This window comes from Lissotriton vulgaris, chromosome 1_1 (genome assembly GCF_964263255.1).
Source record: "Lissotriton vulgaris chromosome 1_1, aLisVul1.2, whole genome shotgun sequence".
In the NCBI taxonomy this organism is placed as follows: domain Eukaryota; kingdom Metazoa; phylum Chordata; class Amphibia; order Caudata; family Salamandridae; genus Lissotriton; species Lissotriton vulgaris.
In genome coordinates, this window is record NC_141685.1 from 246,914,798 (window position 1) to 246,986,886 (window position 72,089).

The 72,089-nt window shown below is 45.0% G+C and overlaps 3 non-coding genes across 3 annotated transcripts; 2 read left to right on the forward strand and 1 right to left on the reverse strand.

The window, feature by feature from the left end:
• Positions 1–39,415: 39,415 nt before the first annotated feature.
• On the reverse strand, positions 39,416–39,501 carry TRNAY-GUA (transfer RNA tyrosine (anticodon GUA)). The gene is given in 2 exon segments: positions 39,416–39,451; positions 39,465–39,501. It is a non-coding gene; the product is annotated as a tRNA-Tyr (tRNA).
• Positions 39,502–43,033: 3,532 nt separating this feature from the next.
• Positions 43,034–43,105, forward strand: TRNAE-UUC (transfer RNA glutamic acid (anticodon UUC)). The gene has a single exon. It is a non-coding gene; the product is annotated as a tRNA-Glu (tRNA).
• A 729-nt stretch (positions 43,106–43,834) lies between these two features.
• Positions 43,835–43,906, forward strand: TRNAQ-CUG (transfer RNA glutamine (anticodon CUG)). Its single transcript has one exon. It is a non-coding gene; the product is annotated as a tRNA-Gln (tRNA).
• Positions 43,907–72,089: the final 28,183 nt, after the last annotated feature.

Consider the following 72,089-nt stretch of genomic DNA (forward strand, 5'->3'; position numbering starts at 1 on the left):
TCACAACATGGAGTGTAGCCAATGTAAATCTGAAATGATGTCAACATTATTTATACGTAGATATGGCCAGTATGTCATTTTAATGATGCAACGATGTAGGCCTGATGGATCAAAATTGTCAACTTTAATAAAAAAATTTGTGGCTTCTCAGCTGTCAATATCAGGAAGGACTTTTGTAACTGTAGCAATTATCTATCACGATGGTCCTTCAACAACATCAGGACATTATGCAGCTTATTTAAAGTCTCGAAACAGCTGGTCATTCTGCAATGATTCCGTTGTAACTTTCAAAAAAAAATTGCCGTTTGACCTTAAAAATTCTTACCTGGTGTTTTTAAAACCAAAATTTTAAAGAAAGAATTTTGGGATTTCCTGTGAGGAATTGCAAAAGGTTCATCAAGTAGAGGGAATGTAAGTCTGCAATGCTGTCTAGATTATTGGTCCAAAACTTTTAATTATAATGTCAATTTAAAAATCCAACTATATAAACCTGATGCAAGTAAGTCTGCTTCATAGTAAGCAGTATCAGTGTCATAGGAAAAGGAGAACATGAGTGACAAAGAAGAGTAAGATATTAGTAGTCCAGGATTGTGAAAATAGTCTCAAATGTTTTCTTTTTGAAAGTTGCGAAAATAGAAAATGACGGGATTTGATTGGAAGAATTACAAGAGTTGCGAATGGCTGCAACATGATTTGGCCTAGTGGAAACATGTGATAGAATGTGAGAAGTCTTTTCTTGTATGTAACATATTTTTCAAAACGATGGAGGTTTTCTTTCAGAAAGTGGCGGACTGAAAATATTTATAGCACAACAGAGTGGACGCTGTTCATAGGTGATCCTTCGACGTCATTGAAAGTAAGTTAATTTTAAGGAGTTTTGAATTCAGATTTCTTAGGTTGTATGGGTTTTTTAAACACAATCATTTTGATTGTGGTTTTTTTTTCCCCGCTGTTACATGATGAATACCTTCAAGTCACTGATTTAAGTGAAATTTGATACATTCTGAGAACAGCAAAAATAAACCATTTAACATGTATAATTAATGTTCTGCTTTTTGTACTTATGATATACATTTAGAAATGTGAGGTAGATATGGAGAAACTGAGTCTTCTGTAAGTGTCAATTTTAATGCTTACAGTGCTGTACTTCTGGGTACTGTTTTTTTTTAAAAAAAGAAATAGGCCTCACCTCAAAGAAAGCTCTTGAAAGCACACATCTTATTTGCATCCTGAAACAATCATTTAAAATGTTAGACACAATTTTATGATGTCTTTACATCTCTTTTGCGCTGCTATTGCATCACTATTGTGAGACATCAGCAATGCAAAAGAAGCACCATGTTCCAAAATAGGCCTCATTTCATCAGCATGAAGATACTGTTTGTTTAAAATAAATATCTCTAGGATTGTGTAGGGGTCGTAGAGAAGCAGAGGCTTCTGTAAGTGTCAAAGTTGTTTAAAAACTGTTTCTTCTTGAACCTTTTCCCTTCTTTTTTCTAATTTTTAAATACATGTTTTAATATTTTTGGAAATGTTTGTTCTCTCTTTTACAGATTGAAAGTATGAAAAATTTTCTTTAAAAGTTAACAAGAATTATAAGGTAAATGTTTTCTACTTTTTTAACCCGCATTCCACTGCTGATGATGTCACTGACTATGTTATGAATGATGTAATAAGTGGGCATGTTTTACTACAATGGTAGGTTTTCACATGTATTATCTCCTCTGTATTCTTCAACAAGCATAAATTTGATATGCAACCCTGAGTACGCTTCATCTTAAACAAACTTTTAGAGAGGACACACCTTATCGTCACCCTCAATCAATCATTTACTCTATCACATTTAACATCTATTAGTTCTACTGCTTCATTTCTTTAATCTTTACTTTCCTGTGTTTGCTTCTTCTCTCATTCCTTTCTCTATTACTTAATTATTCTACTCCTTCCAGTATTTTTCTCACTCCCTCTCTTCTCATACTTCTTCATTATTATTCACTCATTCTGTCTCTATTAATGTTACTGTTTCTGAATGATCTCAAAAAATTTTTAAAACAAGAACAGTAAGTATAAGGATAGGAAACAGACATTTATGTTACAAGAAAGACAGCTATAGGAAGTAAACAAAAGATACTGTTACTCGCAATCCACTGCTGATGATGTCACTGACCATGTCAAAAATGATGTAATATATGACATGATCAGAAGTGAATTGCGGGTAACAGTATCTTTTCTTTACTCCCTATAGCTGTCTTTCTTGTAACATAACTGTCTGTTTCCTTTCCTTATACTTACTGTTTTTTTTTTTTTTTAATTTTTTGGTTCGCTCCTGGTTCGCGTACCGGAGTGCGAACTGGGAGCGAACTAAAAGAAATAGAGCTTGGCAGAGTTCCAAAAATTCTACCAATTTTTTTTTATAATGGGGAGGTAGTTCTGAAAAGAACTTTTTTTTTGGTTTTTGTTGTTTTAATTTTTTTAAATTATTTTTCTGAACATTTTTTATATTTTTTTGTTTTTTTCTGAACATTTTGTAATTTTTTTTATTTTTTGGGGGAGGGGGGAAACAAAAATGATTCATTGAAGAGGGCTCAACAGGAGCAACAAAAAAAAGAAGAATTTATTTTTTGGGGCGTTTTGGACATACATGATTTTTGATTGCTCTTATTATAAGAGTAATGCTACTTTCTCGGTAGCATAATATTTGATTGCACCACACGCACACTTGTTTCACTTCCCCCATGTCCATTTGAATATTCGGGATCAACTCCCTTGCCTCTGGTCCCGATACTTCTGGCACGACAGATCTTCTTGCTATTGCCGGGGGATTTTGTTGTTCGTTGCGAAGCTGAGCAGCACTATAATTATTTGGGTGCCACCTACTCATGTGCCTGTGCATTGTAAAATTTCCAAAACTATATTTTTTGTCCGTCCCCCTTGAAAGGCGTTCATCGCAAATACGGCAAAAGACATATCTTGCATTGACTTTCTTTTGCCCTGCTGGAAATTTAAAAAATTGCCAGATGAAATTTTCCTTTCTGTTGTACCTCCTGGGATCCTTAGGCAAAAATTCAGGCTCTTCCTCCTCTTCCTGATCTTCCTCTTCTTCAAAGATTGGTTGAGTAGGTGGTCCTTTCTTTCCATGAGGAGGTGGAGGTGGTGGTGGGGGAATACTACCAGAAGCAACAACTCTAGAATTCTCTAGAATGTAAAAGGGTCTTTCTCTCACCAAGATGAAAGTCAGAGTGAGGAAAGAAGGAGGGGTTTTCATCATTTGGGAAAAGCAAAAGTTCTAAACCAATGAAAAGTGTTAATTTTAGATCACATGACCTAGTATTACATCATTAGGAAACCAAAAGTGAAATGAACCAATGAAAAGTCACATGACCTGCTGTCTTTACGTTTCGCGCTTTGCGCCGCTTTCCGGACCGCTTCCGGGTCCGCTAACTTGGCGCGTCGGATAACGTATTACGCGACAACGCAAAACGTCATGATAACGTAACAGTTACGCTAAAGGAACGATTACCGGTTCGCGCACCAAGTCGCGGCTTTAAATTGAGCTAACGGGAAGCTGACCGGTTCGCGGACTAGGAGCGCAACAAAATTTTTTTTTAAAAGAAAATGTATAAAAAACATGTAAAATATATTTTAAGATTTAAAGAAGAATACATTTTACAGATACAGATATTAGCTTTCAAAAAACCATTGAAATTCAATGAAAAAACCATAGGTTATAGTCCATATATAGTTAGGAATTTGCATTTACAAAACCTTGAAAATTCAATGAAAAAACCATTGGTTATAGAATATATATAGTTAGGAATTTGCATTTACAAAACCTTATTTTACTCGCATAAAACCATTGAAATTCCATATATAGTTAGATGCGCTAACTATATATCGCGCACCCGCAATCCACTGCTGATGATGTCACATATTACATCATTCATGACATGGTCAGTGACATCACTGATGACATCACTGATGACAACATCCAGTGACTGTATGTTTCTGTAAAGTTAAAATATGTCTTACATATTGAAGAATGAGTGGATGTATAAATGTCTGGATGAAGGATTTAGTAGGTGCATGACTGATTGTATGAGGGAGTGATTAAATGTGTCTCACTGAGTGCATGGGTTAGTGATTAAACTGTATTAATTTGTGCATCATTATATCTGTTGTTCTGTAAACTGCTGCATGTGTTGATCAGTAGCTATATGAGTAACTATATGGGTTATTGATTGGTTGCTCAAGTATTTGTATGGGAGACTGAGTATGTGTGTGAGTGGCTGGGAGGTGTGTGACTCTATGCATATATGTGTGAACAGCTGATTCACTAGATGTATGGGTTCAAAACTGCATGTAGAAACAGCTGTATGGGTGGTTGACTGTGTGCATGAGTGTATTGGTGAGTGATTGGATATCTCAATGCTACATGTCAAAGTAAGTACATATGTAAAACACAGTACATGCGAGAGTTGACATATATAAATTACTGTGTTTAAGAGCCAGTGAATGTGTGAGTGGCTGCATGGAGCATTGAAAACTTGTATCAGTGATTGTATAAGAGAGTAAATATGTGTTAGAATATGTTTCAATAAGTAAGGTGTGTATAACTGTATAGTTGAGGAATTGGAGGTGTGATTGATTCTTTGCATGACTGTCTAGGTGTATGAGTAACTCCATGGATGAGTGACAATCTGTGAGTGTCTGTTTTCACTGAGTGTATCTAAGGATATATCAGAGTCTGTAGAGGTTCATCGTATTAACACATGAATGATGTCATCTGTGATGTTGTCAGTAATGTCATTTGAGTTGTCATCAGTGATGTCATCAGTGATGTCATTTGAGATGTCATCAGTGATGTCATTTGAGTTGTCATCAGTGATGTCATCAGTGATGTCACTGACCATGTCATGAATGATGTAATATGTGACATCATCAGCAGTGGATTGCGGGTGCGCGATATATAGTTAGCGCATCTAACTATATATGGAATTTCAATGGTTTTATGCAAGTAAAATAAGGTTTTGTAAATGCAAATTCCTAACTATATATGTTCTATAACCAATGGTTTTTTCATTGAATATATATATATATATTCATCAATTGTTTAAAATTGTGCACAGCTTAAGAGTATTCATGCTTCACAGTGCTTATTATGTATTAATTTTTATCACTTATACTTATGATGTATTGATCGACTATGTTGTATGCTATAAATATATTATGATTAAATGTACATCCTATTTCAACGCCGCCCAACAAGGAGCCCACCCTATGATGAAGCATGACATCCATTTGGATGTGTGAGGGCACCAAGAAATAATCACAAGAATTCCTTGGGATTATCCACTTCCAACCTAACTCCCCTTTCTCTTTTTCTCTAGGAACACTACCTCCTTGATTTACTGATCTTGTTTTAGGAAGACAGGTAATGGACAGTTATCAACTCCCTGACCGTCTGCCCCTCCTCTCATTTTGTATATATAATTTAACTTTTGCTAAAGTAAATTGCTCCAATAGCTTCGGGTCGAGTTTGTGCTATATAGCACTACTCATGTTTTTTTGCTTATGACTATTGAAGTTTTGCATCTAGGCTTTAGTATGATAGCACTTCCTTGATGTCTCTCCTGTTGTAAAACCACTAAAGCATAGAAATGAGGTCAGTACCAACCCTTTCGGTGCACATGACGGCCCCCGGCCGTCATGCCTCACGGTGGGCGGAGGATGGCCGTTGGTATCCCGCCCACTATTTAAATCGCCCGCACAGGGCGAAAATGTGAGCAGCGTTGAAGGGGTTAAGGAATGCAGAGTATAGAGAAGCATAGCAACGTAATATGCACAACTATAATTTAAGCAACTAACTTTTCCATGTATAACCTTTCGACTGTATGTTCTTCAAATGACCAAATAAAAGCTTGTGACATTGTCAATCATAATAAAACTTATAAACAATAAAATGACCACCACAGCGGACCAAGTAGTGAGCACCTCAAACTTCAGTAGTCCCACACAGTGTTTAGAGTTCTGTGCTGTTTAACCTCCAGGACCTGCTGTGTTTCAGTCCCACTGGATTTCCAGATAACAACTAGAAGAAACGTGGAGGCAGCACCAATTAGGAAGTGAATTGCAGAAGCATCTAGTTGTATCAAAATTTCTTTTATTGTTCTTTTTTCAGAAGTGCACAAAACAGCCAACGCGTTTCGCTCCCACTCCGGGAGCTTCGTCAGGGCAAAGTACAATGAAGATTTGGATAGAATATTCCAGAGACTTCAAACAGTGCGGCATCGGGTTCAACTTCAGATATCAGAATATCAGCAGAGGAAATCGAATAGTAGTCGATGTGGTATGTAACCAGATGTTCAATACTGATATGTAGACTGATATAATCAGGGTCAAAGCACCAACCGGAAGGATTTATAAATGATGGCAAGAAGTGGTCAATTTACGTTTTGCCAGTAAATCATGATATTGCTTCAATCACCAGGTTTAGAGATATAGGTTCAAATACCATAAATAAGTAGTTTCCTTTACACGATCCAATGTTGGTGCCCCAATAGTAATAAGCAGGCCTTAATAAGCTGCCAAAGTGCCTCGTTCGGCAGGCTGTGTGTAGCCGGGTTTGTCCTCCGTATCGGCGTCTTGAGTAGTTTCAGGTTGAGAAAGGCGCTTATGGCAGATAGTGAAATATGATTTTTCATGTCCAATTTCGGATCTAGGGTGATGCCAAGGGATTTTACTGACTCCAGGGCGAGGTTGCCGTTGAGGGCATAAACTGCTTTTAGCCATTCTTCAATTTGGGGGTTGTCGTTTTTGTTGGAGATGAGGAGCACTTCCGTTTTCTCTTGGTTGAGTTTCAGGGGATTGTTTGTGAGCCAAAGTTGCACCTCCTTGAGCGTATTATTAAGTCTTTGGATGTCATCGGTGTAAGTGGTTTCCAGATGGAGTTGCGTATCACCTGCATATAAGTGAAAGGGGATGTTGGATTTCCTGAGTAGAGAGGTGACGGCTTCCATGTAAATGTTGAAAAGCTGCAGGGAAAGTACAGATTCTTGGGGGACATCTCTGATGACGGGGTGGAGATCGGACTCAAAGTTTTTCATTTTGATTTTTTGTGAACAGTTGTGGAGAAAGGAGGAGAACCAGTGTAGGACCGTCTCCTGAAGGCCAGCCCTCTCTTGCAGAGCTTTGATGAGCAATTTGTGGTCAACTGTATCAAACGCGGCCGATAGGTCTAGGAGGATGAGAAGACAGCAGTGATCCAAATCTAATGATTTGAGGATGTCATCAATGACATTGAGGATTGCAGTTTCGGTGCTACAAACTTTTCTGAAATCGGATTGATGAGTGTCAAGGAGATTGATATTGTCGAGGTGTTGGGTCAGCTGAGGGAGTACACATCTTTCCAAGATTTTGGAAAGGAGGGGTAGATTCGAGACGGGTCTGAAGTAGCTCAAGTCCTCAGTGTTTAACCCCTGCTTTTTCAACAGAGGGGTGACTTGGCCTACTTTGAGGCAATCTGGACTCTTTCAGAGCTCAGAGAACTGTTAATAATATTGCACCATACTGGGGCTAGGACAAGCTTCAGGTCTTTGATCAGGTGCATGGGAAGCTGATGGAGGGCGTGTGAAGAGGGTTTAGCATTGGAGATTAATTTAACTATCTCTTCTTCCTGGATGGGGATGAAGGAGGACCAGTACTCAGTGGGCATCAAGGCTTCGCTCTCATGATTATTAGACACTAAGTTCACAGTGGGGGGGAGAGCTTTGAGCCAATCAAGGGATCTATCCTGGCAATTTTCTCATTGAAAAAGTTGGCAAAGTTGTCGCAGCGTTCTTTGGATGCTAGTGTTGAGGATATCATAGGTTTTTAGGTTTGGTTCTGATGATGTTGAAAAGCTCCTTTCCATTCTCCGCTGTGAAGAATACATTTTTTTAACCAGTTCTGTTCATACCCACAAAAATCTGTTGTGGTGTGTGGTTTGATCTTGGCGCAATGTCTAGAGTCTGTGGCCAGCCAGGATCGTTATTTCAAGGCCAGTCCAAAACAGTTTTCTTTAACCCTTCAATATATCATAATATCAAAGGCCTTGCTGGGCAGAACATTTCTCAGTAACTATTGTTTTTCACTCTTTTTACTCTACGAAATGATCAGGGGTGCTAAGGGTCTCGGGAAAGGTCAGGTCTCCTCGAGCGGTCTGAATCACACTTTGAAGTGTATTTTTGTGCCTTAGAAGCTGGAAATCAGATGAGGCCAGCTCCAATCAAGTTAATTGAAAGACTATAGCTGCTGTATATAAATCTAGTGGTCCTGGAACAATGGGTGTAGTTAATGTGCATTCCATTCCACCTAATTTTCTCCCTTCCTGTCTCATCTGTTCTGTGTACCCTCTTCTTTGTTCTTCACGCAATTTCGGAAAGTTGTTTGTAAAGGACACGAGATCTACTCTGGACCATGAGACATGTACATATACTACTTTATGTTCCTTCTCCCCAGGTGGAGGGGACACATTTGAGAGGCTTTATTAATGTGGGTGTTGTGGGCACTTGGAAAGAAATCTGTGAACGTAAATTTGGCTACATCCCAACTATGATCTGGAGAGGGGGGGGGGCTGTTCCTGTATTCCGTCTTTTCTTAGGGCCGTGGCTTGAATCTCATATGCACAGTGGGCCCGAGGACCGTTGCCCATTAATTCTGCATGTGCTAGCGAGGAAACTGTGTCCTGGTATGATCTGGAGTTAGTGGCTGTGAACGCCACTTGTAGCCTTCCATCTGCCAGTTGGTCAAGAAGTGTTTGGCATTTAGAGGTGTCATTTTTAGTTCTTTCTTTTGTTCTACAGGGGGAAAAGTGCGGTTGGTGGTGCCGGAATTGGGACGACTGATACTCTCTTTGTGGGCCTGTTGAGGCAGAGCAGACTGAGTTTGATTTAAGGCCTTTCTAGTGTGTTGATATTGTGGGCCGTCTGATGTACATAAATGCAGATGTCTCATACCAAAGGTCGCCATGTTTTGGCCGTAAATGTGTCATCTAGTGAATTATCATCAAAAAGTTGTTTCCATGTATTATCAATAAGACGCTGTATTATATTTTGTTTTACTGTGCATAATTTTAACAGGACACTTTCATTCGATAGAACTCGGAAGCCGCATAGGCTGCTTCCTGCCCGATTGCTACCAGAGAAGCAATATTTGAAACATTCTATTGAAAGTTCTGTTTCGTTAACTTCCCCGTTCATGAGTTTGTGCACAAGAGATTTGCAAAAGGTCTGTTCATCATGGGACAGCTCGGTGCATTGTGCCCCTGTGGCAGAGAATGCCAGTGTGTAATCTGTGTTGGGCAGGGGAGCCTGAACTTCCCCTTTCTCCTGGCTCATCATTCTACCCATTAGTCTATCCTCGAGGACTTGGTCCTCTCCACCGTCTCCTGCATTCTTTTTCTTTGCCATCTCACATTGTTTTGCAAGTGTGTGCAAAAGAGCTGACCCTACTTGTGTTACCAACAGTTCAGTTATACTGGACACAGAGAAACAAAAGGGGGCTTGTAGGTTAATACCAGGTGACACAATAGGAAGGACAAATGTTGCTACACACCATCGGCCAACCTGAAGCCTTTGGAAAAAAGTGGAGGAAGCCGTCCGATATTCAACAAACAATGCAATTGCTACTAGTTCACTAACGCATTCACAAGTTGGTAAGGAAAGAAACGTCCTGGGTACTGTCGTTCCTTGGACAGTATAAAAGGTGACAATCATTCACATGAAATGCAGAAACAAGAATTCAGTCTCTCCACAGCGGCACTGTGTTGTACAGTGCGCTACGGCTTAGTGATGCATTCCCAACCTAGTCCCAAAATAATAATAATAGAACAGGAAGAGGATAATCTAGACCTCAAGTATGATAAGAAATATCACGCAGGGAGAGGGTCATCTGTCCAATATAAAGTAAACGTCAGGAAGTCTGTTAGCCAAATCAACAGTCCATATCAACATAACATAGCATTAACATATCATTGTGACATTTTAAAGAAACATTTGTAGTAAGGCGGCTGGTAATCAGTCATTTGACATCTAACAGCATATGAAAGGTCAGTCGGACAATACTAAGAACCGCAATTAATCACAATACATTATGTCAAACAAAGACAGCATATCAAAAAATAAAAGCACTTCAAGTAAATGCATACAATACAATAACAGCACTTCAAATGAATGCATAAAATGCAATACCAACCCCTTCCTTGTTGTGAGTAGGTAGACACCTATTCACATCTGGAGACCACCCTTGCTGCCCAGCAGGAGGCAGTGCACCAGAGCCGACCGCTCTCTGGCTACACTATTGTGTGGCTACCAGCATCAATACCAGGGATGTCACAAAAACTGGTGCAAAAATACCTGTTGCAACAAATAGGGGGAAGCACCACCCGCTAGCTCCCCTATGACATCGCCATGCACTCAATACCTGTGCCAAACCAGGGAGCAATTCCTGCATCAATCCTAAACTTGGGGAGCATTACCTGCTATTGCGTTGTCTATGATGATCCCATTTACGGACGGCTTTTGTCAGTAATTTTGAGCATTGGGGAACAGCACTTTTCCCCTGCATGAAGCCTCAGCTCCCTGACGGGCCGCCTCTCACTCTTCCTGGGAACACAAGAGCAGCCCCACCTGCCCATTGTTATTCTGTATTCTGGCTGATTGCCACATCCAGAATGACAATGGGCCAGTCTGGGCTCTTACAGCATGTGGTGGCCTCCTCCTGCCTTAGCCTAGGGCCGGACATTCCTTCAGATGGAAGAAATGTGCAAAAACGCCAATGCTGCCACGTGAGAATCTAGTTAATTCAAAGAAGGTGGTGAAACAAGTTAAAAAGAAGGGGCTATATGGTGGACAAAATAGACAGACTTCAATAGAACGTTCAGGGGATATTTCTCTGACAGTCATATATGAGACAATGATGGCACACAGAGAAGAAAGCCGGGAGGAAAGCCAAAAAAACTCAAGGCGCGTGCAGAAAACTGCAGAACTCGATTCGGCGGGTGGCTAAATCCTGTTCAGAAATTGCGGAAAGGATATCTGAAGCCGAAAATCAAATCTCTACCTTAAAGGATGAGATGGTAACACAGAAGACATCCACTGAGGCGCTGACAACACATAGGGATGATTTATCCTGGAAGATTGAGGACATGGAAAATCGCCTACGGCAGAATAATTTAAGAATTATTGGCATACCTGAAGGGATCAAAGGTTCAGACACCCGGAAATTTGTTGTGAAACTTTATACAGAGGCTTTCCCAGAACTGGTTCATTGAACATGGGACATTGATATACAGCGAGCCCACAGATTTCCCTTTCAAGTGAAACAAAATCAAACTAATATGAGGCCTAGAGCTATATTGATATGTTTATCTAATTTTCTGGCTAGGCAGGCGCTGTACGATCTAGCTAGGTCATATAAACAGCGAAGTAGAATGGAGTAGAATTCTTTGTGCGACCCGATTTTTGTCCCACTACTGTTGAAAAAAGATTGCAACTATGACAGCTAATTAAGCCTTTTCAGGATAAGGGTGCTCTAGCATTTCTCATAGGCCCAGCTAAGTTGAAAAATATATATAAAGAGAAAAGAGATTTTTTTCATCTGAATTGAAAGCAAATGAGTACCTATAAGAGATTAAGCCCTAGGGAAAATAATACATAAGTGAGGGAATCCTTAGTTAACACTGGCAGGAATAATGTTCATAATTCTTGGAGAATTTTTAGATTTGTGCTGATTCGCATGCACGCAGTGCTTCTTAGTGTTTGTTATATATGTGTGAGGAGGGGTATTATGCACTCGGGGAGACACGGGGTTCAGGGATGGGTACGAGTCTCTCAATCACTGCAGACTGTTGGGTCTATTAGCCTCCTTGTTGGGGAGGGGAGAGGGTGGTGCCTCCAATGGTAGTGGCGGCAGGAGTGGGGAGGAGGGAGGGTGTGGTGGTGTGGGGTGGGGGAGGAGGGTGGCTACCAATGGGGGTGGTGTTGGAAGGGCAAAATTCACACAAAAAACAGCAGTTATTACAGGACCTACAAAAGAAAGAGAGATGAAGTTAAGAGAGACAGGAAATGTTATCTACTGTTTTAAACAAGGATAAATTACATTTTTAACAATGTGTACATTTAATGTGCGGGGACTTAATGAGAAGGAGAAACAGCAAAGAGTGGCATGAGAAATAAGGAATATGTCACCTGATGTAGTCTGTATCTAAGAGACACATGTCCCTTGGAACAAACACAATTTATTGAAGGAGCTATGATACGAGCTGCAGGTCTGCACTACCCAAGGAACTACCACCAGAGGGGAGTCCGCCGTACCGGATCAGTTCTCTCATCACTGGGGCAAAGTTATCTCTAGGGTTTATGAAATAGATGGTCATGTCATCTGCGTACATCAATACTAGAAGACCTCTGGATGTGAACCCGATGCTGTGTTGAGTGTGGTGCTGGCGGAGTCTAGCCGCCAGAGGTTCGGTAGCTATCGCGAATAAAAGTGGCCTTAAAGGGCATCCCTGACGCGTTCCTCTTGTGATAGTGAAAGGCTCTGAAACCTGGCCGTTAACCCTGACTCTGCCTGTAGGTATTTTGTTTAATATTTGGATTTGCTTTATGAAGTTTGGGCTTAGCCCTATACATGCCAATAACAGGAATAAAAAGTTCCATTCCAACTAATCAAAGGCCTTCGTGGCGTCTAGTAATGCCGCCACTGCCTGCACCTGTAATGGTTAAGTAGTGTAACAGACCAAAGAGCGTTCTCAAATTGTGCACCGTCGAATTTCGCGGTATGGAACCTGACTGGTCCGGGAGCGCTATCTGCGGAAGCATCAGCTGTAATCTGTTCGCTATTAATTTGGCATATATGTTGGCGTCCAGGTTATTTAAGGAAAGTGGGAGATATGATTCTGGTTGTGTCGGGTCCTTATCAGGCTTCAATAGGGTTATTATAGTTGCTTCCGCATTGTCGGGGGGAAAATACCCTTTTCCTGTGCTTTCGCATATACCTGGAGCAGCTTGGGAGCTATGATATCTGCGTATTCTTTATAAAATGCAGCGGTCAACCCGTCTGCGCCTGGGGCCTTATCTGCCGGCCTGCTACTAATTACCTGACTGATGTCTTCCGTTGTGATAGGAAGCTCCATATATTTGCGCGCCCCATTATTACACCAGGCTAACACAAGCGTGTCCATGTGGTCTATTATGTCAGACTGTGCCGGGTTTGTTTGCGAGGTGTATAACTGTTGACAGAACTGTGTCATGGTATGTAGTACTTCTGCTTGTGTTCTGGCTTGTGTGTCCTAGTCCACTCTAAGTTCGGTGATATACGCCGACCCCCTTAGTGCTCTCAGAAGGGCAGCTAGTGTTTTCCCTGGGCGCTCTCCCTCTCCATACCTTTGCGCCTGCGTGTATTTATGCATATATTTGGTCTCTATTTCTGCTTCCTCCTGGAAGTCCGATAGTTTGAGTCTAATTCTTGCTGTTGTGTCAGGCGAGGGTTCTAAGTACCTAATGTCTCGTTCTAGACGAGTGAGCGTGTTCCGTATGTCTTTTAGTACTCCCGCTTTCAGAGCGTTGCACTCACCTTTTATAACTGCTTTGAAAGCTTCCCAAAGTGTACCCGGAGAGTCTACTGTACCTTTATTTAGGGTTAAATAATCTTCTATTTTGACTCTAAGTTCTTAATGGAATCCCTGGTCAAGTAGGGCCTGCGATGGGAATCTCCAGGAGAACGGTTGGATGTATGGTTTGGGTATGCTAATCTCCAGTTGTGCGGGTGCACGGTCCGAAAATGTACGTGGGTGGTGTGTTGCGTCTAACACCCAGGCATTTAATTCCTGGGAAGTCAACTAATAGTCTAGTCTGGACCAAGCGTTATGGTAGTGTGTTACACATGTGCTCTCCCTGTCTGTCGGGTGCAATACTCTCCAGGAGTTCACTAGTCGGTGGTCCTCTATGATGTCTGACAACATTGCCGCTGCTCTAGGGTGATGTTCCCGGGGTACCCCCTGTCTGTCTGCCACTGTTGAGAACACCACATTAAAATCCCCGCCCCATAAAATCGCTGCATTCCCTAATGTTTCTACCTTTTGCCTGAGTTGTTGGAAAAATGCAGGGCTGTCTGTGTTTGGACCATAGTTGTTCACTATCACCACTAGATTGTTAAAAAGCTCACCAAATAGTATGATGTATCTGCCTTCCCTATCACTGATGACCGATGTGTTTTCCATTGCGGGCCTTTACATATCAATATTGATACCCCTCTAGAGTAGTTAGAATATCCTGATTCATGTACCTCCCCCATCTATTATTTTTGAGCATGCTTGCTGTTGCTATCGTCAGGTGTGTTTCTTGAAGTAGGCATATGTCTATCGTAAGTATAATAAGGTACGAATGGATGAGCCTAATCTTTCTACGATCATTGAGACCCCGTACGTTCCAAGTTAGACATGTCAATGAGGTCATGGCTGTCTTTTGTGATGGATATTCGTAATGCAGGGTGGGTCTCTAGGTGCATGGGCTCGTGGATGTATGTGCTCATGCACGTCATGATTCTGCTCAGTTGTCGGCGGAACAACAAAACTTAACTTTACCCCTACCCTCCCCCTCCCTCACTAACCCCCCAAACAGGTTGTGAGCTACCCTCCCGGCACTCCCTAAACATCAACCCAATTACCCATAATGAAAAACTCAAGGGAATCATCCCAGGGGGCTGGGGGCCACCGGCAAACACCCCTGCTCAAGTAGCAGGGTGGCCGGGCACTCATCACTTGACTATACCCTATAGGTCCACAATGTCCTCCGCACTCATATATGATGGGTTTACTGACTATTGGCATTCGTGCTATAACACCAAAGCCATGCGATGGCCGAGAGAAGGTACTGGAACTACCATCATTTCTACCTTACGTGCAGTAAATCTGAATCAGTCACTTATCTGCCCTTCCAGAGCTTTCATTCTCCTGCCTTTCAGTCATTATCACTCAAATTGTTCTCTGAGTGCACTTCCATTGTAGTCTTGCATTGTTTCTGCTCATTTGCCATCTGCTTCGCGTACTCCAGGGCTTCTTTTGCATCAGTGAAAAACGTGGGCTTGCCTGGACCTTGGACCTTCAGTTTGGTGGGGTATACGAGTGCATATCTGGTGCCCAGTTGCTGGAATATTTTCTTGGATGGAAAGAATTCTCTTCTAGCTGCCTGTACTTGCATTGTAAAGTCGGGGTACATGGCGATGGTGTTGCCTTGGTAGTGAAGCGAACCTTTTCCCTGGCCAACTTGAGTATAGTGTCACAATCTCTGTAAATTAATACACTCACCAGTATCGGTCTGGCCATTGCTCCCGGCGGAGGTTTCCAGCCCAGCGTGTGATGCGCCCTTTCAATGAGGAACATTTTGGAGAGGTCAGGTCCAAAGAGTTCAGTCATCATGTGCTCAACGTATTTCTCCATGTTGGGAATGTCTGTCATTTCTGGAATACCGGTAATCCGTATGTTGTTTCTCATCGATCTGGCTTCCCAATACTTATTCTTCTGTTTGATTACATTCAGCACCTCATCCATTTTCAGCATGTGCGAGTTCATAGATGTCTGTCCATCCACCGCCTCTGATACTGTCGTTTCCAGTGAGTCCAGGCGTCCTGTTATTTTTCCACCCGTTGTGTTATCCTGTCCATGCTGTCGACAAGCGTGTCCATCTTCGAGTCTATCCCTTGGATACTTGTTTTCAACTCCCTGAACATCGCCCGTATGTCCTCGTCTGATGTATGGCTGGTGGTAGCTTCGTCTGTATGTTCCTGCAGGGCCGGGTCTCCTTCTGCTGATTTGGCTACTTTTTTGTTGAAATTAAGCCTGAGCTGACGTGTTTCAGGCTTCCCAATGTTCGTCGTGGCTGTCCGAGAGGTGCACAGAGTAGGGTTGCACTGTGTCTACATCTCTGCCTCTCACGGCCTCACCAGGAATGTCCTCTGTGTGTGGCGGGAGGAGGGCAGCTATTTGTTTAACCTGCCTGCTCTCTGGTTACTATGTTCGTCCACTCGTCCTTGGCAATGCTCGCCGTCTTTTTTGAGAATATGGCGGGAGGGGTGCCACAAGTCAAGCGCACCTCTCAAGCTCTACCTTTTCCAGTCTCCCGTCGGCCAGCCTGTCCAACGTTGGCTTCGTTATCCGAATTTTTCAATCAAGGGGGGGGCCCTCTTCAAGCCTGTGTGCAGCGTATGCTACTGCGTGCAATCTCAGGCCTGGTTTGCTGCTACGGCTTCCCCGGCTGCCCCTGTGTACGCTTCTGTTTCCTGCAAGATGGTGGATTTGTTTGCAGCCGCTGTGGTACATTACCGATTACTGTGAGCCTCTTCGTCTCTCCCCTCCGGCCCCTGCATTACAACGTTGTGGTGCCTCTCTGGCTTCCTCCTCCGGTTGCGTGGTTGCTCCTCTTCCCCGCTGTTGTTGATGGTTCAGGCCTGGGTGCATGCTGGCACCGCTCACCTCAACTGGTGCACCCCTGGGACCATCACCGGCTCCCCTGCACTCGATGCACGTTGGGGAGCTGACTCTCTAGGGTTTATCGACTTACTTGGCAACGCTTCTGCCGACCCGGCCGGCTCAGATAACTCACCGCGGCCACCCGCGGTACGCAGTTCGGACTTGCGGCTACTCCAGGTCCCGGCTTCAGGCTACGTCCTTGCGACCAGGCCGCTTGAGAACACAGAGCCTTCCACAGCGTGTAGGTCCGCTTTCACTTCTTGTAGCACCTCAAAATTGCAGTCGCTAGTGTCTGGGCATATGCAGATCAGGTTCCTTTGTTCATGGACTCTGGGGCTACATCCTATGTACGGATGTTGGCGGATTTCAGAGGCTAGGCCAGTAGAGCTGCCTTAGTGTGTGGCCATCTCGCTGCTCGACGAAGCCACGCACCCCCCCATCTATCTGCAATAGTTTTCTGTTGGCTCAGGGTAAACTACGTCAAGCTTGGAAATGTATGACCCTGCCGTGTGAACGAGGGGGCTGGGCAGTTCCTAACTTCCAGTTCTACTACTGGTCATGTTTACTGCAGTATATTGGAATTTTACTGGTTGGGGCTAACGAGGAAAACATAGAGGATACTCCTCATATTTTTCAGTTGTTATTAGGCTCCACAGCAGATAGAACTTTCTTTAATATCCTCGAGCCCAGCTACTATAAAAAAAACGTTTTAAGGTGCTTCAGGCCGCCCATAAGGCCTGGCTTCAGATAAGGCGAAATCTGAAGATCGGCAGAATTAACTATACCCCTGTGGAGCTTTACTACCAGCTATTCTCTTAGATGGTATCATGAACAGATGGAGAAGCAAAGGAAGTGTGACTCTGGGACACTTAGTAGATAGCAATGGCATTAAGACATACACTTCATTAATGGCTAACTACGATCTCTCCAAAACAGATGTTTTCAAACATCTATAGATGCTGGACTATCTGAGCAAAAGAAGGGATGCCTCACGCTTAGCACAGAAAAATAATTTACTAGAAATTATGAAGGGCTGGGGTAAAATTGGTAACATATATCAGGCACTTACGGAAATACAACAGGATGATGTGGAGGCACAAAATGCTAAATGGAATACCAGGCTGTTTGTAGAGGGTAATATTTTAAATAATCTATTATATTAGCCAAAAAACTTCTAATATCCTCTACCTTAAAAACACAGCAGTACAAAACTATTTTAGCTTGTAATATACACCGGCGAAAAGTGCGCGTTGGGTTGGGATAAATGAGGATAAATGTACTTGGTGTGGGAAGGACCAGGCAGACATAGTTCACATGTTCACTACGTACCCAGATCTAAAATCATTGATCAATAGAATGCAGACCTTTTTAGTTTAAAAGAACTTTTATTGAAAATAAAGATTGCAATAAAGGAAGAGTACAATACATTGTCAATATCAAGTAAAATGCAATCAAGTTAGAAATACTGTACCACAATATAAGACAGAGAGATAAGAAAAAGGAAGAAAAAGGAAGAAAAATAAATAAAAAGATGAGGAAAAAGAGAAGAAGAAGAAAATATAAATAGCATTTAACAATGTAAAGCTTCTAAGAACAACCTTATATTATAAAAAAGAAGTGGTTATTAACAGCAGGCAATGAAATATTAAAATAACATATCATGAAAAACATATCATGGAGGTTTGGATACCTCCTCAATGGAAGGGGTATGAGTTGGGCGAAATTGAGTAGATTTATCCAAAAAGGTAGTAATCGGTAACCACAGTAGATCACGTTTAATGGCGAGTGCAATGGGATATACATAAGCTCTGTCTAATCTGTGATTGAAGCAAACACCATACCACCAAGCCTGAAAGGAAACGACTGAGGTATCCTTCCACGATTTAGTAATCTGCTGAAATGCCACAGCCAAGAGGAGATCAATAATGGAGGTGTTAAAGGCACAGGAAGACCATATGTAATATAGACTACCTAGAAAAATGTGAGTGAGTGAGAAAGGAAAGTTGGTAGAGAAAATAGTGTTAATTTGTTGCCATACTTTGGACCAAAAAATGTGAATAAAAGGACACGTAAAAAGCATATGTTTGAGATCTGCATGTGTATTTGGGCAGGACCAACATGTAGAGGGGATAGTAGGATCTATAGTGTGTAGTTTAGAGGGAGTAACTAACAATCTGTTGTAAATTAAAAATAGGGTTTGAGTAGTATTAGCTGCTCTAGAAGATTTCCGTATTTTATTCCATATATTATGCCATAATGTTATAGGTAAGGAATCTTCCAAATCAATTTCCCAATCTTGTTGTACTTTTGACTTATTTCTAGTATCAGGCATATCTTGTAATTTTTTATATAATTGTGAAGCCGAGGAAGAAGAGGAAAGAAAAGGAATGGAAAGGGGCGACCACTCGGTCCCCCCGAACGTATGGTAGGGTGCCCTGACCCCCCCCCCTGGAAACCATTTTGGGCGGGAGGCGTGTCTCGGCTGGTATGCCCGTAGCGGCGTAGCCGGGGCGCGCCTTTTCCCGCCCAAGAGGGGTTGTCCTAGACACCTACACCGTTGGCCACGCCCCGTAGGCGGATCGGAGGAGGGTACACGCCCTCCCGAGGAAGAATAAAAGAGCAACAATCTAAGGAAGCATCCTCTTGTTCCTGTGCTTGGAAGCTGCACCTCCTCGTTGCACGTGAGCCCGAGACAGAACAAGGAGCCAATTTTGAGAACTTGTAATTTTTGTGTTTCTCCTTTCAGTGATTCCGAAGCTTTGGATCCAGGACCTCGAGTCGGATAGCCGTGAACGATGCCTGGCAAGAAGGTCGGAAAGAAGGTGGGGACCGAACAAATGCTTCGCATGCTGGTGAAAGACATGGCGAACATGAAGAAGCAGATGGCGGCAATGAATGGTACAGGTAGACCGAAGAAAGTCATTGGGCCAGCATTGCTGGGAGTAGTCCCTACCGGGAGAGGTAAAAGGGCCAGGAATAGGGCAGCAGGGGGGGAAGCCCCAGTTCCCGAATCACCTCCAGCGAGCCCGGTCAGTCCAGTGGAGGCTCCAGTTCCGAGCCCGAACGAGGGACAGCCGATCCCTGTGGTAGTTATACCCGTTAACGAGGGGGATATGCCTCCCGAGCTGGCCGCCCAGTTGGCGGCGTGGTTAGGCAAGAGCAACGAGGGTGCTGTGGCACCGGGAGACACGGCCGAGGAGGCCAGGTTAATAATGAAGCAGTTGCGGCAAACGAGAGATGCTGCGAAGGCACCTTGTCCACTTGTTTCCCCGCAGAATCCCTCGGAACAACCGGCATCGAGCGTGGGAAAGGCAGCAACAACAGATCCAGCTACTGGTTTGTTTGTTCACCGTTGGGAGTAGTCCCCAAGAAGGACCCGGGTGAGTTCAGGTTAATCCATAATTTGTCCGCTCCTAAGGGTCTTTCGGTGAACGATGCGATTCACCCGGGAGTCTGTTCGGTGCGGTATGCATCGTTTGATGAGGCCGTCGCCATGTTGAATCGCCTGGGGCCCGGAGCGCTGATGGCTAAATCAGATATCGAGTCAGCGTTCCGGTTGCTCCCGGTACACCCACACGATCCGCGTCTCTTAGGTTTTGTGTTTCAAGGACGCTACTACATGGATAAATGTATGCCGATGGGATGCTCCATCTCTTGTGCGTATTTTGAGAAGTTCAGTACTTTTTTGCAATGGGCGTTCACCAGAGCCACGGGCTTTACGCAGGTTATGCATTACCTTGATGATTTTCTGTTCCTGGGGGCAGCTGGGGACACGGAATGTGCACAGGCTTTGAGGGAATTCTGTAATCTCATGAAACGTTTTGGCGTGCCACTGGCACCAGGCAAAACGGTAGGGCCATCTACTTCACTCGAGTTTCTGGGAATTGAGCTCGATTCGGTAGAGGGGTGCTTCCGTTTGCCCAAGGAGAAGGTAATGAAATTTATAGCCTCACTTAAAGTGTTCCTCAGCGAGAAAAAAGTAACTCTCCATCAGTTGCAGCAGGCTGTGGGTCAGCTTAACTTTGCCCTGAGAGTGATACCGATGGCTCGCCCCTTTTCCCGCTCTATCGCACAAGCCATGGTTGGCCTCAAAGAAGGTCACCACCGCACACGACTGTCAGCAGAGGTTCGCCAGGATATGCACATATGGCTGGCATTTCTGGCGGATTTCAACGGTCGCGTCATGTGGAACAAACCGCCAGCTTCCTCCGAGGAGCTTGGGTTGTGGGAGTGTGGGCTTTGGTGCCATCTTTGGTAATCAATGGTCGGCACGAACATGGCCGACGTGGTGGCACGATAGTGGGCTCACAGGTAACATTGGGTTTCTTGAGCTGTTCCCCATTCTGGTGGCCTTGAAAACATGGCCAGAAGGGTTTCGTGATCGCACTGTGGTGTTCTGGTCTGATAATATGACAGTTGTTGAATGTATCAATAATCAGGCAGCACGCTGCAAATGGATTTTGAGATTGCTGAAAGAAATTGTCCTGCTATGTATGAGACTAAACGTCCACTTTAGGGCAAGACACGTGCCTGGGGTACTGAACCAGGCGGCTGATGCACTCTCTCGTTCCCACATGCAGGCCTTCCGGGGTTTTCTGCCCTCAGCGGACTTGGTGGCGGCACCATTTCCCGAAGCTCTCTGGTCTCTCGGTGCCCCGGATTACAAAACCTCGTGGGAGAGAGTCTAGCACCCAGGACAAGGAAGGCATATGAAGGGGCGTTCCGTTCCTATGGGGAATTTTTGGGTTCAGCTAGGGGGGAGCATTGGGGGCAGGAGGAGTATGTCCTGAAATTTCTGGTATCACTACATCAGGCAGGCCGAACACTGGCAACAGCCAATAGGCACAGGGCCGCCATTGCCTTCATGGCGCAGGCTCATGGCATCCGGGACCCCACATCGTCCTTTCTCGTAAGAAAGGCTCTGCGTGGGTGGCAACGCCTTGAGGGTCGTAGAGTGGATGAGAGGCACCCGATAGGTCTAGAAAGGTTGTCCCTGTTAATGTCCGTACTCCCTGCGACATGTTCATCTCAATCAGAGACAGTGCTGTTCCGGGCCGCTTTTGCATTAGCATTCCATGGGGCTATGCGGGTGAGCGAACTGGTAGCGAGGAATAAGCAGGATACGGGGGGAGGTCTGTGTCGAGAACACATTCAAATTAAGGGTGAGACGATGGTAGTCTCAATAGCCAGGTCCAAGACCGATCAGGGAGCGATCAGGGACTGTGTGGTAGTCCAGCGGATTCCAGGGTCTCCCATGTGCCCGGTAAAATGCGTGGTGCCGACACGTTGTCGGGTCGATACTCCTCCCATTCAAACTTAGTTCCTTCAGCTTGCGGATACCCATCTCGATCATTAAAACAAATTTTATTGAGTCGAAACAGCAAGCCACCTTTCGTTGGCCATCGCAAAGTGAATAAGAGTGTATACCAGGCATTGCAAGAGCCATTATGGGAGAACGGGAGTGAGATAAGTGGTGTGCCCCCTTTCTTTTGATATCCAGGCAACATCCCACATACCCAGCAGTTCGAAGTGTTAGTCATATTGTGGGTGTGATGCAGAATCTGAATAAAACTATTGTTCAAATAAGTTTGTCGGTGTCGCTCTTCATGATAAGGTAGAGTAAAATGGAAATGTTCAGATGGAATCGGGGTAGTTGGCAACAAATGTTCTCGTACTGGTACCACAAGTTCTACTACCCAAGCTATCACAGCTATCACGACAATTGTCAAAACAAATAGAACTGCACCAAGAATTCTCTTGTCTCACACTGCAGAAGATGCCATAGTTCAAAGTTCAAAATGTCTCAAAAACACAACTAAAAAATAGAAATATGAGTGCTGAGCTCCGAGGTAGCCGTTGGTTTCTTCTCCGAGATTCAAGACGGGTGTCGCTACACTTAGCAGAACAGATCCCCCCCCCCTTGATATTCCCGGCTTCCGTTTCACAAACCCCAGAGCGGTAACTCAACCAGTCTCGCACCAAAAAAAAAAACTGCTTATCGTGGTCGTAGGTTGTATCTCTCTTTTCCAGAAACAATGTGGTCAATGTGGTCCGGGAAGGCTCCCTCCGATTCGGCCGACGCTATAGCTGGGCTCTTCTCCTCGTCCAAGATGTCTCGATAATCAGACAGCACAGTTGGGCTCACCAGATCCGGAGAGACACGGCGGCAGTGAGTAGAGTGCACCCACCACTTCCTGTTGGTGACTCGCACAGCCGTACGAGTTGCAAGCAATACCTGCTCGGGGCCACGCCACCTCGGTTCCAAGCTGCTTGTTCTCTCGAAGGACCTGACCATCACGTGGTCACCAGGATGAAGATTGTGAACCTCTCCAATGGAATTGTCGGGGAGCGCTTCTCGAACCTGTTGATGAATAGAAAGTAAATCATTTGTTAATCGTGCCAAATAATCGTTCATCATTATACAAGGCACATCATGTAACAATTGAGGCTTAGGAACTCCCCATATATTCATAGGCCTTCCAAACACCACTTCATAAGGTGTGAGGCCAGTTCGGGAATGGGGCACTGATCGGATAGATAGCAGCGCCTGAGGCAAAGCATCCGGCCATTTCAAAGACGTGGATGCCACGATCTTTGCTAGCTTCAATTTCAGAGTAGCATTATACCGTTCAACAAGACCTGCTGACTGAGGATGGAACACAGCATGAAATTTCTGCTGAATTCCCAATCCCTTCATCACGTATTCCACAATTTTCCCAACAAAATGAGGACCATTATCGCTCCACAAAAATTTACAAGCGCCGTATCGAGGGAAGTACTCTTTGAGCAAAACCTTAGCTGTTGTCAACGCTGTATTATCCTTCGTGGGGAAGGCCTCAATCCATTTACTGAAAGCACACACCACCACTAAGACATACTTAAGGTTATTACAACGCTCAAGCTGGATGTAATCCATTTGCAGTACTTCAAACGGTGCAGTAGGTGGAACAAACCCTCCTTTCGGAGTATGCGTCCCTTTTGCAGGATTGTGCTGTAAACATATCAGACAGGTCTACACTACTCTCTTGGCCGTATTGGCAATCTCAGGATGCTCCCAGACTCGCGTTAGCAATCGGGTAATTGCCAGAGCTCCAACATGTGCCAATCCATGTGTCATTTGGACCATCGCCTGCAAGTAAGCTGCAGGCAATTTCCATCTTTCCATATCTTTGCTTCGCCAACAACCCTCATCATCCAGCACTCCCTCTGCTGCCCAGGTTGCAAGTTCTGCTTCAGACGCAGATTTCTGAATGTCTAGTATCTACTCTCTAGCATCATGCCATCGCTCAGCCTGTGATTTCACCACATACATTGGCGAGTCATTTCGTGACATAGCCGTTTGTCTTGCTATACTGTCTGCAAAAGCGTTACCTTGTCCCACTTTGTCAGTGACCTTTTTATGTGCACTGCATTTGATTATCGCCACTTTCTTTGGACAAAGCAACGCATTCAAAAGATCACGCACTAGTTCTCCGTGCATGATATGTACTCCGTGTGAAGTCAAAAATCCACGCTCTCTCCAGAGTAGGCCAAAGTCATGCGCTACTCCGAAGGCGTACCGGCTGTCTGTGTAGATATTCACACATAAGCCAGCACTCAATTCGCAGGCTCTTGTCAAGGCTATTAACTCCGCTGCTTGAGCCGATTTCTGTGGTATTCGTGCTGTTTCTACCACTGTCTTAAGTTTTGTGATCGCATATGCTGCAGAAGTTGTGCCATCTGGCAGCCTTAAACACGATCCATCAACCCACAGTTCCCCATCCACATCTGGAAGTGGCGTATCCTGTAAGTCAACACGACCCTTTGTTTGTTCTTCAGTCAGGAAAACACAATCATTGTGTTCTTCCTCTTGGCCCTCAGCAACCGGATACAGCAATAAAGTGGCAGGGTTCAGGGTAGCACATCTCTTTAGTGTGATGTGTGGCGCCAACAGTGTGAGCTCATATCCTGTTAAACGTGCACTTGTGAGATACTGAGTCTTCGTTTGATTTAACAAAGCATCTACCGCATGGGGAACTAACACCAACAATTTGTGTGACAAAACTATTCCCTCACTCTGCCGTATAGCCACTGCTGTTGCTGCGACTGCTCAAAAACACCCAGGTAATCCTCGTGCTACAGGATCAAGTATTGCCGAAAAGTATGCGCAGGGCCTCTGCTTATCCCCGTGTGTCTGCACTAACACCGACAATGCACACCCATCTTTCTCGTGTACGCAACAACGTAACAATCTTCATGTAATCTGGTGTACCTAACACTGGTGCAGAACAAAGGGCTTGTCTCAATTGTTCAAAAGCAGTCTGACATTCATCTGTCCATTCAAGAGGCATTGGTGTAGTTTTGGACAGTAATGCTAACAAAGGTTTTATAATGTGCGAAAACCCCATTATCCACTGTCTACAAAAGGACGTTAAACCTATATATGCACGCACATCTCTCTGAGTGCGGGGGACTGGTGTATCTAAAATTGCTTGGATTCGATCAGATGTTAATGCACGTCCCTCCTTAGACAAAAGATGACCGAGGTAGGTCACCTTTGGTCTACAATATTGTCGTTTTTTCCTAGAAACTTTATGATTGTTCTGAGCAAGAAAAGAGACTAAAGCAAGAGTACTCTCCTCACACTGTGCATATGTATCTGCAGCCAGTAAGATATCATCAACATATTGGATAAGAGCTACTTCAGATTGCAAATCAAAAGAATCAATCTGTCTTTTTAAAGCCTGGCTATAAATGCTAGGACTTTCTGTATAGCCTTGAGGAACACGACAAAATCTATACGATTTATTATTTAACGTGAAGCCAAATAGATATCTGCTTTCAGGATGGATGGGAATGGAAAAGAAGGCATTTTTAAGGTCAATTACAGAAAACGTAGTAGCATGGAATGGATGGAATGGAAATAGATTTATTGAGCGCGATTGCTGCCCGGGGGCGTCCAAGCGCTGGAGGTAAGAATCGAAGGGACCGGTGACGTGACACATTATAGCTCGGAGACTTGGGTGAATAGTAAGGTCTTCAGCTTTTTGCGGAATGACAACAGGTCCGGGTTGGAACGGAGTGAGAGGGGGAGGGTGTTCCAAAGTTTGGCGGTATTCACCGAGAACATCCTACCCCCGGATCTGGCTCTCTTTACTCGGGGAACCACTGCCAGAAGAGCCTCAGAGGAGCGGAGGTTCCTGTTTGGGTGGTAGGGGATGACAAGCTTGCTGTTAATAGCAGGTCCTGTTTTCCAGAATGCCTGGTGTGCAATGCACAACGCCTTGAATGACACTCTGTGTTTAACTGGCAGCCGGTGAAGACTTTTTAGTGCAGATCTGGCTGACTGAGCTCGAGGAATCTTTAACAGGGTGCGCGCTGCGCAGTTTTGCACTATCTGGAGTTTCCTGAGGGTCATCTCGGGAGCCCCCACGTATAGAGCATTGTTTGTGTCAAGGCGGGACTGGATAAGGCCTTGGACTGCCACTTTCCTGGCTTCTGGAGGCAGAAGTGGAAGGACCTTCCTTAGGGTTTTGAGGATGCCGAAGCAGGTGGCGGACAGTTTGGTAGCCTGGGTGGAAAAGGACAGCTTGCTATTCAGCCACACTCCTAGGCTCTTAATGCTTTCCTTGGGGGTGGGAGGAGTGCCCAGGGCTTGGGGCCACAAGGAGATAAAAGGTGTTGCAGTGGGGGGGACCAAAGTAAGTAAGGTGGTGATATCAGACACCACCGGGTACTGGGGCACTACAATTTTGTTGATTTCTCTCAAATCAGTAATAAATCGATAGACTTTGTCATCAGTATCTTTCTTTAAGATCGGAAGAATCGGGCTGTTACAAACATTGTAGGGAACTTCCTCCACAACTCCTGCAATAATCAAATCCTGAACAATGTGCGTCAGGGCAATTTCACCTTCTCTAGATATCTTATACTGGGGTACACGTGGCAAAGACACTCCCTCCTTAACAGTTATTCGAATAGGCGGAATGAGCATCTGTCCCACATCCGTGTCTGATGTAGCCCATAACGTGTGTGGGAGAGAGGCTAAGGCTTCAATTTCCTGCATAGTACATAGTCTTCCTACATCCAGATAATTGTCATTCAAAATAACCCGCACTCCTTCAGGAGCAAAGCGTATTGTTGCTCGAAAATATTTAAGCAAATCTATGCCCATAATATTGTCTGGGGTATGCAGCGACAATAAGATTGGGCACAGACCGAAGAATCTGTCAATACAAAATGTAAGAGGTTGTGACAGTTGGCTTGGAGAGGGTGTGCCATCAAACCCTATACATGTAATTGTTTCGCCAGACAGGGGAGCCCTTGGAACCAAGTTTTTAGACAGAGCACTACGAGTAGCTCCTGTATCAACCAAAAACTGATCAGTAGAACCCAAAACGCCCGCTGATACATATGGACCTCTTTGATCTACTGGCACTTCAACCAATTCCACACCCCATCCTACGTAATCCTATACGTGCGCATAATCCTGAGACTCCACATTCTCACCCTCCGATATCTGATACTGATTCCGTCGATCCAAAGTATTACGATCATCCTGACCACGCCCTCTCGCCTCAAACCTACCACGATCACTTACTCCACCTCTCGCCCCCGAATAACTATTCCGTGTCCTTCCACCTCCTCGACCACACTGATTACGTTGCTCACGAAGCACCGGACAATCTTCAGCCCAATGCCCAAACTCTTTACAGTATGCACATTGATCCTCAGCAATGTCGGTACGACCATAAGACGTACCATACCCTCCTCGCCTGCCTCTATCGTTCCCTCTCGGCTGCGTAGCACAAACCTGAGCCAACATCACCTTTGTCTTTAACTCCTTCGCTTTCTTATCAGTACTTTCTTTAGCCTCTAATTCCTGTCGCTCATAATACTGAGCCATAGTTAACAAGGACGCAGGGGTCGCCGTGGTGCAGGAACTTTCACTAGTCTTCAAACGTTTTGCAATCTCCCGCAGGAGATTAGCCACATACTTATCGACGAACAAATGCCTACCCGTATCGTCCGTTAATAATTGCCCACTATAATCATGAAACGCTTCTTCGAAACGTGAAAAGAAGTCAGGACAAGACGGAGGTCCTCATCCTGGGCCCCTCACCCTCCGCCTGGGACGACTCCTGGTGGCCTCCCGCCCTGGGCACCGCACCCAAACCAACAGACCATGCACGCAACCTGGGCTTCATCCTGGACTCCTCCCTCTCCATGACCAGGCAAGTCAACAACGTCTCCTCGGCGTGCTTCAACATCCTACGCATGCTACGGAAGATCTTCTGGTGGATCCCCACCGAGACCAGGAGGACCGTCACCCAGGCCCTCGTCACCAGCCGACTGGACTACGGCAACGCCCTCTACGCCGGTACCACCGCCAAGCTCCAGAAGAGACTCCAGCGGATCCAGAACGCCTCAGCCAGACTCATCCTCGACATCCCACGAACCAGTCACATCTCCGGACATCTCAGAGACCTTCACTGGCTCCCCGTCAGCAAAAGAATCACCTTCCGCCTCCTCACCCACGCACACAAAGCCCTACACGACCAAGGCCCGAGCTACCTCAACAGCCGAGTCAACTTCTACGCTCCCAAACGCCACCTCCGATCAGCCAACCACGCCCTCGCCGCCGTCCCCCGCATCCGAAGAGCGACTACAGGAGGAAGGTCCTTCTCCTACCTGGCTGCCAAGACCTGGAACTCCCTCCCGACCGACCTGTGCCTGACCCAAAACCACCTCTCCTTCAGGAGGAAGCTGAAGACCTGGCTGTTCGAGCAGTAGCGGCACCCCCCCCCCCCCCCCCAGCGCCTTGAGACCCTACGGGTATGTAGCGCGCTTTACAAGTGTCATAGATTGAGATTGATAGATTGATACCGACTCATCCTGTTTCTGTTTGCAAGAGGCTAACATAGTCCAATCAATCGTTTTAGGGGGAACAAGCGTTTTTAATTTATTCAAAATAGCTGTTGGGAGATCTAGAATTAACTGGCAGGGCTTACATGCAGGCTCCCTATCTAAATCAGCTTGGGCTATAGCTTTCCAATCTGCTCCCAAAATCGCTTGGTCATCAAACTTACGAATCGCTCTCCACATATCAGGGGGCAGTATTAACCCAAAGAAAAGATCGATATCAACTAGTGTCATAACACATGAAGAAATAGCCCCCTCCACTCCTTCATAGAAAGCTGCCGGATTTTTACGGGGATCGGGTAAAGCATTTTTCAATGCCATAACATCTGCTCTATTCCAAGGCGTATACACCCAATTATATATGAAATACCCTTTTGCATCCCCGGACAATTTATCATCACTGGTACCTTGCCCTTTAGGGGGGACATACAAAGGTGCAGCTTCACGCATAGGCATAACATGAACTTTAGAACGCTTATCTGCTCCAAAGATAAAACACTCTTTGGATTGCTCCGTCGACCACGGCGCAGGCACGTCTGATTCTTTTCGTGCTTCCCGCAATCTAGACGCCTCATACCGTAGCTGGACCAACCGCTGGAAAAACTCGTCCGCATCTGCAATAACAAATAAACCTTTACGCATATTGTCACGATAAACTGATATATCCTTAGGCTCTAGATCAGTTGAATATTTCCTAAATCGTTCTACAACCTCATCTCCGAGAGCGCTTAAAAAATACAACCGTTCTCGCTCTGACCACTTATGCATTTCATCTTTAATCTCTGACATAGTTATTTTATTCAAATTAAGTTTACGCGCAAAACTGCGCAACTCCGCAGTTTCACCAGCAGTTAACCTCATACTCTTACTCCCTCGATCATCGTCGCCCGAGTCCTCGTCCGGGGCCGTAGGCAAAACATACGGAGGCGGGCACCCATCTAATAATGAAAAATCATCAACTTCATTAGTAAGGACAGGATAAAGCGGACGCCGAATAGGAAATTGACCGCTCGTTTGCAAATTACGTTCCCGTGCTTCCCTCTCTTTCTTTTCCTGCAACTCCTTCGCCTCCAGCTGTAAAGCCTTATCTCAAGGCTGCTCTTTTTCCACCAAGGCTATCTCACACTTCATTCGTTCACGCACTGCTTTCCCCCACATTCGTACACAATCAAACATATCTTGTCTAGACCTGCGCTGAAACAAACTGAACCTTTCGTAAATCAAACGACCCATGTAGTGGCCATTGCAACTCGGGATCAGATCTGGTATACTTATTCTATAATTTACTGTATAATATAAGGGGAAGGCCAAATTTTATGTACATCTCTCGATTGGGAGTCCCCTCTGGGGGAGCCGGCTGAGATTCATTTAATCGATAAGTGGTACCATTTCCAAGACAGCACATTCCTCGGAGTGTGCTTAAAACAGGCATGTTCAAAAAGTATCACGGAAACGTGATACCACAAAAATGGCACTTACTATACTTCACACAAATGTGCCGTTCAAACACAAACAAATTTAGAGAAATATCTCTACATGCCTGCCTATGTGAAGTGCACTGCACATATAGTTCAAATCATAGGATCAAATGTTAGCTAACTCAAAATATATTCATAGAACCACAGTAAGCGTCCGCAGACTACCTTACCAATCACAAGCTTACCAAAATCTCAGATATCCAGGTTCCAACTGCCAAGGTCTTTGATCAAATCAGCCAAATCGGCACTGTACGACAACTCGAACGAACAGGATCTCAGTCGGGGACCGGCGCCACCTGGAAGGTCAGATTAGAAGGAAAGGAAAAAAACACTGTGGGTGCCAAGACTCGGGTCACTCAAAGGCAGCGTACGCGTCCATGGCGAGTTTCCAAACCTTCGTCACGACCTCTCCTTCGGGCATCCGAGTCGCCGATGAGTCCCTTCGTGGTCGCCAATTTGTGGTACTGGGTTCTCCAGGCCTACATACTCCGCAGAATACCCTCTACACCATAAGAACTGTTGGCACGGAAACTAGAAAATGCAAACGACAAGTTTATTAAGACCCCATGGGGTGGTGGTACATTCCTACAGCACCCTTCGGTAATGCAAGAAGTATCACCCCGAACATCGGTGCAAATCCTTCTTTTATACAGTTTTACAGTAATAAAAAGGTAGGCGGTACACAGTTACAGAGTTTTAGGTACATATATGGTCATTTTTGGAACACAGCCAACTCATGGGAGGAGCTATAACACCGCTGGTCAGTTTGGCGAATCATTCCTAAATGATGACTGGTCAATATAAACTGCGCATGTGTGAGCTTGACCATTATTAAAAATAGCCTGTTGCTGGGCAAACTCGAGTGGCCAGTGGTACAGAGGAAGGACAAAAGGGCATGCTGACCACGAGGCAACGCATTCTCTAAAATGGCTGCCGATACATACAAAATGGCGTCCAACAACTATAGTCAAGATAAGAGAAAAGCACGTGTAGCAAAGCTTAACGCTAACCCGATCGCCGTCAAATTACGACAAGAACAGCAGCACACAATAAATTACATTGAGGAAGAAAGGAGGAGGGAAGGGAAAAATGAGACTGGAGAGATGAGAAAGGAATACAAAGACCGTCTTGGAAAAGTTTATGAATCCAAGAGAGGCCAAGAGAGTGCCAGTCTTTCCATAAAAGGGTCCTGTTTTTGATTTTAATAAGAGGATTGTACCAAATGGTAGATAAAGATACAAATTCCTGAAAGGTAAATGGATGAAAGAAGGAGGCTTCAACCTGAACCCATAATGGACAGGAAGAAACATCTGAAGAAGCGTCCATCAAAAATGGAACGGAATGAGAAAGAAAAAACTGAAGTATGATAAGAGGAAAAGTCCGGAAAATTAACTCCACCTAAATATTTAGGACATTTGAGCTTGGACAAGGACATTCTAACGTTTTTATTTTGCCACAAGAATCGAGAAAGAATAGAGTAAATGTTCTTAAAACAAGAATTTGGAAGGTTGACAGGAAGATCAGATAGAAAAAATAAAACTATTGGGACCAACATCATTTTAATGGAATCGAACCTACCCCACCAAGACAAAAATAAAGGATGCCATCTAGTTGTGACGTCTGATAGAGTTGTTTGTAAATTTTTAATATTTAAAGTCACTGTGTCTTTAATGGTGGGAGTAAACCAGAGACCCAAATATTTTATTTTAGAGGGACCCCAATGAAAAGAAGAAACCAAAAAATCAGCATGAAAGCAATATTTATTAAGAGGAAGAATTTTGCATTTATCTACATTAAGTTTGTAACTTGAGACCGCTGCAAACGAAGAAACTTCGGATAAAAAAGCTGGAATAGAGGTCCGAGGATGAGAAATAAGTAAAAGAATGTCATCTGCATAAGCAGACAGTTTTAAGTGATTTCCTCCATAAGGAAAACCCGTAATGTCATTATTCAGTCTGATCCTAGACAAAAAGGGTTCTAACGCTAAAATAAAAAGAAGAGGAGAAAGAGGACATCCTTGACGCACACCACTAAAAAGAGAAAAGGAAGAAGACACCAGACCGTTAGCAAAAATAAAAGACGTAGGAAAACAATATAGCAGAGAAATATATGAAATGAATTTGGAGCTAAAACCAAACCAAGAAAGCGTGGAGAACATAAATGACCAATTAACCCGATCAAAAGCTTTTTCGGCATCTAAAGCGATAGCGGCTAAAGAATGATTGTAAGTATGAGACTTACTAAGAACATCAAAGAAAAGGCGAGTATTATCTGATAAATTACGCCCTTTGATGAAGCCACATTGTTCCCTGCCAATAAGCTGGGGGAGAATTTTATCTAAACGTAGCGCTAAGATCTTAGCAAAAATGTTATATTCCAAATTGATTAAAGAAATAGGCCTATAATTCTTACATAATGTATGATCTTTATTATCTTTGGGAAGAAGACAAATTAGAGCTTCTTGAAAGGAGCCATCAGATTTCTGAGAAGCTATAAAGAATGAAAATAATTGGTGAAGTTTAGAAACAAGAAAAGCAGAGAAGTGAGAATAAAATTCTATGGAAAACCCATCTGGGCCAGGGGTTTTACCTCTTTTGAGAACCCGAATGGCCTCTGAGATGTCGTTGGGAAGAATATCTTTGTCTAATGGTGAGAAATCCACATTAGACACAGGAGGGGGGGAATAGATGATAGATATTGATGAATAGCAGAGGGTAAAGGAGGATTTTCTGGAGTATATAAAGTTTGATAACATTTTGTAAATTCAGCCAGAATATCCTCATCCTTATGTAGAGTAGTATTGGAAGAAGAAACAATAGATTCAATTTATTTTTGTCCGTTCTTTTTTGACCTTGAGGTAATTAGCAAGCATATTTCCAGCCTTATTTTGAGTAGAATAAAATTTAGCACTAGATTTAAGCAACACCAGATTGGCAGACTCCGTGGATAATTTATTAAAGCAGAGTTTTGCATCAATAAGTTGGGTAAGGACAGAGGAGGATTTGGTGGAATAATAAGAATGTTCTAACTATTTAATAGAAGATACCAGAGAGGATAAAGATTGACTTGTGAGGCGATGTTTTTTAGCAACATAAGAAATAATAAAATCCCTAGAGGCAGCTTTAAAGGTGTCCCAAATCAGTCTCGGTGATGAGTGGAGATTCATTTTCTGTAAAAAAGTGTGAGGCAAAATCAAGAAAAGCAGGTGTAAATGACTTATCTAAAAGGAGGACGTTATTAAACCTCCATCTTTGTGTACCTTGAACAGGAGGTCGTAAGTCAAGACCCAAAGATACAGGTGCATGGTCTGAGATCAATATAGAACCAATGTCTGAATGAGTGATGTGTTGTGTCAAAGCTTTGGAAATGAAAAGGTGATCTATTCTTCATTGAGAAGAGTGAGCATGTGAAAAATAAGTGTATTCTTGTAATGTGGGGTGACATAGTCTCCACGAGTCAACAGGAGATCTTTGAGATATGGTTGATGTGAATTGGCTGTGGGTATGAGATGGAGAGAAATGAGAATTGGATTTTCTGTCTAAAAATGGGTCCATAATCATATTACAGTCCCCACCAAGAATGAAATAATCATCAGTGTATTGCATTGAGGACGAGAGAATTTGAGGCCAAAACAATTTATCCTGTACAGTGGGGGCATATAAATTAAAAATGGTTAAAGGAATGTTGTTAACCAACAAAGACACAACCACCCATCTACCTTCTGTATCTACATCTTGATTGAGAAGTTGAACGCATAAACGCTTATGACAACGAATTGCAACCCCATTACGTTTTCCGGAACCAGGTGAAGCAAAAACATGGCCCACCCAATTATGGCGTAACTTAGAAATTTCTGAGTCCTTAATATGTATTTCCTGCAATAACACTATATCCCCTTTTAAATGAGCTAAATGGGAAAGAATATGTTGCCTTTTAATAGGAGAACCCAAACCTTTAACATTCCAAGAAATTACATTAATAGACATCTACATTTGTAAAAATAAACAACAATAGCATAAATAACCAATAGGAAATGTAACCAGAACCAATATAAGCAGTACAATACAAACAAGAAAGAGTAAGAAAGAACATACAGAGGACAATGAAGAGAAAGATGCAAAGTGGGATAGAAGATGATAAGAATATATGAAAGAGTAAACGAGTGTGAAGAAGAGAGAAAAGGAAAGCGGAACAGAAAAGAAAGAGGAAGAAGAAAACAAGTATTGGAGAAGAAGAAGAAACACAGAAATACAGAAAATGTGCTATACAACTTGAACAAAACTAGAAAGTAGACATACCACGAAAAAAACCAGGAAAGTAGGAGATGGTGGAGCCATATAGATGAGACGACAAGGCCAGCCTGGGAGGAGCACAGAGACGCACGTAGGGCAAAACGATCTCCAGGTAAAAACAGGAGGAAAACCACAAGAGGAACCAGAAAGCCGCTTCTACAAGGGAGGAAGAAAAATCATTATCAAAATATCACGAAGACACAAAAATTGAGCATAATACAAAATTAAATCTTAGTACCTTAATAAAATACAAATATAAATAGAGAAACATAGACTAGGCACAGAAGGGAACACAAAAGGGTAGAGAACTGCCGAAGGAAAGGCATAATTGTGATTAAATGAAAAAAAAATAATAATCACATTAATAGGACCGTAGAGAGTCTCATTGATGAGGAATATCCATAGAGACCGAGGAGCAGGAGTCAAGGAATTTCTGAAGCTGGTCTGGGTCCTCGTAAGTCGTCGTTTTATTGTTGTAGGCAACCTTAAAGAGACACGGATGGAATAGACCATAACGAGCATTTAAAGAACGAAGGGCAGGCCTTATGTCCAGGAACTTTTTGCGACGATCCGCTGTAGGTTTAGCATAGTCTTGTGAAAAAAAGAGGTTGGAGCCATTCCAAGAAATCTTACCCTTTCATTTAGCAGAGTGGAGAACTTTAAGTAGGTCCGTGTACTCCAAAAAATACAAAATTACTCCTCTAGGTTTTGCAACAGGAGTGGAAGAAGTAGAAATACGAGAAGAAGGACCCAAACGATGTGCTCTTTGAATGTTAAGTGGAGGAGATTCTGGCAGTCCCAAAAGTTGAGGTAAGAAAGATTGGAAGAAGGATATAGGGCTAGATCCTTCAAGTCCTTCAGCAAGACCAAAAATGCGAAGGTTGTTGCGCCGATTTCGATTTTCTACATTTTCGACCTGGCTTTTAAGGTGCTGTATCTCTGCCTGCAAGTTAGGAACCACTGCTGTAACAGTTTGGATTGAGGAAATAGATTTTTCTAGAAGGTCTACCTTTTGTTCAGTGTGAGACCAATTATCCTCCAGATGTTGGAGGCGAGCATTGGTGTCGGCCATATATGGCTTAAGCGAACGTATTTCCTCTATAAAAGGCTTCAACATCCGTATCTCGTCCAGTATGAATTCCATGGAAATGGAGGAAGGTGTATTAGTAGGTGATGGAGGATTTGTGTTTGCCCTCTTGCCAGTGTTCGCAGTTGAAGAAGAGGACCCTTTAGCGTTGAGCTTTGGATTAGAACAAGAAGAGGGTGCTGGAGAGTTTTTCAAATGAAGAGAGTCATTCATGCCATCTTCAGTGGTGTCCTGCAAAACACTAAAGGGATTCGTATCAACCAAAGATTGTGGAAGTGGTTGAAGTCTGGAACGGTTCCGGCGTGCCATTGTCAGTGAAAAATGATTGGTACTAAGTAGCCAAGTCGCACTTAGAAAATAGTAAAATGGTACCAGCAATGAAGCATGAATCGCAATCACTGCAGGATACAAAAAAGGGAGAATGACACCAAACCTCAACCTGCAGTGTTAATGAAGAAGGTACAGAAGTGTATTAGTCTCAATTTGACATAAAAGACGGCGTATCAAAAAATACCTCACACAAGAAAAAGTCCTGTGAGGAATTCAAGTGAATAACATCACCAATTCACAAAATAGCGGCCATAATATATATGTGGGCTGACTGAGGTACAGAAAAATCACCCAAACGCTAATTTCTGAGAAGCCAGGCATAGAAAACAAGGTTAAAGTCCAGGAAAGTTATGTAGAAGTACATTGCAGGCAGAGAAACGTTGACAAATAAATAAAACAGAGGAGAGAAACACCCTCTAAAAAGCATAGCTGCTCAAAATGGCGTCCGCGGCAAAAAGCGGGGCTGTAGAAACGAAAAAAAAATGCTCATAACTTGCATTTTTGATCATCCTCCATACTAGCAAACGTGTCAATCTATGCAGCGCACATTCCGCCGCATGTGGGGTTGATCCGGCCGGTTCTGCGGGCAGTCAGGAAACCTGGAGATGCTCCGAGCACTACGTCGCTACGGAGCCCTCCGAGAGAGCCGCCATCTCCGCTGACGCCGAAGCCACGCCCCGGATGCAGACCTTTTTAACGGAAGTCACAGGGGTGCAGACTGAGATAACTCCAATAGTTATGTTGTTGGGGGTGCTAGATGATGAAGTGTCTGCAGAGGGAATGTATACATTCAGATATTTAATATAAATTGCTGTCGCAAGACTATGCATAGCCTCACTGTGGCACCAGAAAGATCCCCCTACTTTTAAGGTGCGAAAAGGAAGGTTATTTGCTATATGCAAACTTGAAACTAACCTATATGCTATCAAAGGACCACAGAAGCGAAGATTGGGCGGTAAAATCTGGGGGGCGTTAACTGAATTTATGACGCTGGCAATATAAGTTCATACTTAGACCCAGCTGCTTTCGGAAGGATGAAAGTCTGCATGGTTGTAAAAATGTCTGCTTCCTTTGTAAATATAGGTGCAGGCTAATTGTAAACCACTATTTATCTATTTACTTTTATTTACCACCTACTTTTTTCAGCCCATCCCTTTGGTATCCGCCTGTCGGTACTCACGATTTAAATAATGTGTAAGGGGCTCAAATTCCCAGATAGGATCATATATATATGTATATTGTTTTAGGTGGTACAAATGTTATTTTTTCACGATGTTGTTTAATTTCTTTTCTGTCGATCTTATGCTGGTTATATGCTGACGTTTTCTGTAATTGTCTACTGGCTTAATAAAAAGGAATTATAAAAAAAAAGACAAAGCCAATAGTTTTTGCTTGTTGTAGGTGTAACGTTCCTTGTTGTGTTATATATCTGGATACAATGACAGCAGAGGCAAAATACCAGCCCAGCAGCACACTATGCTAAGCACTGATTTTTAGCTTGGGTGCTTTAAGCCACGCCCTTAATTACACCAAACACCCCCTTTGGAGAGACCCCTCCCTCCCCCCCCCCATTTTGTTTCATCCAACTTAAAGCCCTGGAAACAACAGTCCGTGAAGTCCCTTGAAATGAATGTTGCACTCTACAAATACTGTAAAATGCAAATACAACACCATGCCAGAGTCACCTCACTTCCTGGAACTGTGCATCATGCTTGACTCATGACTTCCACTTTTTCAGATTGCCTAAGCACAGGGGCATAGTGAACCCTACCCCTTGCTTTAGGAACTACAGCAAGGGTGACATTCTTGATGGGCCTCTTCTATCTGCAACTCTGCAGACAAGGGCTCAGCTCATAATTAATATGAAAAGGTGGGCGAGTGAGTAGTTGAAGGGATAGGTGGATGGCTGGATGGATTAGTGAAAGGGGTAATGGATGAATGAAAGGGTAAATGGATGGATAATGAGAGAATGGATGGATGGATGAGTGAGTGGAAGGATGGATGGATGAGAGAAAAGGTAAATGGATGTATGGGTGGAAAAGTAAATGGATGGTAAATGGGTGGATGTATGAGTGAAAAAATAGATGGATGAGTGAAAGGATGGCTGATGGGCGAGTGAGTGGTTGGATGGATGGATGGATGAGTGGAAGGGTGGAGGTAAGGATGGATGAGTGAGTGAAAGGGAGGATATATGGACAAAAGGATGGATAGATGAGCGAAGGAGTGAAAAGGTGGATGGATGAGAGAAAGGATGGATGGATGAGTGATAGGGTCAATGGATGGATTCATGAGTGGATGAGTAGATGGGTGGGTGGATGGGTGGAAGGAAGGATGGCTAAGTGAAAGGGTCAATGGAGAGAGAAAGGGAGGATGGATGAATGGCTGAGAAGGTGAATGGGTGAAAGGATGAGTAACTGGGTGGATGGATGAGTAAGTAAAAGGATGGCTGGATGGGTTAAAGGGTAAATGGCTGGATGGGTGAAAGGGTAAATGGCTGGATGGGTGAAAGGGTAAATGGCTGGATGGATGAGTGAACGGATGGATGTGTGAAATGGTGGATGGATGAGTGAAAGTGTGAACGGATGAATGAAATAATGGCTGGAAGGATACATGATGGATAGGTTAGCAAATGGAAGAATATGTTTGGATTTGGATGGGCTTACTTACATACTATTGCGCGATCTCCTCTGATGTGTCTGTAAAACGTTACTTTTGTCCCATAGTTTTGTCCTGAATTTTTACACTCACCGTCCTGAATTTGCACCCATGCCAGTTGGTCGTCCTACTGGACAGGGTTTTACTTACAAGGCAGGGACCTGCCGTCCTATCATGTCCCAATATAGAGGGCAAACAGCGACCTGTGTTAGGTGCCCATGCTGGACCCTGGGAATATGAGATCTCTGATGAGGGTGGGGGGGCGTGCACGTCCGGCCCAGTGGCACTTTTACTTTCACAATGTGTCTGTAGGTTCTAAACTGTTAGGTTTAAATAGATAAAAGTGACACCTTCGGATAAAACAATTCCCCATTCAGAGCCCGCCCCCAACATTCCATTTATTTAGCATGAAGAATACTCGTCAAAATGCATTTTCCATGTAGTTCTTTGATTTTAATGTCATATGTATTTATATAAATAATAAGCCTCAATTACTTTTTTCTTTTTCAATTATTTAAAAGGAAAAGGCACAAATGTTGTCCAAAAGGTTAAACACTTCTAAATATTTCTAATTGTACAGGTGTGGCCATAAATAAAAAGTATTAGCAAATTATAATATCAGTATAACATTATAAATTGCATTTAAAAAAGGTTTTCTATCCTCAAAATGTTTGCTTAGCTTAAAAATATATCTCCCCGTCGGGGAATTGAACCCCGGTCTCCCGCCTGACAGGCGGGGATACTGACCACTATACTAACGAGGATCCTGTGATTCCCTTGCAGCTGAGCCGTTCCTTGTCGAGGCTTCAACCCGCTCTGTCCTGACTGTGACTGATCTTTCTTATTTCTCAGCTCCTTGACACCAACACAGGGGGCCGCAGGCTCAACAAACACACACACTCTCTCCCACCATACACACACACAAACACACTCCTCTTACCCGCACTACAAACCTCTCACCTCCTAGCAGAAGTGTCTGATGATGGAGGATTGCAGCGGGGGCTGCACACAGGGAGGGGGGCGGGAGACACCACCCCCCTCGCCCCCGCCGGAGGAGAGAGCTGGGCTGTAAAGGTGAAGAGGGGAGGCAGGAAAAGCCCCGGCGTGTGAGGGTCCGAGAAAGAGGCGCTTTCTATTGTGAGGGAAAAAAGTGAAGAGTTTGCAAAAATCCTTCGAGCCGGATTTGAACCAGCGACCTAAGGATGACAGTCACTCCACTACAGTCCTCCGCTCTACCAACAGAGCTATCGAAGGCTTGCTGGTAATACTGATGACACGGCGCTATATGGCATGAAAAGTGGGCACCGAGCCTAGGAACTGTTATGTTTCTCATCACTTGAGAAAGCTGCACACCCAAAAGATTTTAACTAATAGGGAAACGGCTGAGTCCTGACTGATTTTCATGATATATTTACATTTATTATTTTGGGGATCCAAAAGTTAATAAAGGGGTTATATATATATATATATTTTTTTTATGTGTAGCGCTCAAACACCGTAGGCTTCCTGGTATTGGATCAGAGTTATATTTGTGTGGTGTTGCGCTTATTTATTTAGGGTATTTCGTGTTTACATTTGGATACATTAGTGCTGTTGGTCCTGGGTAACATGTGTTATGGTGTTTCAAGTGTTAATTTTTTGGGGTTCGGATGTTCTTTGTAGCATCAAATACTTAAAGGTGTTTTTGCGGTTCGTGCATTTTAATTATGAAAATGGTATTCACCATGGGATCCACAAGTTAATAATGGGGTTATGTTATCTAGTTATATGAAAACGTAATCAGGTGTTACATTTTATGTTTCTGGTCTGTAATGTTGGTAAAGGGAATTAAAGTCAGTGAAGGTTACCATAGTCAGAGTCCCTGTCTGTAAAACACCCTCAGACCCCAGGGGGCCCCAGGGGTTGGTTTTACTTAAAGTTCAGGGGCTGGTCCTTGTAATAGGATCTGTTTAAACACCAGAAGGTGACGTAGGGGTGTCACCTCTGACCTATCAGAGCTCTTAAATGCTGTGGGTGTAACAAAGATGATAATAGGAGGAGACTGGGTTGAAATGCTGAGCCATTGTCAGCCCTTTGCCCCTCGGCAGCACCGTCTCCACGTCAGTGTCACCTCCTTTATGAAAGAGGCCTGCCAGGAATCCAGTCTGAGGGGTCAGAGGGCAATCAGAGGTCACCGGGTCATAGTTGTTTCAAGGAGGGGTGTTTACTTCCGGTGCCCCGGGGGCCTCTGTACTCTGGGCCCCCAAACTAGGGGCCAGGCCCCCCTTTTAACACCGACTCAGAATACCAAGACAGAGCGGCCGAAAGCTTACTTTTTTTTTTTTTTTTTTTTTGTAAAAATATACTTTATTTAAAATTATTTGTCAGGTTTACATTTTAAGCAGTCCCTTATATTTGGGTGCTGTACATTTAACCATTCTCAAAGAAGCGCATTAGGCTATCTTTGGTGGTTTTCCATCAAGATTTCTCATTTTACCCATCCAGACCAACTCCTGATTTTCCAGGTTTCCTTTGCCCACTCTTGTCCAAATCTATGGGTGTCTATGCACATGTAAGAGAACATTTTAGTGAAAACAAGTTTTTGGCATTCTTTTTCCGTGATTGCTTGGTGTTTGTACAAGGAAAAGTTCCTGTTTTCCCACATCGCCTCTTTCACGCAGTTTATTATTCTCCATAGTGTCCTTTCTTTATTTGCATTGCAATTCATGCCCAACCCATATAGAACCAGTTCATAGGACAGGGATGCCTGTCCTGTTAATTCTTTAATGAGCTGTCCCATTGCTTTCCACATGCTTTGTGCTCCGCCACAGTTCCAAATGAAGTGCATCAGGGATTCATCTGCTGCACAGCCTGGTGTTGGGCATCTTGCTGTTTTTGCCAGTTTCCTTGCATGTTGGAATTGTTTCACGGGTAGGCATTTGGATACCATCATCCATGCCAAGTCTTTCTGGGAGTTTGTCAAATCTTTGTGGTTCACCATCTCCCAAACCTTCCCTGATTGCTTCTCTGATAAGTTGTTTACCATTGTCACTGAGTCTGTTTCTTTCAGTTCTTTGCTTAAGGCCATCTGGGGTGTGATGTCCTTCGCTTGAATTTGTCTCTCTTCCAGCTTCTTGAAGAAAGGCTTGATGCCTTTGTACGCAGGGGGTGGTTCTAGTAAAAAAGGCTTTGTATTGTCCAGATTACATATGCCCTCTCTTGATAAGATGAACCTTGTAGCAAAAAGAGTGTAGGCAGCCACATGTGAGTCTTTCTTTGCATTCCCCAGTATGTTTTTAACAAAATGTGACATCAGGAAGTCATGGAGGTTTGGCAGGTCTTTCCCTCCTTTTGTGGGTAGTTTGAAAACTGTGTCTCTTTTTAGTTTTTCAATTTTTGACCCCCAAAAGAAGTTTGCAAAAAGTCTTTGTGTCACTTTTGTCCACCTGTATGATGGAGGGAAAATCATGGCAATAAACATCAGGATTGGTAGACATATTGCTTTCAGCACCAAGACTTTCCCTTCCAGGGAAAGTTTTCTTGTCGTCCAGAGCGCCATTTTCTGCTTGAGCTTTGTCTGGATCTTCTCCCAGTTTATTTCTCCCTTCATGTCCTGTGAAAAAAGAATCCCCAGTATTTTTACTGGGTCTTTGGAAGGTGGGGACCCGCATGAATGAAAGGAACAAATGGGGGAAAGAAACTGCACCCTGACCCTATCAGTGCACACTTTTTACATCCGGTGTAACATAGATACATTTTGATTTATAACTTGTTTACATTTGACACGAATAAATATGGAAACATTTGCACGTCAGAATGTTTAACCTGCCCTCTCATGCTTCAGACGTATCTTATCCTACCCGATTGTTAAAAAAGTTCTTCCATTCGGGTCTTTTAAATTGAAATGATGTCAGAAAGGGACAACACTGAAGAAAATGCCTACAAATGTGTGTTTATTGCTTTCGACCCCAGATGTTTACTTTTGTATAAACACTGGTCCTATTATGAAGCGCTCGGACACCTTTGGGTAAAGTCCGCGCTATATAAAAATGCATAAATAAACACCACAGAGGCTCCTCCCTCGCTCTCCCAGAATGCCGTGCGGGATTATTCGGGGTCTGCCCCCTGTCAAGGCTGCTAATGTCCCATTGCTGCTCCATGGTCCTGTGGGCTGTGAGTGCTGTGGCGGTGCTGCCCCCTGGCGGTCACCCTGAGCATCCGAAGATACCTGGGAAGAAGCCAGTGTGACCTGAGCTGGTCCTCCCTCCTCTGTGTGAACCAATCCAGTGTCAGGGCTGGGGTCGGTGCTGATAGGAGGGGGAGAGGGGGGTGTAACTGGGCCCCCCTGGAGGCAGCCTGGGGCCTGTGACAGGGGGAGGGGGTGTACCTGGAGCCCCCTGGGGGGAGCCTGGGGTCTGTGACAGGTGCAGGGGAGTGTGGATCAAAGAAGCAGCTGGTCGGTAACTGGAGAGGGGTCTGTATGGCCCTCAGCCTGGTGAGGAGACACAGGAGTGAAGGGGTGTCCTGGGGAGAGGGGCGTGGCTTTGTCTGGCTCCAGGGGGGGGCAGTAAGAGGCAGTGCGGGGGCTGCTGCTGTCCTCTGGTCCTGGGCTCTGGAGAAGTTCCAGGGTTGTAAATGATGAGACATGAGCAGGTTCTGGCACAAATGATGACCCCTCATTCCTTGGGGTTTGTCAGGGGGGAGGTCTGTTACCCCATTGATGGTCAGTGTGACTTGAATACAGATAAGAGTCTGACAGGACAGGCATGTCTCATAGATAGTGAGCCACATGTTTGTACAGTCAGCTTCCCATATGGTCTAGCGGTTAGGATTCCTGGTTTTCACCCAGGCGGCCCGGGTTCGACTCCCGGTATGGGAAGTACAGTTTTTTGCTATTGCAACATTATAAAATTATTTTATTCCTTCCAAACCAAAATGGCTCTTGAAGTCCTAATAACTCTCACTTGCGTCTCTTTATTCCTTCCAAACCAAAATGGACTCGTCTCTTTATTCCTTCCAAACCAAAATGGCTCTTGAAGTCCTAATAACTCTCACTTGCGTCTCTTCCCTGTTCCCGCCCCAGCCCCTGCTGCACAGCTGCTGTAGTATTAAAGAAATGGAGGGAAAAAGCCACAGATCAATACTATGAAGGGCTATTCGATGTTTGCCTTTTATCACACAACAAAGAGTACAGATTTTATAAATTGCGCCTGGATTGCAAAGCACCCGTTTCCTGTGCTCTCACCGTGTGAAATGCTCGTTTCTTTCCTGCTCCGCCCGTGCTATGGAAGAGGCGCTTTAGAGTCTATGTTGTGACATTAATAACCCGCTGTGTTGATTTATAGGCGACGAGGATTCAGGAAGTTCCTGTTTTCTCTCCTCTGTAGGGGCAGCTCCTGTGTCGCCGCTTCTCGGCACTACACCAACTTTAAGAGTAAGTTAAAGCACAGTCATGAAAGGACAGATTAAACCATCAATGTGTCATTTTCCATCTGTTGGTTAGGTGTTTTAAGGATTTAATTGTGGAATAGACTTCTTTAATTGGAAGTTCAACGTACGCTGTTGACCGATAAAGAGTCAGCAATTAGCTGCAAAGTGTCAACCTGGCGGTTCCATGGTGTAATGGTTAGCACTCTGGACTCTGAATCCAGCGATCCGAGTTCAAATCTCGGTGGGACCTGGGATACTTTTATTTTTCACTTCATTTGTTTTATATTATTCTAGGTATTGAGCAGGGCGCCATTTGTATTTGTTATTTGCTTCCAATTATTCAGGGTCTAGAGTAGTGGGGCATTTGTATCCCTAACATACCCCCTCCCTTCCTGTTTTCATTCTCCTCCTGGTCTCTGTGGACATCCATACATTATCTTTAGGCGGTGCTGGGCAACACAGGTGTTTTATCATTCCTGTGCCTGTGTGGACACCTTTCTCCTGTGGCTGCACAACAGTCACATGCACAGTGTGGACCTGACTCCAGCGCCCTTCACACCGGATAATTTAGAAGGAGACACACAGACGGGACAGCAGGGTGTAAATGAAAGGCTTTAATAAAGTGTTAACGGATACAAATTAAAAATGCTTTTTGTTTTATTTCTGCACTTTATAGGTAACTACCCAACATATGAAGGGAGATGACAATTCCACCAGAACTGTTGGGCAAAAAAGTGAAATATAATCTGTTTGTCGCGTAAAGCGATGTAATGGCCGTGGGCCGAGTTTACGCTAACAGCAAAAAAAAAACAAGATTGGCATAGCCAATAGGTCTCACCTTCGGGACCTTAAAAGTGTTTCGCCATGCAACAGTTGATGTATCAAGGATATTGTGCTGCATAACTAAATATCCCAAAAGCGAAACCTATTGGCTATGCCAATGCTTGTTTAAGACGTGTGCCCTTACAGTACCTTGTTCCATCTGCTGTAGATTGAAGTCGTGGTGAGGCCCCGTGACTTGAGACCCATGCCCTTGTTAAAGGCACTCAGCGCCTGCTCTCCCCATGACAGGACACGGGCCACTCACCTCCATACACACAACAGGGGCGCAGGTGTCTCCACTCACCTCCATACACACACCAGGGGAGCACGTGTCTCCACTCACCTCCATACACATAACAGGTGCGCACGTGTCTCCACTCACCTCCATACACACAACAGGGGTGCACATGTCTCCACTCACCTACATACACACAACAGGGGAGCAGGTGTCTCCACTCACCTCCATACACACACCAGGGGAGCACGTGTCTCCACTCACCTCCATACACACAACAGGTGCGCAGGTGTCTCCACTTACCTCCATACACACCACAGGGGTGCACGTGTCTCCACTCACCTCCATACACACAACAGGGGAGCACGAGTCTCCACTCACCTCCATACACACAACAGGGGCGCACGTGTCTCCACTCACCTCCATACACACAACAGGGGCGCACGTGTCTCCACTCACCTCCATACACACAACAGGTGCGCACGTGTCTCCACTCACCTTCATACACACACCAGGGGCGCAGGTGTCTCCACTCACCTCCATACACACAACAGGGGCGCACATGTCTCCACTCACCTCCATACACACACCAGGGGCGCACGTGTCTCCACTCACCTCCATACACACAACAGGGGCGCACGTGTCTCCACTCACCTCCATACACAGAACAGGGGCGCACGTGTCGCCACTCACCTCCATACACACACCAGGGGAGCAGGTGTCTCCACTCACCTCCATACACACACCAGGGGCGAAGGTGTCTCCACTCACCTCCATACACACAACAGGGGCGCACGTGTCTCCACTCACCTCCATACACACAACAGGGGAGCAGGTGTCTCCACTCACCTCCATACATACACCAGGGGCGAAGGTGTCTTCACTCACCTCCATGCACACAACAGGGGAGCAGGTGTCTCCACTCACCTCCATACACACAACAGGGGTGCACATGTCTCCACTCCCCTCCATACACACACCAGGGGAGCAGGTGTCTCCACTCACCTCCATACACACAACAGGTGCGCATGTGTCTCCACTCACCTCCATACACACACCAGGGGAGCAGGTGTCTCCACTTATCTCCATACACACAACAGGGGCGCACATGTCTCCACTCACCTCCATACACACACCAGGGGAGCAGGTGTCTCCACTCACCTCCATACACACACCAGGGGCGAAGGTGTCTCGACTCACCTCCATACACACACCAGGGGAGCACGTGTCTCCACTCACCTCCATACACACAACAGGGGCGCAGGTGTCTCCACTCACCTCCATACACACAACAGGGGAGCAGGTGTCTCCACTCACCTCCATACACACACCAGGGGCGAAGGTGTCTTCACTCACCTCCATACACAGAACAGGGGCGCACGTGTCGCCACTCACCTCCATACACACACCAGGGGAGCAGGTGTCTCCACTCACCTCCATGCACACAACAGGGGAGCAGGTGTCTCCACTCACCTCCATACACACAACAGGTGCGCACGTGTCTCCACTCACCTCCATACACACACCAGGGGAGCAGGTGTCTCCACTTATCTCCATACACACAACAGGGGCGCACATGTCTCCACTCACCTCCATACACACACCAGGGGAGCAGGTGTCTCCACTCACCTTCATACACACACCAGGGGCGAAGGTGTCTCGACTCACCTCCATACACACACCAGGGGAGCACGTGTCTCCACTCACCTCCATACACACAACAGGGGCGCAGGTGTCTCCACTCACCTCCATACACACAACAGGGGCGCACGTGTCTCCACTCACCTCCATACACACAACAGGGGCGCAGGTGTCTCCACTCACCTCCATACACACAACAGGGGAGCAGGTGTCTCCACTCACCTCCATACACACAACAGGGGCGCAGGTGTCTCCACTCACCTCCATACACACAACAGGGGAGCAGGTGTCTCCACTCACCTCCATACACACAACAGGGGAGCAGGTGTCTCCACTCACCTCCATACACACAACAGGGGAGCAGGTGTCTCCACTCACCTCCATACACACAACAGGTGCGCAGGTGTCTCCACTCACCTCCATACACACACCAGGGGAGCACGAGTCTCCACTCACCTCCATACACACAACAGGGGAGCACGTGTCTCCACTCACCTCCATGCACACAACAGGGGCGCACCCAGCACGTGTCTCAGGGGTTAACATGGGTGGGCAGCAGCTGCAGTCCCTGGGGGCCAGGGGCCTGCAAGAACTGCCCTTACTGTGGGTTCATGCAATCCATCAGCTTGCAGGGCCCATAGTGGTCCAGCTCTATCCTCAGGCAGTGTCCAGCTTCCTCGCTGCGGCACCTTCTGATTATTTGGAAGATAACTCAGTTGGTGACAGCACAGGCCCCGCAACCTCCGGGTTTGACTCCATGAGAAGCCCATACCAGTCCCCATAAACTTTTTTCTTCTTTACACACAACGTTTAACATGACCAAATGAACCATTTTCCAAACACCGACGGCTGGTTATGGCAAATTTAACCTATAAAATTGCACGAGAAGTTTCTTATGTTAATAATAGTAACTAAATGAGCACTTAATCACTTAACGCTCTCTGAAAAAACAATAAATGCAATTAAATGAGTAAAAGCGCTCTTAATCACATAACACTCTGAAAAACCAATAAATGTAATTAAACGGGTGAAAGGCATAAAGCTGGAGAATGCGGGCATCGATCCCGCTACCTCTCGCATGCTAAGCGAGCGCTCTACCATTTGAGCTAATTCCCCTTCCGTAGAAATCGTGGGCGGCAGTTGGATTGGTGCCCTTAGTCTTCGCGCTTGATCATTTTCATCTTCCGTTACATTTTCCTTCCTGAAAGTAGCCACTGGACAGAGGTTTGCTCTGTGATTCCCAGTTGATCAAACTGTGTCCATTTAAGCGTCTGACACAGCTCGTGCGCATGTCGTGTGCTCGTGCATGGGTTCAATGTAGGCACCAGCCCCATGCACCAGTTACGTCATAGGAGTTTGGCATTCATCGAAGTGACTTGTTGCAAATATGATTACATGTTTTGTAGTCTTTCTATAGTCTTACTTGTGACTCATCTATAGAATGCTGCTGTAATCTGTGTCTTATGATCTCACCCAGCCAGGGGCGTAGGAGACACTAAAATTCTGGCGGGGACAGGGACAACCTTGTGGACTTTCCAGTGACCCTATACAAATCACCTAGTTCTAGGACACCCCCGCGCCGCACGGCCACCAGCTGCTGCGTGTGCCCCTCCCCGCCTGACTGCCTCGCTGCCCCGGCTGCCGTCGCGTGACCACGCCCCCTGCCTTCGAGCGGCGGGGTTCGTGCTCGCCTGACCCACAGGCTCCTGGGCGCCGCTTCTCACCCTGTGCCCCTGTTGTCATTGCTGTAATTGATTTGTATTGTTTCTTTCTGTATTGCCATTTTCTTGTTTATAAGTTGCCCTTCGTCTTCCCTCCCCGCTACCCGCTTCCCGCCACCGCCGCTAACCCCGCCCCTTTTTCCTTCTGTACCCTCCCCGCTCCCGCCTCCCAGCTTCTCCCCCCCCGCGCACTTCGCCATTTATGGCGACCGTGCGAACGTGCAGCGGTCACGCGCAGCGGGCGCGCCGATTGTGCGCCGAAGGCGCGCCAAAGGTAAGCCCGTCTACGCCCGTCCGCGCCTGGACCGCGCCCAGTGCCAGGACCCTTGGCCCACGAGGACCCCGGCCAACCCGCCTGACGTACACCGCCGCCACCCTCATCGCACTCAACACCGGCCGAATCCCAGGATGCTACCGAGCCACCCCACGACGCACCCACGGACCCTTCAGCTGCCACGCCTGCAAGTTCACCTGCATCCGGACCTGCCCTGCGCCAGCGCCCGCCAAGCCGAACACCAGCAGCAACCACCTAAAGTGCATCCTCCTCAACACCCGCTCCGTCCACAGACACGCCATCGAACTCTGGAACCTCCTCGACACCACAGCCCCTGACGTTGCCTTCCTCACGGAGACCTGGATGAACGCCTCTTCAGCGCCCGACATCGCCATCGCCATCCCAGAGGGCTACAAGATCACCCGGAGGGACCGCACTGCCAACCAGATGGGAGGAGGCATCGCCGTCATCCACAGGAACACCATCCACATCACGACCAGCACCGACGACACCCTAACGACCTCCGAACACCTGCACTTCCAGATCCACACCGACCCGAAGACAACCCTCAGAGGCACCCTGATCTACCGACCCCCAGGACCACGCACACAATTCAGCGAGGACATCGCCGACTTCGTCAGCCCCCATGCCCTCCCCTCCGCTGACTACATCCTCCTGGGGGACCTCAACTTCCACCTGGAGAACAACAACGACCGCAACACCATCACCCTGCTCGACAACCTCGCCAACCTCGGACTCAAGCAGCTGGTGTCCACCCCCACCCACCTCGCCGGACACACACTCGACGCCGTCTTCTCATCCAGCAAAGACATCGCCTTCAGCCACGCCACAGAACTCCACTGGACGGACCACAGCTGTGTCCACTTCACCTTCAAAAGAACGACGATCCACCACCACCAGCAACAGGTTGCCCGTAGAAGCTGGAACAAGATCACTGCCGACCAGCTCGCCGCTTCCCTGAGCCAGCACCCTCCTGCCAGCTCAGCGAACCCCAGCCAGGCCGCCGACAACCTCTCGAAGTGGATCAGCAACTGCACGGACAAACTCGCCCCTCTGAGGACCCCGCCCAGCAGACCCGGCAGCAAGAAAGCCCCATGGTTCACCGACGAACTCAAGAGCTCCAAGAAGAACTGCCGAGCCCTCGAGAAAGTCTGGAGAAGGGAACCAACACCGGACAACATGACCACCCTCAAGCTCGCCACCCGGAAGCACCACCAACTGATCCGCGCCGCCAAGAAAACTGCATTCAAGGACCGGCTGGACAACAACGCACACAACTGCAAGGAACTCTTCAACATCGTGAAAGAGCTCTCCAACCCCAACGCCGGAAACAACAACATCACCCCATCGCAAGACCTCTGCAACTCCCTCGCCTCCTACTTCCACAACAAGATCGCGGACATACACAACAGCTTCAGCATTCAACCGACGCACGCCACGACCGCAGCAACGCCGCCCACCACCACCCTCCGCGCCTGGACTCCGATCAGCACCGAAGACACCGTCCGCATGATGAACTCCGTCCACTCCGGATCTCCGACCGACCCCTGCCCTCACAGCGTCTTCAACATGGCCGACGCTGTCATCGCACCCCACCTGCGGGACATCATCAACACCTCCTTCGACACCGCCACCTTCCCTGAGAGCTGGAAGCACGCCGAACTCAGCGCTCTCCTCAAGAAACCCACAGCGGACCCCACCGAACTCAAGAATTACCGCCCCATCTCGCTCCTCCCGTTTCCAGCCAAAGTCATCGAGAAGACCGTCAACAAACAGCTGGCCGCCTTCCTCGAGACGAATGGATCCCTCGACCCCTCACAGTCTGGCTTCCGAGCCAACCACAGCACCGAGACCGCGCCCATCGCTGCCACCGACGACATCCGAGCCTTGATGGACAACGGAGATACAGCGGCCCTCATCCTCCTAGACCTCTCCGCGGCATTCGACACGGTCTGCCACCGCACCCTAGTGCAGCGACTCAGCAACGTCGGAATCCAGGAGAAGGCACTGGAATGGATCATCTCCTTCCTCGACCGAAGAACACGGAGAGTCCGCCTACCACCGTACAAGTCAGAAGCCACCAAAGTCATCTGCGGCGTCCCTCAAGGATCCTCGCTGAGCCCCACCCTCTTCAACGTCTACATGAGCCCCCTCTCGGCCATCGCACACCAACACAACCTCAACATAATCTCCTACGCCGACGACACCCAGCTGATCCTCTCCCTGACCAACGACCCCGCCGCCGCCAGAGCCAATCTGCACGAAGGGATGAAAGATGTAGCCGAGTGGATGACGACCAGCCGCCTGAAACTGAACTCAGACAAGACGGAGGTCCTCATCCTGGGCTCCTCGCCCTCCGCCTGGGACGACTCCTGGTGGCCCCCCGCCCTGGGCACCGCACCCAAACCGACGGACCACGCACGCAACCTGGGCTTCATCCTAGACTCCTCCCTCTCCATGACCAGGCAAGTCAACGCCGTCTCCTCGTCGTGCTTCAACATCTTACGCATGCTACGGAAGATCTTCTGGTGGATCCCCACCGAGACCAGGAAGACCGTCACCCAGGCCCTCGTCACCAGCCGACTGGACTACGGCAACGCCCTCTACGCCGGTACCACCGCCAAGCTCCAGAAGAGACTCCAGCGGATCCAGAACGCCTCAGCCAGACTCATCCTCGACATCCCACGAAACAGCCACATCTCCGGACATCTGAGAGACCTGCATTGGCTCCCCGTCAACAAAAGAATCACCTTCCGTCTCCTCACCCACGCACACAAAGCCCTACACGATCAAGACCCGAGCTACCTCAACAACCGAATCAACTTTTACGCTCCCAAACGCCACCTCCGATCAGCCAGCCACGCCCTCGCCGCCGTCCCCCGCATCCGAAGAGCGACAACAGGAGGAAGGTCCTTCTCCTACCTGGCCGCCAAGACCTGGAACTCCCTCCCGACCGACCTGCGCCTGACCCAAGACCACCTCTCCTTCAGGAAGAAGCTGAAGACCTGGCTGTTCGAGCAGTAACGGCACTCCCCCCCCCCCAAAGCGCCTTGAGACCCTACGGGTAAGTAGTGCGCTCTATAAATGTCTTTGATTGATTGATTGACCGCCCGTTAAACAAATTCAATTCCATACTTTCGAAGTGAAATATTAAGAAAAGCAGGCATGTTCTCACATTTTTCATTTATGCTTGATTGTTATTTACATTCATATAGTAATCAGACCAAATGTTAAAGAAACATGTATATGAATCATCTTAAATAAAAAAATTAATTATCCCTTGGGGTCAATAATCAAACATTCATCACAACCATACATCCGTGTACCTCAATGTCCACCTGAAACTCTACCTAATGTTCTGTGAGTAAGTGGATCATAGTCTCAATCTCCCTACCCTGAGGTTTATTATAAAGGCACCTGAACAATTTAATAATTCAGTTAGTATATTTATTGATATTCACATTTCAGTAAAAACATAAAAAACTTTCACATTGACAGTATAATTACAAAAAACATCACTCAACATAGTACAGTTAAAAACCTGAAAGAGATTTAAATTCCGTGATTAGGTATATAATCATCGGTGTACCAATTCAAAGGAATCACATTTATATGGTCCAGACTCCAATTGGTCAGTTCTGAGACTTGGTTCCTTGAATTTTGGGTGTTTTTATCAAATGCGTCGACGCGTTTCGGTGTATTATTGCATAACAAACACCTTTCTCAAGCCAACAATTTTTTTATCTCTTTCGTGCTCAGAGTTAGATTCAATGAGATTATCTCAAACCAATGGACTTAGTATGCGTCCAATGTGTCCTCCAGTTGCTGTAGTGTTCTTCCTATTAACCACTGCAGACGTTTCTCAATCGTACTCAGCCCCGTCTATTGCTGATTGCAATCTCCAGATCGAGGGTAGAGATCCCAATTTCTCCGTCTGCAAAGGGTGTCCTCCGGTGTATGAAACGGTAAGCACTCCAATATGGTTAAGAACAAATCCCACTTTCTCTTTATGTCACTTGGGACTCTGTTCACTGTTCCCACGATTCAGGTCCCCATATACGGTGGATCCTGTAGGGAATGTAGCCGCGTTCTTCCTGGGGTTCCAGTAAAACGAAATTGTACCAGTGTTGTTTGGCAGGGTATTTATACTCCCGGACCAATATATATTGGCAGACACATTGGACGCATACTAAGTCCATTGGTTTGAGATAATCTCATTTAATCTAACTCTGAGCACGAAAGAGATAAAAAAATTGTTGTCTTGAGAAAGTTGTTTGTTATGCAATAATACACCGAAACGCGTCAACACATTTGATATAAATACCCAAAATTCAAGGAACCAAGTCTCAGAACTGACCAATTGGAGTCTGGACCATATAAATGTGATTCCTTTGAATTGGTACACAGATGATTATATACCAAATCACGGAATTTAAATCTCTTTCAGGTTTTTAACTGTACTATGTTGAGTGATGTTTTTTGTAATTATACAGTCACTGTGAAAGTTTTTAATGTTTTTAATGAAATGTGAATATCAATAAATATACTAACTGTATTATTAAATTGTTCAGGTGCCTTTATAATAAACCTCAGGGTAGGGAGATTGAGACTATGATCCTCTTACTCACACAACATTAGGTAGAGTTTAAGATGGACATTGAGGTACACGGATGTATGATTGTGATGAATGTTTGATTATTGACCCCAAGGGATAATTCATTTTTAGGTTTTGCCTGGCGAAAAGATGCGCTCTGCGCATCTTTTTCGCGCAGGCGAAAACCTCTTGAGATGTATACGGGAGACAGGAACGGCCTCCGTCTTTCATTGGCTAGCTCCATAAATGGAGGCTAGCCATTGGAAGACGGTCCTGTCCGTCAATGTCGGACCAGATTCGGGGGCGTTCCCGAGAATTTTTGGCTTTTGGCTACGTCACGCGACGTCAGCCAAAAGCTGGGAACGCCCCTGAATCTGTTCCGGCATTGCCGGCACCCGCCTTCCTGCTCCGGCCGTCTTCTGCGTCTCTCCTCCCACTTTCCCGCCCCCTCCCGCTTGTTTCCTGATGCTGGCCTCGCAATGGCGCTTCGTCTCTCCTCCCCCTTTCCCGCCCCCTCCCGCTTGTTTCCTGCTGGCCTCGCAATGGCGCTGCGTCTCTCCTCCCCCTTTCCCGCCCCCTCCCGCTTGTTTCCTGATGCTGGCCTCGCAATGGCGGCACCGGCCGAAGATGCAGAAAGCAAGCCACCTAAGAACGACTGGCATGATAATATACATTTGGAAAATGATGAACACTTTCCATCTGTGCTAGGCAGCCAGCAGCAGCGCTGCGAGCTTTCCAGCAGCCACCCCACCCCCTGCCCAGGTGCCCTGTGTACTCACGGTGCTTCGGGCGCTGCTGACTGCTCCGGTTTGCAGTGGAGGTCCAAACAGCCAACGGCGGGTCATGTGATGGGAGAGTGCTCGCCCAGCAGGGTTTAAATAGCCGTCTAGTACTGGCGCTGCCGCCTCTGCTGTCACTGTGCAGCACTCTATGCTGCTAATGCGAGCAGCACAGAGGGCGAGACGAGAAAACAATGACCTGAAAAACCGGCCCTGCTGCTGCCGGCGCAGGGTGATACCACAACAATACAGCACGCCCGCTCGCACACGCAAACACTTGTGTTTCTTTGTGTAATGCTGATGTCCCATCGAATGTCATCTTACAGACTGGTTCCAAAAGGTCATGTAAGGAAACTGGCACGTTGCATATTGGTATATAGCGCAACAAATGGAACTCCACGTTAAATGCCAATCCGTTCCGGTTTGGCTATTTGATTTTGAAAATGTCAAAGTATTGCCAGTAATGTTTGGATGTGTGTTCCTGTTCTCCGCACTCCACGGCATTGCTTCTTCCAGGTCATGCTGGACCCTTTCCAGTTCTGGAATGTCGGGCCCGGGCAGCGGGCACAGCCTGGACCCGACCCCATCAAGGGGGGCAGTGAAAGGGGGCCAGCCAGGCCTTGCTTCTCCTGGAGAGGTCTATGGCGCAGGCCTGCTCTGAAGGCAGAAGAACACTTCACATGCAATGCATAAAGGTGTAACGTAGGAGAGCTTCCGCGACGGGAAGAGGCGAGAGGGGGGTCGCACCGCGGCTCCTTGGGGCAAGGCACCAGTGTTTCATTGCTGGGCTTCTCACTTACAAATCCGAGGGGAAGCATACACGAACTACAACTCCCAGAAGGCACTTGATGAAGCCAAAACGCAGGACTGGTACCCTGCTTTTCCTGACTGCAAAGACCTGAGTGAGCTTCACCCAGAGGCGCAACTAGAGCCACGTGGGGTGGGGGGGCTGAAACTTGAAGCAAGAGGCGGAGTGGAGCTGTGGGGGTCTTAGCAGGGGTGAAACAAGAAGGAAGCCCTGTGAGCCACAGCGGTGTGGCAGCCTGGCCTCACCCTCACTGCAGGAACGGGGTCGGAGCTCACCCGAGAGAGAGAGCGCCATGGTCCTCGGCCTTGAAGCCTCGAGGGCGGGGCAGACCCAACAACCAGTTATCGACTTCAGAAGAATGAAGGGCAAGTCTTCCGTACCTGATTTGATGACACTTCTGGTTCGCGTAATTTAACGTTGCACGGGTTATGCTAAGTTCATAACATTGCTTACCTCACTAAGAACTACAATTAAGCGCCATTCGTGGCAAACGTTTAGCGCAATCATTCACATCTGAATAACGCGAACAGTCAGCGTGCAGTTTCTAACTCAGTTTAATGTGGCAGACACTACTTGACTGCATCCTATTTATTTTCATCAGTTTCCACATTCTTAGTACTAGGTCTGGTGGTGATTTTTTTTTTGTTTAAGAAATTTTTATTAAGCATTGAAAAGAAATACAAAAAACATGTCATGAGAAGTTAGAAACAAGTATATATGAATATGATATTGAATGACATCAGTTCAGAGGAGTTTATATAAGGGAACGAAGAAAGGAAAGAAAGGAAGAGAGAGAGGAAAAAAGGAAAGAGAAAGAAAGAAGAAAGCAAGAGAGAAGGAAAGAGTGAAAGAGAGAGAGCAGAGATAGTGAGGGTAACCAGAGGGATCATATGGGAGTAATAGTACAAGATAAAGGAGAAGGGTTAGAGGAAAGATAGGAAGTGAAGGGAAGCCATAGTAGATCGGATTTAATTTTCAAAGGAATAGAGGTGGAAGAAGCAATAGAAATTCTATGTTCATCACAAATGTAGTTCCACCATGTATGGACAGAGATTTTAGAATTGTCTTTCCAGCACGATAAAATAACTTTAACTGCAAGAGCAATAAATAGGTCTAACAATTTAGCTGAAGAGGGTGTAACAATATTAATATCATCAGATAATGAACCTAAAAATATGTGTAAAAAAGATAATGGGGAAGAAATAGATAACATTTTCATACAGATATTCCAAACATCAGTCCAAAAAAGATAAAACAGGGGAGCAATCGTATAATTGATGTTGTAGGGTACCTAGAACTTTAGAACAAGACCAACATAAAGGAGAGGAGGTAGGAGAAAATGTATGAATAGTAACCGGGGTAATAACAACTCTATGATATATAAAGAACAAGGATTGGGTAATTCGTGCAGCAACGGAAACTTTAAAAATCCTAGACCATAAACGATCCCACAATACAGTATCGAAGGAGACAGCAAGATCAGTCTCCCAAACGGTCTCCATTATAGATTTAGAGCGAATAGAAGTATTAGACATTAATAGCGAATACACAAGAGCAGCTTTAGGGAGTTGAGTAGAAAATAAAGGATATAGTGGGGTGACAGGAGTGAAGGAAGGAAAAGATTCGGAAGAAGAAGGTAGAGAAGACAAGTAAGATTGAATAGCAGATGTTATAATAGTGTATTCAGAGAGAAATGAGGAAGGTAAATGAAACATGTTTTGCAGTACTGGAAAGGAAATAAGGGAGGAATCAAGAAAAAATTGATGAACAAACAGTATATCCTTTTCCTTCCAATGTTTAAAATAGAACGATTTACCTTTATATCTAAGAAATTTGTTGTACCAAACCGCAGAGGATAAAAAACATTGCAAGGGGGAGAGGGTAGAGGAAAAAACATTCTGTAATAGAGATTGGGAATATTTCAAAATGGGATATTTGGATATAAAGGTACAATTTGACATAAAGGTAATATGCTGAAAGGAGAAATCTCTCAAAAGAGAGCGTTCCAGAAAAACCCACTTAGGGATAGGAGTAACACGGAAATCATAAGCCAAGGAGAAGGATTGTTTGATTAAGAAGGCAGAGTGGTATGAGCTAAAATCAGGGAATCGAACACCACCTTCATTTTTGAGTCGGATCAATTTATGTAAAGCAATGCGAGGGTGTTTATTATTCCACAGAAATTTTGTACAAACAGAATTAATACGAGAAAAGTAGGATTTGGGAATTTTGAAAGGTAACATGGAAACTGTGTACAATACATGTGGGGTAATCATCATTTTAATGGTATCCAATCTGCCCCACCAAGACAAAAATAAGGGGGACCAAATTTGAAGAAGAGATTGGATTTTGCTAATCAGGGAGTCAAAGGTCAGTTTAAGAGTGTCCCTTAGAGAAGAAGAAAACCATATACCAAGGTACTTCATTTTAGTTGGGCACCATGCAAAATCAGTATTATTAAACATGTATTGAAAACAAAGTGAGTTAAGAGGTAGGACTTCCGTTTTGGATAAATTAAGCTTATAACCTGATATGGAGGAGTACAACTGAACTTCATTTAAAAAAGGAGGAAGGGAAGATTCCGGGTTGGACATGTAAATGAGGACGTCATCAGCATAAGCTGACAATTTAGTTTCAACAGAGGAAAATTTTATACCAGCAATATCAGGGTTGGAACGAATGCGCTCTAGAAAGGGCTCAAGACATAAAATAAATAATAAAGGGGAAAGGGGACAGCCTTGTCTTGTGCCTCTGGTCAATGAAAAGAATCTGGAAAATTGGTTGTTGACAAAAATACTGGCACGGGGAGATGAGTAAAGGAGCTTAACCAAGGATATAAATTTCGGGCCGAAACCAAACCAATGAAGGGTGCGGAACATAAATTGCCAATTAATACGATCAAAAGCTTTTTCAGCATCCAGGGAGAGGGCTGCCAAGGGGGATTTGACATTTTTACTATGAGCAAGAACATTGGAAAAGAGACGAGCGTTATCAGCAGCAAGTCTGCCCTTAACAAATCCCACCTGGTCTGTATTGATTAAGCGAGGGATAATGGAATCAAGGCGAGAAGCAAGGATTTTAGCAAAAATCTTACAATCATAATTAATTAAAGATATGGGGCGGTAATTTTTGCATTGCGAGTGATTCTTATCAGGTTTGGGAATGATTACAATGAGGGCATCCAGAAAGGACCCAGAGGCCTTAGCTTCTGAAATAAAGGAATTAAATAACTGGAGGAGTTTAGGAGCAAAAAAAGAGTGGAAAGAGGAATAAAACTCAACAGGCAGACCATCGGGGCCAGGGGCTTTTGATTTTTTGAGGGAGTGGATGGCTGTAGTAATTTCCTGGAGAGTAATTTCACGTTCCAAAAAAGAGAAATCCACCGGAAGGGAAGGAGGGGGAGGGAGGCCTTCAAAAAAGGTTGTTAAGTTTGCATCAGAGGGATGAGTATCATCGGAGTAAAGGGCTTGATAATAATTGTGAAATACTTCAGCAATGTCTTCGTCGGAGGTAGCCAGTTTATTAAGGTTATCATTAAAAATTGGACCAACAGCTTTGCGTTCTGATTTTATTTTCAAATAATTAGCCAGCATTTTCCCTGCTTTGTTCTGGCCACCATGAAATTTAGATTTTATTTTAAGGAGGGTGTGGCAAGCTTCATTAGTGATGATTTTGTTAAGATCTGTCTTGGCACGAATCAAGTCCTGAAGGGCAGAGGAGGATTTAGAAGTAAAATATGTGTGTTCAAGGTTTTTAATCTGTGTAAGCTGATCTTCATACTTTTGTCTATTAAGCTTCTTTTTTGCGGAGACATAAGAAATCGTAAAAGCTCGAAAAGAAGCTTTAAAAGCATCCCAGGTGGTGGGAATTGAGGTGTCAGAGGGCTTATTAAAGGAAAAGTATTCATCGACAAATTCTGTACATTTTTTCATGAAAGTGGTGTCTGATAAAAGAAAAGAATTACATTTCCAACGGCTAAATTTAGAGGGTGTAAGGGAGAGATCTAGGGTAGTGTATACAGGAGCATGATCGGAGATAAAAATAGAATCAATAACAGATTTCTGAATGGAGGGGAGAAGAGACTTACTAACCATAATATAATCAATTCTCGAACGTGTGTGATGAACATTAGAAAAAAAAGTATATTCCAATAAATCAGGATTACATATCTTCCAGGAATAATATAAGGGACGAGAGGCAATGGCAGACTGAAAACACTTATGAGTTTTGTCAGGCTGAAATTTAGCAGAGGATAGTCGGTCTGAAAAAGGGTCCAACCATTGGTTAAAATCACCAGCTACTATAAAATCAGGGCAATCTATGGATGCAATGAGCACTTTGATATCTTTCCAAAATTTTGGGTCTGGTCGAACAGGACCATAAATATTCAATAAAACCAACGTCTTGTTGTGTATAACAACCTTTGCCATTGCCCAACGTCCTTCACTATCATTTTGAGAGGAAATGATTTGAACATTTAAAGCTTTATGAAACAATATAGCGACCCCTCCTTTTTTGTTAACGGCAGGAGAAAACACAACCTGACCCACCCAATGTCTCTTAAGCTTAAGTGATTCAACGTCTGAGCAATGCGTTTCTTGAAGGAAAACAACCTGTGAATGAAATTTGGTTAGGTGTGACAATACCTTCTGACGCTTGACAGGATGACCAAGACCACGCACATTCCAAGAAACAAAATTACACATGTTGGGAGGAGGGAAGGATGGGCGACAATTGGAAGCGATACATAGCAGGAAAAGTACTAGAAAAGGGGAGACAAAAAATATGAGTTAAACAGTGGATTTGTAGGACGCTCACAATAACAGAACCAACAAGAGACAAGAAATGAGAAAGCAATAGTCGGACTAGTAGGAAAAAGAGTAGAGACCATTCAGGAAAAAGATAAGAAAGAGATAGAGATAGAGAGAAGAGAGAGAAAGAAGAAAAATAGAGAAGGATAGAGAGAAAAAGAGAGAACAGATAAAGGCACGAAGGCTCGATCTGAAAAAAGGAGAGTAACCAAAACATATGAGGCGAAGATACACCAGAGAGAAGACATGATCCACGAGCTCTCAAGAGACTGACAATAATTGAAAGGTAAAACACAAGGATGTGAGGGAAATATCTGACGGAAGTAGATAAGGAAGATGAAAATAAAAGGGGTCAGATAGAATAGAATAATAATAATAGAAAAGGAGAACAAAGAAAGACATAAAAGCTTTAGCTAACAGTGTCCATAGTAGAAGGAGAGACACTTAGTAGATAGTCGTGAAGTTTCTGAGGATCATCATAGGATCTGGTACGACCATTATGTGTGATCTTGCAGAAGCAGGGATGTAAGATTCCATACTGAATGTTCAGTTGCCGCATCATGGGACGGAGGTTCAGGAATTCTTTACGCCGCGCATTTGTAGCAGATGAAAGATCCTGTGAAATGAAAATGTTATGACCAGACCACTGGAGACGACGTTTGGCCCTGGCAGCCTTCAAGACAGCCATTAACTCTGTGAATTCAAGGAACAGCATGATGATGCCACGTGGTTTGGAGGCATTGGAATTGATGCGGCCAAGGCGATGCGCTCTTTGGATGTTTAGAGGGTGTGACGAAGGTTGGAGTTCAAAAAGTTCCTGGAGAAATTTCCGAATAAAGGAGACCATGTCAGCCCCCTCCAAATTTTCCGGAACACCATAAACACGTAGGTTATTTCGCCTATTGCGATTTTCCAAATCCTCGGTGTGAAGCTTGAGTTTGTGGATCTCTTGTTCTAGAAGTGGAATCTTAGTTGAAAGGTCTTGGACATCGCTCACGCGCTGTTCTAAATTCAAAACTTTGTTCTCCATAACCACCCAGCGCTCCTCCATCTGTCGAAGTTCAGCATTAGTAGCAGACATGAAAGGCTGAAGACCACGCACCTCTTCGAGGATGGAGTCAAGTACTGGATTAGCCGAAGAGTTAATGGGAGAGGGCGGGTGTAATGGCTGCCTTTTTGCTGGCTCTTTGGAGAAGGAGAATGATGGAGAGTGACTCCAGCCTATCACCCCCATAGCATAGGGATTAGGACTATAGACAGGGACCCTGTTTTACATATATTAGGGCATTTTCGTGCCATTTTCCTTAAAGTAAGGCTTATGAATTTAAGTTAGGGGATAGATATATAAGTATTAGTTATGATTTGCTCATTTGCTAACATGCTGGGCTATTTTCCATGGAGCTATGCATATTGTGGGCTCCGTAGGCCTTAAACGAGACAGACTCCATTTTGCTTTCTGCCCGGTAGCCGAGAAGGCTTTCTAGGTCAAATGTAGTGTTTTAGTTTCAAGCTGTTGTTCGCTTGGAGAGAACCGGTTCAGGCTGACCCTTATCGAAGGAATGTATTTTTCTCCACTCCGAAGACACAACTTCAGGCCGGCCGGCTGGGAAAGTGTCCTTGGTACGGGGAGGTACAAGAATTTGGTGGGCGGCCGTGAATTTCCATGAAGGAACGGGCTTTGATATTAGCGAAGGTGTTAGTCAGTTTGTCAGTTAGTCCGTAGGCGGCATCTAGCCGTTAGCATCTCTGCCATTATTCATCTTATGGTGGACAAGTCGCCATCTTTGAAGTCTGAGAAAGATTTAAGACCGAAACTCTCTGAGAAAGACTGAACGAGAAGCAGCGCGGAGCGCACTGATACAGAGAGAGAGAGAGACGGTAGCTAATAATCAGCAAGGTTCCGGTGTCCTGAAGGGAAGCAGACGAGGTTGAGCCTAGCGGTGCAGACGTGTACTTGTGACGGCTGGGGGTGACTGCAAGGCGAGCCAGGATACAGAGACGAGAAGGGAACCTAGATGACTGCCGAGTCCAGACTTCCCACTAATCAGGTGACCTCCGCCTAACTCTAATAGAATGTGCACTCTAATCTTTACCTTTTCTTTGCAGAAGTTATGTTGCATAGTAATGTGATTTATATCTATTGTTAATAAATACCCTAATTCTTATAGAATTATCGTGTACCTGGTGTTCGTGTTCAATCGTGGTAAACTTAACTTCTAGTTGGGAATTGTTTATGTGAACGGATGGGAAATCCCGATCAGGTAAATGGTGATCAAATAAAGAGGGAGTGAGTGGACCTTTGATGCCAAGAGCAGGGAGTACACTATATAATTTGGAACTATATTCAAAGTTATTATTGTAGTTTTATCCTGAGTAGACAACTGAGATATTATCCCAATATTTGTTCATAGGAATGTGGTCGTCGTTGATATGCGGCGTTAATGAGAACACTGGGGAGGATTACCAGTGTGGATACCCACTGGATTGTGGCTTGAGTAAATGAGAGCACTAGGAGGTCGAACTAGTGTGTAGTTTTGCAGGATTGCAAACAATTTGGAGAAGAGAGCATTGGGTTCTGCAGGCCCGTGTGTAGACGCACCGGATTGTGTGTCATATCTGCCCTAGGGTAGAACGGTCTGGGTCGGGGTGGCCGCGAGACCAACTGATGTGAATAAGATATTGTAGAAAATCCATATATGTATATTATCATTCCCCATCCTTAGGTGCGACCTGTATATATCTGTATATCTATCCATTGTGAATACGATCTGAGGAGGGAAGGTGAGTACGTTTTGGCTGGGTCATAGGGGCCCCTGGGGGCTGATCCCATCTAAACAGAAAATCCAGCCATTACATCTGGCGTCACAAACTGTTTACGAAGCCTGTGTGCATTGTGTTGATTTTATCTTGTTGGTTTGCGCTCGGCTTATAAGTTTTGAATTTTGTTTATAATTTGTGTATATAAATTTTTGGTGTTAATATGTTTGCGAAAAAATCATCGTCGGTTTTTAAACTGCCGATTCAGATTCCCGGCTGGGAGTCTACGCCTTACGAGGCTTTGGCCCGTGAGTGGGCTGATTCTACTGGTTTGAGTGAAAATTGGTCTTCATGCTTGGAGCAGGCGGAGCCTGCCGATGTGATATCGTGCTTGCAGAAAGCGCCAGTAGTGAAGGGTGATGAGCTTCCTATTTTAGGACGCAGAGGGTGGATTGTTCTTAATGCATACAGAATATTGCATGAGAGGTTTGTTCAGCTACAGAAACAGTTTAAAGATACGGAAGGACAGTGTGTTGAGTTGCAAAATGCGCATACTTTGTTGCGTTGTCAAAATAAATTGCTTGCCGACAAACTTGAAACATATCAGACCATTGCCGAAAGGGCTGCGGTCCGTATTGCACGATATAAGTATAAACATCGTCGTGGACGTGTGTCTTCACGCAAAGTGCGTATGGTTGTAGCAAAAGCTGGAATGGATTGGAACCCCGATGAGTGGGACGGTAATATCTGGGATTCTCATACTTCTGACTCCTCGGCAGAGGAGGGTGACAAACGCGAGTCTTCTCGCTCCGGACGTGATTGTAAATCTGCTTCATGTATCGATTTAAGTCCTGATTGTGACCGTGCTCGTTCTTCCCGTGTGGATGACGTAGCTTGCCCTGATTGTGCTGCTAAATCTAAGATGCGGGCTTCCTCGGAAGCTCTTCCTTCAGTTTCTGCTCACCCGATTTTTCGACGAAAGTTACAACAGGCCCCTGGTAATCCGGGTGGTATAGCTCTTGATTGTATTGAAGACTTTACTCAGCAGGAGGTTAGTGATATTTTACAACGATTTCGACAACGGCCTGGTGAGGCCTTGCTTACCTGGATGGTGCGTCTTTATGAACTTGGCGCTGCCGGTATTATGCTCGATGCTGTTGATTGCTTACGATTTTGCTCTTTGAGTTCTGATTCTACGATTCAGGATCATTTTCGGAATTATAATGGTGCTGGTCAAATTTCTTTGCTCCAGCTTGCGTCTGACGGTTGTAATCATAAATATCCAACTGAATCTGATTGGCCTATTGATGAGAAACCATGGTACACTTTGCGCGATGCGTCGCAACGTTTAAAAGAGGAAGTCATGAAAACGGCTATCTTCCTTAGTACTGCTGACAAGTTATTGGATGGTCTTTTAACATCTTCTGTGCGCAATCGCATTATCCGTTCTTCTCCTGTTGCTTACAAGCAGGTCATGATGACACTATTGATTAACCAAACTGGCAATCCTTTGTCTGTTGTGCTTGAGTCTGTTTGTCAGCTTGGTGAGCTGGGTGAATGGTTTAAACCTGAAAGACAATCTCGACCTGAGGGTCGTACTGGTGGGGACTATAAGTTCTCTAGACGTGACATGTTCCTTGCTCTCATTGCTGATGGTGTCAAAAGGGAAGACATTGATGGTGAGCCTAATAATCGCTTATGGGAAATGTTTCGTAAGCGTGGTTTGGATCGAAAGGAGGGTGCCCGTCGTGTGCGAAAGAATGAGTATGATCGTGGTTCGGATGACAGTGGTGATGAGAGGCGACGTGTGAATTCTGATCACCGTGATGATCGGCGCTATGAACGTGATGTATCCCCTCGTCGTAATGATGGGAGGGGGAGAGAGGATGATCGTGAAAGGGGAAGAGATGATCGTGTTTCTAACAGACGACGAGATGCAAGGAGTTATTCCCCTGACGTAAGAAAGAGGGAGGATCGTAACAGACTCTCTGACCGTAACTCACAACTTTTTGAACCTGACACTAATCCGTTTCGTACTGGAGACGGATATGAACAAGACATTCTAATACCAAAGAAAACCGAGAGTATTTACCCTGATTTGTCTTGGTTGACAGACCGCAGGAAAAATGACTAGGAAATAGGTCAAGCTCCGGTACGCAAGTGGGCCCACAGAGATTACAGACCATATGTAGATATTGAGATTTTTTGGAAACATCGTAATATCCAAAGGGCCCGAGCGTTAGTTGATACTGGGGCGGAGGCCACTTTAATTCATGGTAAGTCGAGGAAATTTCATGGACAGTCTTTTACGATTACTGGTTTGGGTGGTAAAGAGACACCCGCAGTTCAAACTGCACTCGAAATTAAAATTGGTAGGATTCCTCGTAGCGAATACTCTGTGTTGGTTGTGCCACTTTTGGAATACATTATTGGAATTGACATTTTGAAAGGTATGACTTTGCATTTGGATGATGGATACTATCAATTTGGTACACGACAGTACATTTCGACCAGACCCGTACGGGTTGGCCGTTTACGCATGCCACCTATTAAAATACCTTTAGCAACGAAAGTGATTTCTCAAAAGCAATATCGCATCCCAGGTGGTCATGAAGAAATTACCGCTACGATTCAGGATTTGGTTGACGCGGGAGTCATAACTCCGGTCACATCTGCTTGGAATAATCCCGTTTGGCCCGTGCGCAAAAGTGATAATTCTTGGCGCATGACTGTTGATTATCGAGAATGGAATAAAAATACACCTAAATTGACTGTTGCAGTGCCTGACATTGTCACACTGATTCAGAGAATTCAAAAGCATCCAGGTACGTGGTATGCTTCCATTGATATTGCTAATGCATTCTTTTCAATTCCGATTGCCCCCGAATGTCAGGAACAATTCAGTTTTACATGGAATGGACGTCAAATGACGTTCCGGAGTCTTCCTCATGGCTATGTACATAGTCCTACGATCTGTCACCGGCTGGTGGCGGAACATTTGTCTGAAGTGCCCACGAATCCACAAGTTCAGGTTTGTCATTATATTGACGACATTTTGATTCAAGGTGAAACACAAGACCAGGTGCAGTCCCATTTAGATCAGATCATTGACTGTTTGCGAGCGAAAGGCTGGGAAATTAATCCTGACAAATTACAAACTCCATCCCAAGCTGTGAAATTTTTAGGAATTAATTGGCATGAGGGTCACAGAGAGGTGATTCCACAGGTTAAACGAAAAATACTTGATTTTGCTGTTCCCAGAAACAGGAAAGAAGCTCAATGCTTTATTGGTTTGTTTGGATTTTGGCGTCAGCATATTCCCCATTTGAGTCAAATCTTAGCTCCACTGTATCGAGTCACTCGTAAAAAGAATGCGTTTGAATGGGGTGAACCTCAACAGACTGCTTTTAATTTGGCTAAAGAAGCTATTCAGTATGCTTTGGATTTGTGGCCTGTGAGTGAAGGTGATGTGGATTTGAATGTGTCCGTGGAAGGCCTGTATGCCAATTGGAGTTTGTGGCAAAAGCAGGGCAGACAAAAAGTGCCATTAGGTTTTTGGACCAAAAAGTTACCTGAGGCTGGTGAGCGCTACTCACCTTTTGAAAAACAGTTGCTTGCTTGTTATTGGGCTCTGGTGGATACCGAGCAATTGACCCTAGGCCATGCTGTGATTTTAAGGCCCGAAATTCCCATTATGCAGTGGGTTTTGAGTTCACCAAAGTCCCATCGAATTGGACATGCTCAGGAGGCTAGTGTGATTAAATGGAAATGGTACATTCAGGACAGGGCACGTGTGGGTCCGAAAGGTGTGGCGGTTTTACATGAGCGAGTGGCGCAGGCGCCCTCCAATGAGATTGAAAGTGAGTGTTCGGTTCCCGCAGTGCAGGAGTCTCCCGTGAAGTGGGGTAAATCATTTGATGATCTGTCCGCGGAGGATAGAAAAAATGTGTGGTTTACGGATGGTTCTGCGAAATTCATTGGTGACAAAAGACATTGGAAAGCTGTTTCATACAACCCAATTACACAGAAATTGTTGAGCACAACTGGAGATGGTAAGAGTAGCCAATATGCTGAACTCTATGCAGTTTACCAAGTTTTGAAACAGGAACTACCTGGTACATGTCATATTTTCACTGATTCCTGGTCCACTGCGAATGGACTAGCGTTATGGTTACCGACATGGCATTCTCATAATTGGGAATTGCATTCAAAGGAACTGTGGGGCAGAGAACTGTGGCAAGAAATTTGGGAATTGCTCCCGCAGAGTACTGTAACAATCTTTCACGTGGATGCTCATACTCCAATTGACTCCCTTGACAAATTTTTCCATAATATTGCAGATGAACAGTCTAAAATTTCTGAGGCAGTGGTGGACATGCAGGATTCTGATTTGGCGGGATTGGCGAAGTGGGCCCATCAAAAAGCAGGACATTTTGGAGAGAAAGCCACTAGCAGGTGGGCTGCCGATAGAGGAATTCATATTCCCTTTTCTTTAATAAAAGATGTCATTCTACATTGTCCCATTTGTCAGCATTCTAGGAAAAAAGAGGTGCCTCAGATTGTTCGAGGTCACTTACATCGAGGTAAATTGCCCGCCCAAATTTGGCAGATTGATTATATTGGTCCGCTCCCTATGAGCAGAAATTGTCAATATATTTGTACAGTGGTTGATACTTATAGTGGCCTTTTGGTCGCTTTCCCAAGTGAATACAATTAAAACCCTGGAGCTAATTATTCTGTACTATGGTGTCCCATTCCAAATTCAATCAGATAACGCATCCCACTTTCGTGGAAGATTGGTGCAGGAATTCTGTACGGAAAATAATATTGATTGGGTGTTTCATATTCCATATTATCCACAGGCTTCAGGACTGATTGAGAGAATGAATGGCTTGTTGAAAGAACAGTTGCGCAAGTTGACTGATGACCGTTACAGCCAGTGGAGAGATGTCCTACTTCAAGCTTTATTAATTTTAAATAATCGCCCTTTGTTACATGCTGAATCTCCTTTAATGCGTTTGTTTCCTCCAAATGTTGATGCAAAACCAAATTCTGTATCGAACACTGTCATGTATTGGGAAATTACCCCCGGTGCTTTGGCTCCATGTAGAGCAACCCCAGGTTCCGCAGGCCTCGACCTGCATGCTTTAAATGATGCTAAATTTCCAGGAAAGGATCGAATCATTGTTGAAACTGGCATTGGTGTCTGTATACCTGCCGGTAGCTTTGGATTAATTGCCCCTAGATCTGGCCTGGCCCTGAAAGGTGTACAAGTGCTCGGAGGAGTAATTGACAGTGATTATCAGGGAGAGATTAAAGTTCTCCTGCTCAATAGCAGTGAGACGGATTTGTTCATCAAAAAGTCTGACCGTGTTGCTCAGTTACTGATTATGCCTGTCTTCAGTGGTGAGATCAAAAAAGGCTCTGCCCCAACGTTGCTAACTGTGCGAGGACAAAAAGGCTTCGGATCGTCTGATCTTCCTGGAGCTAAGATATGGGTGCAATCGCCTAAAAATCCTCCTGAACAGGCTGATATTATTGTGACCGGTCATGACAACACCGTTTTGGTGATGAAGCCAGGGAAAGATGGCTGGGAAGCTGTCCCAGCTGATAAATGTTACTTACGAGAATGATTAAGGTCTGTGTTTGTATTCTTTCAGATCATTCTTTGGATTGCTGCTGCAGGATGTGTCGGCGCTGGACTCCTTTTGGCCTGCTTCGCCGGGAGAGGAGAGGATCCACCGACGCCGGTTGATGGGATAATTCGAGCCCCGCGGTCTGCGTGGGCAACTTCGACCAATTTTTGGATTACACTCGCAAAGCGGGTGACGAACTCTCCACATTTCTGTCTTACGCCCATGAAATCAGTCACTGACATTTTAGCGACCTGTTTGGTTGCTGTCCCTGCATCCACTGAGACTTTACGTCATATTTTTAATATATCTAATGCCCGACCTAATGTTATTCTGGGTGATTTTGCGGCCCACGAATTTTGTCCCTCATGTACTGCTTCCAGACCTTGATGTCCCTATTCATTCCCGCATTACTACTTTTAATATTACCCCTGGAGACGTTTCATCATGACTTGTGACCCTAAAGCTATTACTGAGTGCTTGAAGCTGAAACTCCAAGCCGCTACTTCCTTTTCAGCTCATCAACGTTTGTTATGTTCAAAGAGACTTCCGAATTCATGTCTTTCAGTTAAAAATAATATGACCTGTAAACGTTTATTAGTAGCCACTAGCCATTATCGTTCAATGCTATTGCCAGCTGGATGGCTCTTTTCCTGTGGGAATTCATCTTGGCCCTATATTCCTGCGAATATTTCTGGTGGCCCATGTGCCATCACTAGATTGAGTTTGCTAATGTTTTCCTCACATCCTACTTCACATTCCCGTATTGTACGTGATTCTATGTCATTGCATGAAGATTGTGATTCCTCTGTTCATCTCTATTCCAAATCAGAATATCTTGGTTTAGCTTTTTCTATTATTGGAGTGCCTGCATTGGCCGTTTATAATGCCAAAACAATCGGCAAAATGGCCTGCTGGATGGTTAAGTCCATTAACCAAACATCTACTGTTTTATCTGATCTCTTATTAGACGCCCAAGGTGAACGTAGAGCTATTTTGCAAAACAGGGCCGCTATTGATTATCTTTTGTTGAAACATGGACATGAATGTTCTGATTTTGAAGGTCTGTGCTGTTTTAATTTGTCTGACCATTCTAAAGCTATCCAATCCCATATTGACAAACTCCACGACTTGACTGCAGAAATTAGACAACATATAGATCAGGGTTTCTTTGACTGGCTTTTTAATTGGCTGCCTGACTTGCATTCCTTACGACAGATTTTAGGGGGGGTTATTGTCGCTATTTGTGTCCTGATAGCTATTTGTTGCTTTATTCAATGCATCCCTTCCCTGCTCCAATTTTTTAGACTTAGTAAGGATCGTAGATCAGTTAGTTTTGTTTCATATTATTCTTCTACTGATGTTAGCTCCATTTAGTTTGTGGTTAATAGACTGGAGTCAAGGGGTGTAATGTAATGGCTGCCTTTTTGCTGGCTCTTTGGAGAAGGAGAATGATGGAGAGTGACTCCAGCCTATCACCCCCATAGCATAGGGATTAGGACTATAGACAGGGACCCTGTCTTACATATATTAGGGCATTTTCGTGCCATTTTCCTTAAAGTAAGGCTTATGAATTTAAGTTAGGGGATAGATATATAAGTATTAGTTATGATTTGCTCATTTGCTAACATGCTGGGCTATTTTCCATGGAGCTATGCATATTGTGGGCTCCGTAGGCCTTAAACGAGACAGACTCCATTTTGCTTTCTGCCCGGTAGCCGAGAAGGCTTTCTAGGTCAAATGTAGTGTTTTAGTTTCAAGCTGTTGTTCGCTTGGAGAGAACCGGTTCAGGCTGACCCTTATCGAAGGAATGTATTTTTCTCCACTCCGAAGACACAACTTCAGGCCGGCCGGCTGGGAAAGTGTCCTTGGTACGGGGAGGTACAAGAATTTGGTGGGCGGCAGGTTACTGGCCGTGAATTTCCATGAAGGAACGGGCTTTGATATTAGCGAAGGTGTTAGTCAGTTTGTCAGTTAGTCCGTAGGCGGCATCTAGCCGTTAGCATCTCTGCCATTATTCATCTTATGGTGGACAAGTCGCCATCTTTGATGTCTGAGAAAGATTTAAGACCGAAACTCTCTGAGAAAGACTGAACGAGAAGCAGCGCAGAGCGCACTGATACAGAGAGAGAGAGAGACGGTAGCTAATAATCAGCAAGGTTCCGGTGTCCTGAAGGGAAGCAGACGAGGTTGAGCCTAGCGGTGCAGACGTGTACTTGTGACGGCTGGGGGTGACTGCAAGGCGAGCCAGGATACAGAGACGAGAAGGGAACCTAGATGACTGCCGAGTCCAGACTTCCCACTAATCAGGTGACCTCCGCCTAACTCTAATAGAATGTGCACTCTAATCTTTACCTTTTCTTTGCAGAAGTTATGTTGCATAGTAATGTGATTTATGTCTATTGTTAATAAATACCCTAATTCTTATAGAATTATCGTGTACCTGGTGTTCGTGTTCAATCGTGGTAAACTTAACTTCTAGTTGGGAATTGTTTATGTGAACGGTTGGGAAATCCCGATCAGGTAAATGGTGATCAAATAAAGAGGGAGTGAGTGGACCTTTGATGCCAAGAGCAGGGAGTACACTATATAATTTGGAACTATATTCAAAGTTATTATTGTAGTTTTATCCCGAGTAGACAACTGAGATATTATCCCAATAATTGTTCATAGGAATGTGGTCGTCGTTGATATGCGGCGTTAATGAGAACACTGGGGAGGATTACCAGTGTGGATACCCACTGGATTGTGGCTTGAGTAAATGAGAGCACTAGGAGGTCGAACTAGTGTGTAGTTTTGCAGGATTGCAAACAATTTGGAGAAGAGAGCATTGGGTTCTGCAGGCCCGTGTGTAGACGCACCGGATTGTGTGTCATATCTGCCCTAGGGTAGAACGGTCTGGGTCGGGGTGGCCGCGAGACCAACTGATGTGAATAAGATATTGTAGAAAATCCATATATGTATATTATCATTCCCCATCCTTAGGTGCGACCTGTATATATCTGTATATCTATCCATTGTGAATACGATCTGAGGAGGGAAGGTGAGTACGTTTTGGCTGGGTCATAGGGGCCCCTGGGGGCTGATCCCATCTAAACAGAAAATCCAGCCATTACATCTGGCGTCACAAACTGTTTACGAAGCCTGTGTGCATTGTGTTGATTTTATCTTGTTGGTTTGCGCTCGGCTTATAAGTTTTGAATTTTGTTTATAATTTGTGTATATACATTTTTGGTGTTAATATGTTTGCGAAAAAATCATCGTCGGTTTTTAAACTGCCGATTCAGATTCCCGGCTGGGAGTCTACGCCTTACGAGGCTTTGGCCCGTGAGTGGGCTGATTCTACTGGTTTGAGTGAAAATTGGTCTTCATGCTTGGAGCAGGCGGAGCCTGCCGATGTGATATCGTGCTTGCAGAAAGCGCCAGTAGTGAAGGGTGATGAGCTTCCTATTTTAGGACGCAGAGGGTGGATTGTTCTTAATGCATACAGAATATTGCATGAGAGGTTTGTTCAGCTACAGAAACAGTTTAAAGATACGGAAGGACAGTGTGTTGAGTTGCAACATGCGCATACTTTGTTGCGTTGTCAAAATAAATTGCTTGCCGACAAACTTGAAACATATCAGACCATTGCCGAAAGGGCTGCGGTCCGTATTGCACGATATAAGTATAAACATCGTCGTGGACGTGTGTCTTCACGCAAAGTGCGTATGGTTGTAGCAAAAGCTGGAATGGATTGGAACCCCGATGAGTGGGACGGTAATATCTGGGATTCTCATACTTCTGACTCCTCGGCAGAGGAGGGTGACAAACGCGAGTCTTCTCGCTCCGGACGTGATTGTAAATCTGCTTCATGTATCGATTTAAGTCCTGATTGTGACCGTGCTCGTTCTTCCCGTGTGGATGACGTAGCTTGCCCTGATTGTGCTGCTAAATCTAAGATGCGGGCTTCCTCAGAAGCTCTTCCTTCAGTTTCTGCTCACCCGATTTTTCGACGAAAGTTACAACAGGCCCCTGGTAATCCGGGTGGTATAGCTCTTGATTGTATTGAAGACTTTACTCAGCAGGAGGTTAGTGATATTTTACAACGATTTCGACAACGGCCTGGTGAGGCCTTGCTTACCTGGATGGTGCGTCTTTATGAACTTGGCGCTGCCGGTATTATGCTCGATGCTGTTGATTGCTTACGATTTTGCTCTTTGAGTTCTGATTCTACGATTCAGGATCATTTTCGGAATTATAATGGTGCTGGTCAAATTTCTTTGCTCCAGCTTGCGTCTGACGGTTGTAATCATAAATATCCAACTGAATCTGATTAGCCTATTGATGAGAAACCA